This window comes from Diachasma alloeum, unplaced genomic scaffold, assembly GCF_001412515.2.
Source record: "Diachasma alloeum isolate Michigan unplaced genomic scaffold, Dall2.0 Dall_scaffold_00480, whole genome shotgun sequence".
In the NCBI taxonomy this organism is placed as follows: domain Eukaryota; kingdom Metazoa; phylum Arthropoda; class Insecta; order Hymenoptera; family Braconidae; genus Diachasma; species Diachasma alloeum.
The window spans coordinates 521,785-593,873 of record NW_021680613.1 but is presented as its reverse complement, the minus strand read 5'-3'; the positions used below and the strand labels follow the sequence as shown (position 1 = coordinate 593,873).

At 35.5% G+C, this 72,089-nt stretch overlaps 3 protein-coding genes across 5 annotated transcripts in view; all 3 read left to right on the top strand.

The window, feature by feature from the left end:
* The first annotated feature begins 25,808 nt into the window (after positions 1-25,808).
* LOC107042493 (protein tipE) lies at positions 25,809-49,576 on the top strand. 3 transcript variants are annotated; one of them, XM_015263551.2, is made up of 5 exons: positions 25,809-25,896; positions 40,696-41,984; positions 44,149-44,407; positions 44,571-44,738; positions 48,721-49,576. In XM_015263551.2, the coding sequence occupies exons 2-5, from the start codon at positions 41,678-41,680 to the stop codon at positions 48,902-48,904; spliced, it is 918 nt and encodes a 305-aa protein (XP_015119037.1). In that variant the 5' UTR covers positions 25,809-25,896; positions 40,696-41,677; the 3' UTR covers positions 48,905-49,576. The 3 variants fall into 3 exon arrangements, with proteins under 3 accessions (XP_015119037.1, XP_015119038.1, XP_015119039.1); XM_015263552.2 differs by having other exon boundaries at positions 48,740-48,849; XM_015263553.2 differs by having other exon boundaries at positions 44,571-44,749; positions 48,740-48,764.
* LOC107042492 lies at positions 35,939-37,573 on the top strand. Its single transcript, XM_029126432.1, is given in 2 exon segments — positions 35,939-37,509; positions 37,512-37,573. Coding segments are annotated over 2 exon segments (1,350 nt in total). The 5' UTR covers positions 35,939-36,221.
* Positions 49,577-69,224: 19,648 nt separating the features above from the next.
* Positions 69,225-72,089, top strand: part of LOC107042490 — a 58,468-nt gene continuing 55,603 nt past the window's right edge. The window contains exon 1 of the mRNA XM_015263548.1: positions 69,225-69,367. Within this exon, the coding sequence (XP_015119034.1) occupies positions 69,225-69,367 (143 nt within the window). The remainder of the gene's footprint in view (positions 69,368-72,089) is intronic.

The window sequence follows — 72,089 nt, the reverse complement described above, 5'->3', positions numbered from 1 at the left end:
TCCGCCGGTCTCTCGTCAAAATCCATGGATATCGTGGTTAATGCAGGGTCGATAACGAAGGGGACCAAGAAGAGGAAGGCGAAGAGGCTGAAGGTGCCAAGGAGGATGAAGAACGCTGTTGTGTAGAACAGCATTTTCTCTGCAAACGTCTCTTCCTTTTCTTCCGCCATGTTAGTGAACAGGGGCAGTGATGGTTGCGCCGGAAATCCTCAGAGGTCGGTTCGTTTTGTTAATCTCTTCCTCTGTCTTCTACGACCTTGTTCGAATTAAATGATGAATAATCTGTGGAATTAATTTTTTCGGATTCTTTCTACTCTATCATTGTGCTATTCACACATTTATAAACGGCAAAGGATGATAATTGGTGGTATAAAACTTTTGCGCCACTCAAACCTTCAAATATACATTAATTGAATCGTTAAATAAGAACTGAAGCAGAAATGCTTCTGCTCGGTTGTAACTCTACATATTTTCGTAGTGCACGTGATGTCACATGCACATTATCTTTTTCAGTTGAAATCTGAAGGCAGGAAAGCGTTGCAAAATCGGAATCAGAGTTATTGAAAAAAATGAAAAAAACAAAGAAAAAATCATTTCTCCGGAATGAGCTGTTGAAAAAGTCGATAAAAAATTGAGAGATAGTTTTCCTAACTTTCAATCGTAGACAAAATCGAAATCAATTTCCAAAAGGATGCACGGAGAGAAAACTTCACTAAAAATTACCAGAAAAAAAAGGAAAAATTGCGTTTCGAAATGTAATCCGCGAGCGGAGTGAAATTCAATAAAAAGTGTGAGTCGGAACTGAGATTGTACGAATCGCCACGTAAATTCTATGATTTGTTCCGTAAAAATTAACCACCCGTATGATGAATCACTGCTGTGGGGACAACAAATCGTTCCGTAATTTTTCCCCAACGTTTGAGAAATTTTACGGAATGGAACGTAGAAATAACTCACCAGCTTCATAAAAATTGTTGAACGTTCAAGAACTTTTTATTTTGGAGGCATAATAAGTCGGGAAGTTTTTGTAAGATTTTACTTCTTCCGGAAAAATTACGTGACAATTTCCTACTTTGTTCGGTGATGAACCTGAGAATTTATTGAACGTTTCAGATTTCTTCTCTTCCATTCCTATGAAAATTGCGGGAAAACGATTCCCTCATTGCGGATTACGTGAATTGTTCCGTAATTTATACTGAACATTTCTCTCCATGTGAGGGTTAGCTGTTGACTCATTTGGCATGGAATGCCTCATATTTGTGTAAAAAGACAGGATGCATCATAAATTACGTACAAATAACTAGGAATGAATGTGGGAAACTTGCGTATACAAACAGGAAAATGCGTAAAACCCAATGCGTATGCCCAATTAATTATCAAAAGAAAATCGATCTATCGAACTATCTCTCACTCAATTAGTAGAATTGATTGAAATTATTTCTGAGAAAATAAATAATAAACAAATAATTGTAAATCGTAAACAAATAATTGTAAATAAAAAAAAACAATAATTGTAAAATCGAATTACAGAATTTCGACTTGAAATATATTCGCCCAAAATGGAGAATATTTTCTAGAAATTACGGACTCAGTTACAAAACTTAAGTTTTCTGTACTGCTTCTCTCGATTTCTCGTCTGGGAATTGGTATTACATACTTCCCAAACTCGAAAACTTGAAAATCACTACAGAAAAATATTGTTCCTGGGCTGTTGCGATGGGGATTTTTTACTCGTGTGGTTGGCCAGTCCTCGCATACGGCGCGGAGGCCAACGCCACACGAGTAAAAAACCCCATCGCAACAGGCCGGAAAAATACTATTCCCTGAATTTTCGTTTCCTCAAAACATAGTACCACCTGTAATGACTTTAGCATTAGCAATAGTTTCAAAAACTTCCTATCATTCCGCGTTCATTTACCCCACCACTCTCGGGTCTCTGTTGGAGATTTAAATCATCCAGTATCTCCACTGTACAAGGTACAACCTGAATAATTGCCCTCAATTGACCAAAAGTTTTATGAAAACACAATTTTGTAACCTCCATCTATCTATTCCCTATTCATTAACAAAAGAAAAATGTATAAATGAATTTTGTGGAAAAATAGCGAGGGAAGATAATCCCAACGATGTGTACATAATTTTTTTTATATCCTTCAATTTATCAAATTTAGAGAAGTATTCCAGAAGACATTTTTGGTGAGTGACGAAATTCTCTACAAAAAGTGGGTTTACACACAGGGAAAAAGTTTCCAGTTTTCAGACGCGAATGTCTAAATTTAAGGAACTCATGATTCTAGAAGGCATTGAGGATAAGAAACTGGTTACTTAATTTCAGAAGAAACATCTCTAAAATTTATTACCAAAAATCTACTTATTTCAAGTGAGGAAAGTTCTTGTATCAAAGATATCCAAGTAGTTTGGTTATTTTTTCCCCAGTGAAATGCTTTTCTATCTTTGAAGTCGAACATCAGACCTTTTATTTGAGCGTCATTTGACCCCAAGTTTCTGGACATTTTACAATGACTTTATTATTTAAACTTTGTAGGTATGAATTTGAATCTCGATATTGAACTGTCAAAAAACATTTTAAAAATCTGAAAAAAATTAGTTTACTTTCGGAGAAAGATTGATGAAATAATTGAAAAAGTGCAATTTTTGAGCATTATGAGCATTGTCTATGAATAATTTATAAACAATGAATTTTCCAGCATAAAAATCATTTGTTGGGAATCGTAATAAATTTATTTAGATTCAGAATTTTACTAGAAATGCATTTCATGCCTAAAAAAATTAGGTTTTCGGAAGTTTAACCAATTTTAATGATTCATTTATAAATAACGAATATTTTAAAAAATGATAATTTTGTGCAAAATGTAATTTTAATGACGTTGAATAATGATTTTTTTTTTTCAATTTTTTCTCTCATCACCTAATTAACATATTTTATGATTGAAAATGGGTGAATCTACAGTGTGGCCTGTGCTAAATTTAAAAGATACTTCGATATCTCTGAGAATATCCAAGTACTTTGGCTATGTTTTCTCCATTGAAATGCTTTTCTACTTTTGTTGTCGAACATCAGAGCTTTCATTTGAGCCCCATTTGACTGTAAGTTTCCGAAAATTTTACACTGAGTTTATTATTTAAACTTTGCAGGTCTGATTTTGAATCTTGATATTGAACCGTTAAAAAACATTTTTTTAATCTAAAAAAATAGAAAGTTTACTTTTGGGAGAAGATTGATGAAATAGTTCAAAAATAGCAATTTTCGAGCGCTAAAAACATTTTTTATAAATAATTTACAAACAATCAATTTTCCACTATAAAAATCATTTATTCAGAATCGTAACAAATTAATTCATATCAAACATATTACTAGAAATCAATTTCATGCCTAAAACAGTTTCAATTATTCAATTATAAACATAGAATATTTACAAAAAAAATAATTCGGTGCAAAATGTAATTTGAACGACTCTGAATATTCATGATTTTTTTCAAATTTTCCTCGCGCAATTTAATTGACAAATTTGATGATTGAAAATGGTTGAATTTATAATGTAGTCTGTATCAAATTGTAAAATATACTTGGATATCCTGACAAGCCATTGTGTTCTTAAAACAAGAAGCTTTGCCTTCTTAAACTAAGAACACCGAAAAGGGATAAAAGTCTGAAATAACAGAACGTTAATTCAACATGAAATAAGTCAAGCAGTCAGATAATATACTTTGAATAATGAAGCATTTATAAACATAAGTAGATCAATTTTAAAATAGAGAAAATTATCAAATCAAGAATGCCAAGGTTCTCATGTGAAGAACCCAAAAGTTTTCAGTTCTAGTTCGAGAATATGCCTTAATTGGAGTACAATTATATTAGATTTCCATAAAAGTTACTGAAAATTTACACTTTTTCCTTCAATTTTTAAGAAAGATTTTTTTTATCAGCGAAAATGTTACTGATTTCCAAGATTTCATTAGTACGGAGTTCTAAAATCCAGAGATTTCCGCTGGAAACTCGAAACTTTTTCTCTTCTTAGTATTCCTTCAACCGTCACTCGTTATCAAGCTCAGAATGAACTTGACTAAACTGTCAACTATTTATTAACCACTCAAATATTCATGATTATATTCATGTCATTTCCAAAAGAACAGTTAGAAGTTGAAATCATCAAAAATCTCCTCTGCAGTCCATAAAAATGCTTCCAACAATTAATTCATCACCGTCCCTTAAAAAATTCCTGTGCTTCCTCTTCCGTAGAAAGATATTCCCCAAATAACCTACACATTCGATAATATCTATATCTCTCATCACCACTCGACAACTGAACCACTCAAACCAACAAACGAAATAATTCTCAAATCATAAATGCATCTACAAAACAGCTTAACCCACTGACACACATTCATACACTGAACCTCTCCGACTACACAGACTAACAGAAAATATTCAATTATGTAAATTCTGGAAGAGTACCCCCTATAACAACGAGCAACAATTGGGCAGACTTGCCCTCTTCTTGTGCCCCCGCATCGTTCCCTCGATCGTCCCTTGGCCGCAGAACCCCCAGGCCCTTTCCACCACTATCTAACTCTGTTCACCAGACACATTTGCCTATCACTTAACACCAGAACAAATCCAAAGAAAAAATTCCAACTGTCACTCCTCGATTTCTCGACTCTCAGTTTCCTCAGTTAATTAACAAAATCGACGTTATTACGTCATAGTGATATCTCCCACAAATGCACTTGGACGTTTGACCTAAACAAATCACAAATTATCTTGTTTCACGGGACGTCAAGGTTTAACTATCAAAGTTTTATACCGTGTTTCCACTTTCTCCTTTGTTCGAGGGGATTATCACATATTTGTCACTCAATTCTCATCATCGGTCGTGTCTAACGCAACCTCGAGGTGGAAAAAATGATTGAGGAAATTTTCTTTGGCGTAACACGACCGGCTACGAGCTTTTTGTTATCGTGGATTGTGGAAACGTCCCTCTGCGGCGGCGTATGCCGGGCTACTGCAGTCCAAGTTGAGCTTTTGGACGAGCTTATTTCTCCACGGACGACACTAGCGCCACAACGGCATGTAGTGGCATCGACCGCCGGTTCCAGGACTGGGGGAATATTGGTAAATGAGGAAATTACGGTACAAATAATGGAGAATCTGGCGGTTGTTCATTCTTCGGGGGTGGGGAGTGCTAGGGTGGTTGACGGGGTTGGAATTATTTCGGGTTTTTGATTCTTCAGGGTGAGGGGGTGAAAAGTTTGAGGGATTTCAGGCATTTTCGGGTGGGATTGGGGAGGGAAAGTAATTTGGAGGCCACGATTTCGGGATTTTTCAGGGGAAAGAGAGGATTGTTCTACGCTGATTTCCCGATTTATCGGATTTCTTTAGGGGTTGAGGAGATTTTTTAAGGGTGATTTGTTTAAGGGATAATCAATACAGATTACTTTATGGTCACGAATAATTTTTACTATCAGTATTTGTTATTGAGTGTCCAAGATCACAATATTTCTACACGCAGAAAAATCTGAACGGAATTACGTTTAAGAAACCGTCTTTTACGCTTTTTTAAGCATACACGGAGAAAATAAAATAGTAAAGATTACTATGTCGGAATCTGCGCATAGTAAACGTTACCGAAGTTTTGTAAGTATTATTATGGACATGCTAATTGCTACCATGGAACATCGTAGTGGTTTCGTATACTATTTTATGTCATAGGGCCCAGAATCCGCGATTCTACCAAGCGAAGCGAGGTTAGAATCGCGTGATTCTGGGCACCTATGACATAATAGTATATTTCGTAACGAGCTAAAAAACATTTTTTTGTCATTCATGCCCGTTAAGTGGCGTTTTCGTGGTGTGTTTTAGAACCCGCAAGTGGGATTTACCAGGCCATGGGCCGGTAAGTAAAAACTAGCCCCGATTTCACGATTTACGGGCCATGGCCTGTTAAGTAAGACGTGAAGTGAATCCTTCTTACACTATAGCTCGTGCGGCTGAACTATAGTTTGCCACCAAAACCCAAAATTCACGAGGAAAATCGTAACAAATTCCGTTAAACAAAAGAGCAAAATGAATTTCATTATACCCGACAGTGACGAAGAGGAGTCACAAGACATTTTTAGTGAAGTGAATAATACCAGTGACGACGCAGCAAGTACGTTAGCACAAATAGTTGAATTTTACCTTGTGACACATTCTACTTTATTTTTTCATTCTAGATCGGTCCGTTAATTTAGAATTTATAATTTATCATTTCCCCCTTTTCAATTTTGTTTATTTGGTCTTTCTNCCCCCGGGCATTCATGACAAAAAATAGTATGTACCACTCGGCCCGTAGTGTCGGTTTGCGATTCATGTGAGTTAGCAGCACTCGGCGCGGTAAGGCGGGCCGAAGGCGAGCCGAGTCCCTACCTTACCGACGCCTCGTGCTGCTAACCTCACACTCATGGCAAATCTCCACTTACGGGCCTTGTGACACAAATAACTATTTCACGAATTACGAACAATATTTTTCATCAGAATGTGGTGGAAATTGGACTTTTAGACACGCGGAACGTGCCGAAAAGTTCACTTTTCGTCACAGCGTGATGAAAAATATATAAAGATAGTAAGCTTTACTATGTTAACATAGAAATGGTCCATAGAAATGGTCACCATACGTATGGAAAGCGTAATTAATCGGGAAAATGTTTAATTAATTAAAGAAATTAAATGTTTAATTTATTTACGTAACATAGTAAGCTTTACTATGTCAACATAGTAACCATTACCATGGGACATAATAAGCATTACTATTTCCCATGGTAAGCATTATTATGGAACATAGTAAGTATTACCGTGGGAAATACTAAGGATTACTATTTAATCCTCTCCGTGTGTATTACTCTTGAAGTTGGAGCATAAATTACTCTTAAAATCGCTTTGTATTCAGAAATTCCGCTCAAAATTATGGTAAATTACGATTACATAAACGTAATTTACGATTTCGTACTCACGAATTAGGATGATTATTTCCGTATTTTACGTTTATTCATCCGCTATTAACGACGAAGAAAGCAAGTCGAGAGTAAGTCCCCAGAGATGAAAATAATCGATAAAATGACCATGTGTGACTCTTTCGAAAAAAAGATTTTTGGATAAATTGCTTTATAGTTGGATGTACAAAATAGATCAACACAAAATTTTATACACAGGTGTCACTCAATAATACTAATTCGTAGCCAGAATCTCAGATGTTTATTCCAAGTTTGACGCGTATTATGGAAAGCCACATTATCTCTCTATTGAAAAAATTAGAAAAAGGCGAATATCGCGAAAACTTTGTATGAACGGGTATTCGTATTTCGATTGATCTTGAAGGGGGCAGCAAAACGAGCATTAAAGAATTAAATTAATCGGACTAGTATTGAAAAATTGAATATTCCATTGATTTTTTGTTCGAATGATCTGGCAATGAACGAGATACTTGATTTTATCAGTTCAACTATTCCGTGAAAATTCGGAAAAATCAAGAAAATTCAAGGAAAATTTGAAAATTCATATCATATTGTTTTTGAATATTTATGTTCCATTGAAAATTCAATCAAGTTGTGAAATTTCTGTCTCACTGCCACTGAAAACTCGTGAATTTCTGTGAATTACACCTAAAACTTGAAATTTCATAACCACGTTCTAATGTCACAGAACTACTACCACATTTCCCATGGAATTTCGAGAAATTTCTAACCGTGTAGTGAATCCTAAAAGACACTTTGTTGGGCGTAATTTACGTTTTTATTTTGACTGTAAAATACGCCTTTTTGACGTCTTAAAATCTAATTCTCATGACGGGAAAAACTACCAGACATCGTATTGGCGTTAAGTGTAAATTACGCTTAGCAAAATATAATTTACGTTTAGGTTTTTCTGTGCATAAGGAAGTAAAATAAATTTTATATTTGAGGGAATTTTGCACTCAAGTTTGTCTTTGATCTATAACGCAGTTTAGTTTTATTAAATTGATGAAATTGTTCTTGTTTGATGTAGATAAGACTAGAATTCTATAGTTTTCTACTATAGGAGGGATTAATTTTACTACAGAATCGTTAATATTTGTAATTCATAAATGCACTGCCAATTCTTTTTTTGATGAATTCATACACATTTTCAGATTTGGCTGACCCGAGATTTTCCACTTACGAAAATGAATTTATCGAGGAATCGATAGTTCAAATTTATATTATCAACAATTACGGTATAGATAATGGGGAATCTGGCGGTTGTTTATTCTTCGGCACAGGTGACTATTGGAGGAGGGGGTAATGCTCGAGTGGTTAACGGGGTTGCAATTATTTTGGGCTTTTGCTTCTTTTTGGTGGGGGGGGGGGGGGCGAAAAGTTTAAGGAATTTTAGAGATTTTTGGATAGAATTGGGGAGGGAATGTAATTTGGAGACCAAGCTTTTGAGATTTTTGGGGAGAAAGAAAGGGTTGTTGCACCCTGATTACACGATTTATCACATTTCTTTAGGGGTTGAGGAGTTTTTTCAAGTGGGGTTTGTTTAAGCGTATATAAACAAGCATTATTGTAGGGTTAGAACTTATTTTTGCTATCAATATTTGTTGTTGAGTGTTCAAGATCAGATGAATATTTCTAGGGAAGTACAATAAATTTTATATTTGAGGGAATTTTGCGTTCAAGTTAGTCTTTTACCTATAAGACAATTTAGTTTTATTAAACTGATGAACTTGTTTTTCGCTGATGTAGATAAGACTATAATTCTATAGTTTTCTACTACGGAAGGGATTAATTTTACTGCAGAAGCGTCAATATTTGTAATTAACTATTCATAAATGCACTGCCAATTTTTTTTCTGACAAATTGATAAACATTTTCAGAAGATTTGACTGGCTTCAATGAAAATTTTATACTTATGAAAATGAATTTATCGCGGAATGGACAGTTCAAATTTATATTATCAACAATTACGTTGTAGATAATGGGGAATCTGGTGGTTGTTTATTCTTAGGGAGAAGTGGCTATTGGGGGAGTGGGTAATACTCGAGTGGTTAACGGGGTTGAAATTATTCCAGGCTTTTGCTTCTTTTTAGTACGGGGTGAAAAGTTCGAGGGATTTCAGACATTTTTGGATAGAATTGAAGAGGGAATGTAATTTGGAGACCAAGCGTTCGGGATTTTTGGGAGAAAGAGAGGGTTGTTGCAACCCTTCGCTGATTGTACGATTGATCGGATTTAGTTAGTGGTTGAAGAGTTTTTTCAAGTGGGGTTTGTTCAGGCGTAAATAAAAAAGGATTACTTTCCATTTCTGGTCAGGAATCATTTACGCTATTAATTCCAGTGATTATATTCTTCGACCGTATGATAATAATTGTGCAATTATATCAATTGGCCTGGCGGTCATCAGTAAAAAAGAACAAAGATCAAATTTCTCCAATGGAGATCCTCTTCAGGATAACAACCCAATCTTTATTTATTTAAAATTCAAAGGGAAACATCATGAAGTAACACATCATTGGGTTTTTATTTTTTTTTGTGTTACGGAGAGCGTTTCTAATGATGTTTTATTTCGCGATGATTCACTTTTAATTTTAAATAAATAAAGATTGGGCTGTTGTCCTGCAAAGGATCTCCATTGGAAATCGAAACGTTGACAAGCAAAATTTGATCTTTGTTGTTTTTTGCTGACAACCGCCAGTCCAATTAATATAATTTCTCGACTTGCTATTAATATTTGTTGTTCAGTGTTCAAGATCAGATGAATATTGCTAGGGAAGTCAAATAAATTTTATATTTGAGAAAATTTTCCATCTAAGTTTCGCTTGGACCTATACGACCAATTAGTTCAATTGTATTGACGAAATTGCTCTTATCTCATGCAAATCGGATTCTCTTACTAAAAGAGGGATTAATTTTACTACGTCAATATTTGTAATAAAATATTCGTGACTGCACCGACAATTTTTGTTGAATTGATACTCATATTCAGATGATTTGGCTAACCTCAATGAAAATTTTCTACTTACGAACATAAATTTATCGAGGAATTGACAGTTCAAATTTTTATTGTCAACAATCACGATATAATGGTGAATCTGGCAATTGCTTGTTTTTCGGGAGACGAGGTATTGGGGGAGAGGGTAGTGCTCGAGTGGCTGACGAGGTTGAAAGTAGTTGAGGCTTTTGCTTCTTCTTGGTGGGGAGTGAAAAATTTAAGGAATTTCAAGCATTTTTGGATACAATTGGGGAAGGAATGTAATTTAGAGGCCAAGCTTTCGGGTTTTTTCGCGAGACATGAAGGGTTGCACGTTGACTGAATGATTTATCGCATTTCTTTAGGGGTTGAGGAGTTTTTTCAAGCGGAATTTGTTTGAGCGTAAATAAACATGGATTATTTTATGGTTAGGAATCATTCTTGTTATTCATAGTTGTTATTGAGAGTTCAAGATTAAATCATTTAAATGGCAAACTTGAATTTACCGTTCAAGTTTGACTTTGAACAACAAAACAATTTAGTTTAATTAAATTGATTAAACTGTTAATGTCTGATGAAGATAAGGTTCTTCCACCAAAAAGACGATTAATTTCACTGCAGAAGCTTCAATATTTATTATGAAATATTCATGAATGCACCGACAATTTTTTTTCTGATGAATTGACACATATTCAGATGATTGGACTGACCTTAATGAAGATTTACTACTTATAAATATGAATTTATCGAGAAATCGACAGTTCAAATTTATATTGTTATGTCAAGGGAAAATGATTTAGATGAAAATTATTGAAATGAAAATCATCTTTGACATAAACTTTGGAAATTAATTAAAGGAGAGACAAGGTCTTTAAATAAAAAGAAAATTGAATTTTAAGGATAATCGGGCGAGGAGGAAATGCAGGCGTGAAGCGGAGGACTTCTGATGTTTTCCTGCAGAAAACCAATCGTTGAACAAAAAACTTTTTCCCATTCGGATTCAAAATTCAGGCAATATTAGGGAGTATCTCCGGTTAAAAATTAGTTTTGGAGCTAATCAAATCTATTTGTATCTGTTCCACGAATTGAATGGTTTTCAGATTGTTTTTTTTTTAATACATGAAAAAATATTAATCTTTGCGAAAAAGTGGCCACATAGTCGGTATTTTTTTTTTCACCAGGAGCTGGTACCACTGGCTCGAGGGAGCTCCAATCACAATGCTTCATCGCTCTCTCTCAAGAGACGTTTAAATTGACCGCGCTACCCCCACCCGATCAGTACCTGGGACGTTGCTGCTCGTTTGGGCTGCGTGCGCAGAAATTTTATTTTTCAGTACTTTATTCGCTATTATTAATAAACAATGCTCCTAGGCGAGAGTCTTTTTCACTCAAAAAATCATTCATCACATGTTCTCAATGTGTCTAAAGGTTCATGACTTTGGCTGCATTTTTTCCTTGGGTTTTGCAGTTTTTTGGTGATTTCCATAAGATCACGGGTTAAACGACCACTTTTAAAAAAAATTCATAATAAATGAACCATGCTCCTCAGCAGTCTGAATCTTTGCACACGCCTTTTCCATTATTTAACGAATACGTAAAAAAGAGAAAAAAATGGCTGCTTTTTTCAAACCCTCCCAGCTCGCCCAATTATCCTTAATAAAATCAACTCTTACGAGTCTATATTTGAAAACAAAAAAAAAATTTCAAATAAAATACAAGATTTCACTTACAATATGTCGGCTGCTAATCCTTGTGGGTGAATTCACAAACTGATGTGAAAATAATTAATGTAATTAAAAAAAAAAGAAAATAAGTCTTAACTTGACTTGAAAAAAAAAGAAACACTGGAGTTATGGGGCTCTACTAAAAAAAGAGTAATAAAAACTGTTGAAGATTAATCGCCCAAGAGGGTCGATGAAAAGTTCAACTTCGAACTTGGTAGGAGTTAACATTGAGGAAAACCCGGAGTACACGTAGTTTTATAACTCGCACTGGCTCGTGTGACCTCTGAAAATCCTGGAGTTTGGACTCTGGAACAAGGGTGGGCCAGAGTTTCCCTCTCCAGGCTTATCAGTCCCAATATTTCAGGGTTACTCCATCCCCTTCCACATTGAGTTATTAAAATTGTTCATTGGGCTGTGGGCGGACTTTTCCACTCCCAACTAACCAATGAGAATTATTTCAGGAGTCCCAATTCCTCCCTTCACACTTCTCCGATGAATTATCTTAATTAATAAAATTAAACTTAAATTTTATTACTAATTATCAATAACTATTTCTTATTGTTAATATTCATTTTTAATCGTCGTCTCTTTCGTTTCCAGAATATTAATTCAAACGTGTGAATCTATTAATGTATTAATTATTATTTTAATTATTCAAAACTCCAAATTGAGAACTTTGATGGCCAATCATTTCAATTTTTTCTAGTCGATATTATTTAATCCCGTATAATTAAACAAATTGAGAATTTCAACTTATTTCAGATTGAATTTTATTTACTTATAGATATTTTAATAATTCAAGATTCTTTGATTTGAGGATTTCAAAATAATTCTCAATTTGATTAATTATTAACTTAAATGAAAAATAATTTTTAAGAAGAATTGTTCAAAGTCTAAAGTATTATTTCGGCTTTATTTATCAGTTCAAATTCCAGATGAGATGACATGTGTCCCTTGACCGTTGGATTTTCCTGTTTATCTCCCTTATCTGCCGGATAGGTGCACAGGGCGTAGGCGCGTGAGAAAGTTTCATGTTCAACGGAAAATTTTATGGTTACTTTTGGTGGGACCTAACAACCTTTCGACTCTTAGCCAGCGACATACAGTCGCCTGCAAGTCATAAAATATACAAAATATCACCAGAGACAAACACTTGAAGAGTGTTTGTCATTTTATGAGTTTCTACGGAAATTTACTCAAAAATCGTGTACTCTAGATGATTCATTTTGTGCAGCTGCACTTTTGAACCATGGGAAAATAATTATCTGAGTCCGTGAGAAAAATATTCAAAAGAGAGCAAACATCTGGTAGTTTCTGGTCGTTTCTAATTTCAAAGAAACATTGAATAAAATGTATTTTTCGCCGGACGTCACAATATTGTCAACAATGACGGTATAATGGGGAATCTGGCAGTTGTTTATTATTCGGGAGAGAGGGTATTGGGAGAGGTGGTAGTGCTCGAGTGGTTAACGGAGTTGAAATTATTTCGGGCTTTTGTTTCTTCTTGGTGGGGGTGAAAAGTTTAAGGGATTTCAGGCATTTTTGGATGGAATTGGGGAGGGAATGTAATTTGGAGGCCAAGCTATCGGAATTTTTTAGGAGAATGAAAGGGTTGTTGCACACAGTTGTTGTACGATTTATCGGATTTCTTTCTGGGTTGAGGAGTTTTTTCAAGTGAGATTTGTTCAAGCGTAAATAAACAGATTATTCTATGATTAAGAATCATTCTTTTTATTCATAATTGTTATTCAAGTATTCAAGATCATATCTATATTTCTATTGAAGTGAAAAGAAATTTTATAAATGAGGGAATCTACAAAACAATTTAGTTTGATTAAATCGATTGAATTCTTAATGTCTGCTGTAGATAAGGTTCTTCTACTGAAAGGAAGATTAATTCCACTGCAAAAGCGTCAATATTTGTGATGAAATATTCGTGAATGCACCGCCAAATTTTATCTGATTGAATTGATACACATATTCGAAAGAATTGGCTGACCCCAATGAGAGTTTTCTACTTACGAAAGTGGATTTGTCGAGGAATGGACAGTCCAGATCTGTTTTCTCAATACGAGATTACGATCAAATGCATGACGCAACCTAATTATCCTGTCTGATCCAGATTGAATTCCGCTGATAAAGATGAATTTCCCTAGAGAAATTAACATTGAAAATCGATCGATACTTCTTATTCAGTGTGTGATTATTTCCAGTAAAATAACTTCTAATATTAATTTAATGTATTCGGTAACGGTTGCCTGATCTAAGCGTATTGGTGTCTTGGCCCGAGGAAATACTACTCAAAGTTATTAATGTTTTTCAAATCCACAGCACATTTGTCTTCATCATCACCTCCTGGAGATTGGTGTACTTTAATTTGCAAAAATATCGCGAAACTTTGGCAGGAAATTTCTTCCAAAAATTTGGAGCATTAAGGGGATTCTGTTACCCCTTAAGACATTTTTTTCTAGTGTTGGAAAACAAATGATACCTGGCTCTGACGGTATTCATTTACCGAAGCAGTTGATTCAACTCCATCAAAGGGTTCTCCAACTGTTCGGTCTCCAGACTGACAGTTTGGTTTCTTTAATGAGAAAATTTCTTATTTTTTTATGTACAAGGAACGTGGGTGCCATTTTTTGTCAGTCCCTTTTTTTCTAGTTTCTCACAGAGAAGAGCCCATTCCAAAGGAGAATTTGAGGAAACTACTTTTTCATCACGCTGTGACGAAAAGTGAACTTTTCGGCACGCTCCACGTGCCTAAAAGTCCAATTTCCGCCACATTGTGATGAAAAATATTGTTCGTAACTCGTGAAAAAATGTTTTTTAGCTCGTGGGATTATATCACTCGCCTTCGGCTCGTGATATAAACCTCCCACTCGCCAAAAAACACTTTTTTGCACTCGTTACGAAATATACTATATTATGGTCGAGTCGTAAATTTTAAGTTCAAGAGAAAGTCGGAAGGCTGCAAACTCATTTTGCCACAGTGTGCAGATCACATATCTAGCACAAGGATGCGTTTTTCCCCCAGCACAAAAAAGGGTATTCCAGAATTTTAGGAATACTCAACCTCCTTCAAGAACGGTCATTTTTGTTAACGCCTTCCCACTTCACTCAATCAATAATTTTAAAGCTGGCAAAGATCAGTTAGCCAGTAAGCATCATTCATCCCTTCCAATTTGGAGAAGAGGACTTAGAGTTTATTAAAACTTACAGGTAGTTACCTTCCCGACAACGGCCAGTGGAGACTTCTTTCTCACTGAGTCTCTCTGCATATCCGCACTATTTTTCCAAATTAAAGATTCATATCGTGTGAAGTACAGTGTTAACGCGTCAGTTCAGTGTACACAAAAAAAATTACTTCTCACCAGTACAAACCGGTACTTGGGGGAAGTTCACTTTTGAAAAGTTCTAAAAATACTCGTGCCAAGTACATTTTGTGTCCTTGGGTGAAGTACCACATCTGCCGATCGAGTAGAAATGGTACTGGGAAAAAGTAGTATCACTCCTTACTGCCAGTACTTTTTGTACTTTTCACAAGTACCAAAGGTACTAGTGAAATAGTAAATTACATGCCCCAGCCTTGGAAAACAGATCACCGTCCCCCACGTGCAAGATTGCCTTCCGAGCCGAAGGCGAGGATGGCAAGCACGTGGGGGAGGATGAAATGTTTTCCATGGCGAGGTGTGTATATTAATTTTCAGGTCCCGTGACACGAAAAGTAATTTTCAACTTCTTTCAAGTTCTTTTACACTCTAAAAAAAGATTACTTCTGATAAGTAGGAAAACTACTTGTATTCAGTACCGAGGCGTTTCTGGAGAAAAGCTAATTTTTTTACTTGGTCCAAGTCGAAAATCGACTGAATACAAGTTTTATGCTCCAAGTACAATTAGCACTGGTGACAAGTACCAACTGTACTCATCATCAGTACTGAAAGTACTTGTACTGAGTACCGAGCTGTACTTCTCAAAAGTAGAAAAAATACTTGAGACAAGTAGTAATAGTACTCAAATCCAGTACCAATGGATTTTCGCGGAATATTACAGTAAGATTCATCATACAATGGAGATCGTTGAAAAACGAAGAATTAATGCAAATAAAATTATTGTTTATTGTTCGTTTGCCCCTCAAATGCTTGAAAATTGAAATGTACTGGACTACAGTCCAGTGTAATAAATTCTCGAGCTACAGAGATTTTTTTTTCAAAATTTTTCAAAAGATGTGTAGAATAACAATTACCAATTAAGTTTTCCAAATTTAATTTCCAAATAGTCCTTTTTTTTAATAACAAAAAAGGTAATATTCATGCGAAATAGCCAGCAAAATGATTCTCAAAATAATTGTTATATTTTATATTGAACAAAAAAATTGAAGTATTAATCTTTTGAGCTATCTTGTGTGAAAATTGCAATTTCATTATGCGACAAAGAATGAAATTGCCTATTTAGAAGTCGAATTTTGAAAAAAAGTAGCTCGTAACCGTTATTCTAGACATCTTTTGAAAAATTTACAAAAGGAAACCCCTGTAGCTCAAAAATTGAGTACACTGTGCTATTTTTCTTCATTTTCAAGGTCTTGGGGGCAAATAAACAATAAATAATCGTTTTTTTTCCCACTTATTCTTCGTCTTTCAACATATATAAATAATCAATCATCAATGTGTGATAAATCTTACTGCAATATCTCACGATTTTTAAACTCATCGTAACCTCCCCTCGATGAAATTTGGTCATTATCATCTGAGAATGATAATGATAATGATAATGAGAACGATAATGAGAATGATAATTAATGATATGAAATTCCCCAACAAAATAACCAACCAAAAGTACTGGAATCAAGTCATAAAAGTACTCGCGAGAAATAGAAAAATTACTTGCTCCAAGCATTAAAAGTACTTGTGAGAAGTAAGAAAAATGCTGACAGGAAGTAATAAAAGTACTTCCTCCTAGTACTTTTCCTATTTGCTTAGCAAATATTGTACTTCACCCAAGGACATGAAAAGTACTTGGGACAAGTAGTTTCCCAACTTTTCACAAGAAAACTTCTCCCAAGTAGAATTCAGTACTGGTGAGTAGTAACTTTTTTTTAGAGTGTAGGACTTAATTTTAGTACTTCCAATTGATTACTTTATTGAAGAAAGTGAATATTATTACCGGGTAGAATAGGTTTTCTTACGCATATTTGTAAATAGAAATGTTCAGCAAAAAATGTTATGTAGGCAAAAATCAATAGATTGCGATTTTTATGCATGCTTTCGAGAATTATTGGCATGCTTTCCAACCTACAAAATTTCAATTTTGTTGAGACTTTCGTGTTTTATGTTGTTATCAACATTTAAAAGGCTTCAAAAAATTATTTTCAATTTCTTTGCAATTTTATTACTCACAAAACATAAATTATTTGGATTTTTGAATTTTTGACGAAATTCGGTTTTTAGAAAAGGTAGAAAAACATTGTTGAGTTCTTATACTCAACTTATAGTGAGTTTATTTGGTACTTTTGAAAAGAACCAGCCAGGTGCTCAGTACAAGTAATTTTTTTACTTGTTCCAAGTAACAAAATACTTGTGACAAGTACTGAGGTACTTGTCGCATGATACTTGCACAAGTTGTTTTGTAACTTCGAGGAAGTACACAAATGGGCCTTGTCCCCAGAAACCCCTTGGTACTGGGTACAAGTACTCTTTCTACTGATCAAAAGTAATTTTTTTTTGGGTGTAATATTGTTCCTCAATTAATAGACCATTTAGACCTTTCTCTAATGAATTGCCAATTATTCGAGACATTATTTGTGCTATAAAGAAATAGTTATTTTTTGTGTCATTAAATTTAAGGTGTTTGTGAATCACTGTTCTTTATTCAAACCCTTTAACCAAAGTTTTCCCATTTATACTGAATCGGTTTATGTTCTCGTATCATAGTCGTTGGAGATTCCTTGGCGAGCTGCAACAACAACATACCTGGGACTTACAATCCCGTTAAAGGGGCCTTCCATAATTTTTCGGGTTACCGTGCCAATGATACCCAACACCGACATATTGGTCTGATATAAATAAAGCATTTCTATTGTTGAAAAAAATGTCTATAAAGCGCGGGAATGCGTCATTCTTTATAAGCTCTGAAGATAACTTGGAATATAAAAAAAAAGACTAAAAATAGTCAATCGCGCTACCCATTTATCGACATATCGAATTTGTCAAAAGACTGGTATTGTCGTATCATTATTGTATATGGCAGGGTGAAATTGGAAATGTATATCTAATTTGGTAACAAATGACAGATTGATGTGGGTGTTTCTCGTATAAATTAGTTTACCCTTCGTTTGACCTTGTTGGATATAGTTACGAAAATGATTGTAGCGTGTGGTGTATCAATGATGCAGCTTGTTATATGCAGCTAAAGTCCACTGATCTATAATTAATCTTATTGACTTTTTCCAAAGAATGTATCAAGAGTTCAATTACAAGCTCCATTGAATATTCTAATTTTTATGTCATGTTGGAAAAATTGAGGAATTTCTTCAACTTTTTTCGTCGGTGAGACTTATCTTTTCGTTGGAGTGCTATTGTTTGTTTAAGACAGGTTCAAGTGGTAGGGAGAATGAGGTGAGATGAGGAGTTTGAGGACAACAAATCCATACGTGAAGCTTTGTTCAGCTGTGGAGTGACAACGTTATAACGAACCACTCTAGATCTCTGCACTTTAACCTTCTCACAAAAATTGAAAGTCAAGTGCTCTTGTTCTACGCTCCTTCAGGCCTACCCGAATTGATGGTATAATGAGGGGGTATATTTCGTTGAAATTGATAACAGGACAAATACTTGTGCTATCTGCGGTAAAATGGAGCAATCATAATCGGAAAGATAATAATTTAGTCAATAAAAACATTTCAGTGGGGTTGAATTGTGTTGAGCATTGTATTATTTTGCTATTCAATCATACTGGGAGCAAATCAAAGCGTCTTTTTTCGTAGCTGCTAACATTTTCTATAAAAAAACAATTGGGAAATTGCTTTCGTCACAGCATGGTCAATATATTTTTGCTAATACATTAGCAATTTGCTTCCGAATGGAATTTCAATGATGATGTATTTTAAATGGAATTCAATGATTCAACATGGCCACAACGTTGGCAACCAACATTGCCCCGACGCTGGCAGCCAACATTACCCCAACATTAGTCGTTAACATTGCCCCAACGTTGGCAGCCAACATTGCCTCAATATTAATTTTTTTTACCTTTTCCTGAATATTGGTTTCAAATGAAATTTTTTCAAGAACGTTTCAAGATGATGCAATGAATCTCATGATCGAACCCGGTCAAAATGGCATTGACAAGAATATTTTAAATCACAATTGAATTCATTTATAGTACATTTCGACACTCGGCCGTAAGGAACTTTTCTGGCGAATATGACGAGTCGAAGGCGAGTTCTGTAATCATATGAGGTAACCAAGCCGAGGTTGGTTATCAGGCCTAGTGACGAAAAAAAATTTGTTCATCAGTTGTGCGTAAAGTAAAAATTTATCCCAACACACAAAATCCTACACTTCGCACACAAAAGTTCGACACTATTGGGAAAAGTGATAGCAGTCGCCTTCGGCGACTCTGAGTACTACACAGAGAGATAAGTTGGATAAAAATTACCTAGAAAATCGTGACAAATTTTATTATACACTGAGAGAAAAATCGATATAATATCATGAAAATTATATCTTGCGAGAAAAACATCGCATACATGTTTGATCAATTTATGGTAGGTTTCAGACAAGAAATCGGTGCTTTTCAAGCTAAGGAGGAAGTTACTGAATGAAAAGATGTTTTTTTTCGACATAAAATAATATTCCTTAAAAAACAAGAATAGTTTTACAGAAAGAAAAGAAGATATTGCTTCCTTTTGAACTCAAAGCGATTGAGCGTAAGCGACGGTTATATTTTGTTAATATCTGGAGATTTTCCTCTGCATAAACTCTCTATTTATTCAATATGAAAGTCTCTGATTTGTGATTCATTAAATCGAAGCTTTTAATATTTTTAGTCATTTTCTCATCTTCTGACATGCAAAAACCGATTTCTTGTGACAAGAAATTCCTACTTTATCATGAAATGTTCATGTTCAAGGCACTTCACCGAAATCTCACATTGTCTGACACATTATCCGGTATTCTTTTCCCAAGAAATTTATCCTCAAGAGATGAGATATTTGGTGCCAGAAATTCGTTTTGTGATATTATGACAATATTTCTCTCAGTGTACGAAAGGTAGGGTATTTTTTCATTTTATACCAATTTAAAGGTCATGGGCAGAGATAGAATGAATTTTTATCAAACGGGTTCGTTAAAAATCATTCTCCGTAAAAATTATGCGAATCAGGAGAATTAGTTTTCCATTTCCACTATCTAATACTCAAAAATAATAAATGAAGTCGTAAATGGAATAATAATGACAATATAATAGCAATCATATTCAACTTAGGAATAAAATATTTATCGATTCACTGCACCTTATGAGAGTAATTTTTATCCAGGAACGACATCATCTTGTGAGAATACTCCACGTCTTGATTTAAATATTTCGTTGCTGGTAACAAAACGATTATCCACGTTTTTTATCATTTCAGTAGCGAAGCAATAGAACGATTTGAATCGATTTACCCCTTAACTGAGTTTTCGAGGAATATCTCCGAATCTAAGGAGATAACGAAATTTTTGTGAGACGCATTGAGAAATAAATAAAAATTAAAATTCGATCTGAGTCTCGGGGACAGCTCACACGGATGGGCTATTCACAGGCGAATTGGGTGACACCGCGATTACAAAATGTAATCAATTACCCAGGATTACGGGATTGATTACACTGATTACCATTGCCTATGTGATAACCGTGATTACCAAAAGCGCAGAATGTGCACTGAGAGAAAAATCTGAAGTTCGATTTACAATAAGAAAATAGTTGAGGCAGTTTTGGTAAACAATACGATTTTTTTTGTATGCGGCACTAACCAAAAAACTAACCAAAGTTCAAAAGTAACCACGACAAATCTATCGTGAGTAGAACTATAAAATAGTTGCAATGACTACATTCCATTGTAGTAATCATTTCTGTGGCCATAGTTACCGTAACCCATTGCAAAATTGTTGAGTACTTTTTGACTACAGTTCGATGGTGATGGAATATAGTCAGAAGAATCATATTTTTCTCTCAGTGTGATTACATGATTACAAATGATTTCGTCGATTATATTCTGTGATTACCAAACATCTGTAATCATTGAAATCACAAAAATGGCCTCTTATTAAATATGAATTGATGGAATAATTAATTGTTGGAACCTGCAAAGAAATGAGGAAGGAGGGGCGGGGAATAGAACAGAGGAATGCAGTCTCCATCACTCCACCTAAAAATTTGGGCATTTATAAGTGCTATCAGCAAAATAAATTTACTGAATATCTACCATTAATTCAGATAATTCCATCGTTGGTTCTCCAGAATAAGAAGAAATTTTAGTTCTGTTGAATCAATTTTCTACGGACAAATGTTCTGTGCAAAACGCATTGGCTCTGCAGGGTGCTGAACCATAAATATTTGGAATTCCGAGAAAAATGGATCCAGGGATCTCTGAGACTTACCGTTCATAGAAATGACGTACTCGGAAATTCAAAAACAGAATTCACGGTCTCACTAGGAGCAACTACGAAAGATTACACTGATTACAAATGATTACAGCGATTACAAATGATTGCCAAAACTTGATTATAAATATGGTAATCATGTGATTACAATGAGTACATTGATTTCACTGGAATTACAATTACTGGAGTGACACCACGATTACGCCTGTGTAATAGCCTCTCGGCTCACACTCCTCTTTCCCTTTAAAAATTGTTACCAGAAACAGGGCATCGTGGAGATGAGTAGAACAGCTCTAATTCGGATGTAATTCTATTGGGAGAGGCCCTGAAAAAAGAAGAGCAGACCCTACGGGGTTTATTACGCGCGTCGAGTTGGCGTCCTTATCGAAGGCCAGGACTGGCCAACCACGCGAGTAAAAATACCCCATGGCACCAGTCGTGAACGATTTCTTTCCGTAGTGATTTTCACTTTTACGAGTTTAGGGAAGAGCCCATACCATTTCCCGGACGAGGAAAAGTGAAGATCAGTACACGGAGAGAAATTTTCTAAAAAAATTTTAGTACGAGTACTGGAAAAAATTACAATCCGCCGACTGTGAAAAATTCTAGTGCTGTTAAGGTAAAATTTCTTGGTATTTTTGGTAAAATTTCTGGGGATTTCTGTGAAATTTTCACAGAAATATGGGGAAAAATTCACGGTTTCTCCAATAAAATTTCTAGTGCCGGCACTAGAATTTTTTCCTGGCCGTCACTTAGCGCCCCTTTTCCCGTGCTAGCACTAGAATTTTTCTAAAAAATTTCTCTCCGTGTATGGAAAAATTTCTTGGGGTCACATCGAGAGAGCCCTGATCCAGGTGAGGGCACGCACCTGACCGCCAGCCGCCCCAGTGTGAGTACACGCGGACAGAAGAGCAAGAGGATGTGCAGATGAACGTCGGAGGAAATCGCCCTGAAGCGGAATCCCGAGGAACGCCGAAAATAAAATAATAATAATTAAAATTCGGTTAGACACAATGCCCAAGGTTCAGGGTCAATGGTCGTGCTGAGATAAGAATTGAGAAGGGGAATAATCCCCCCCCCCTGATGAATGATGAAGATTCATGAAATTTTTTGAAAAATTCATCCACACATTCGCACATACACATATTTTCTAAAAACATCATATTTTTACGTTTCATGATAACCTATACATCATTTCCACACAAAATTAGAAGATCGTCAAAATCAACAATTACAAGGTTTCCATTCGGAATCAATAAATGAGTATATTTGACAATAAAATTGTCACATGAATTTATCCGAAAACATATGATCAACTGCCTCATACTCCTCACGTCAAAAGGGTGAAAAGTAGTGAATTCTTGGCAATTCTTATGATGTTTGTCTGTCTGGATTCATTTTATCCCATTTTAATATTGACAACAATGGTAGAAACGATAAAAGAGATGTAGAAAGATGGAAATGATTGACCTTACCAATTTCATCGGGTCGTTCCAAAAGACCTAGTGAAGAACCGGAGGCTATTGGCCCTGCGCCAGTATCCCCCAGAAATGTCGGCCAAATGTTCTCGTGCATTTTCTATGCCTGTATCCCCCATTCCACACGGTGCCATGAGAGGATCCGAGGACGGCGTGCCAATGACACTGATTAGTTTTCATCTTCACTTCGAGAAATTCCAACTATTTTTTTTCCTTTTTATGTGTCCAAGTTATCCGATTATTTCAACACGTGAAGTGGAACATAATGGGTGACCTTTTCATCGATTTTTCAACAGTATACCTCTATATTCAGGACTATCGAGCCACTCGCGATTTATTAAAGATGTCAGAGCAATGTTAAATCAATACTATGGATTTTATGTGGCTGAATAAAAAGAATGAAAATGTGATAAACGCGTAAAATTTCAAATTCCTCCTCTTCCTCCAGGCCAATTAGTAGTTGTCAGCACTTTTAACAATCAAAAATAAAATAAACAATAAATTTCCACTAATTTGCCAACGTTTCAAGAGGTACATCCACTCCTCATCAGGATAATTTATTAAACTTCCATCTACAAAAAAAATATATAAAAACCATTATCATCCATTTTTATGGAGACATTCACTGCTTGAAATAACTGGTTGAAGATGGAACCATATACTAATTCAAGGATACCAAAACTAATTACCATTCCCCGTTATTTCCTATCTATTTAAAGAATAGTATATTGTGTTACTAGTGCATAAAGTTCCACTTTTTTACGCGCACTTGTAACACATCCTATTTTGTGTAGTACCTTCAGAGTCCACTGTACGGAACAGAAGGGGGGGTAATGTTGTTGTTTTTGTGCACGAGTGGGCAAAGTTCAAGAGCGTGCGTAAAGTGAATTTCGCTCATGAAGTTCTCGCACGCCGTGCAGAAAACAAGCGCTTTACGCACACTAAACCGTTTCGAAAAGTGCACTTTTGAAGTAGATATAAAAAAAAACATGTTGACTTCAAAATTCCACAACAAATTTAGGGAATACCAAACAACAAATAAATCTAGCCACCATCTTAATCTGCAAAAACCACAGCTAATATTAACATTGCATTGCGCGAAAAATAGTTACATTAGTTTTCATTTCACACAAATAATTTACATCAACTTGAAGTAAGTAAAAACCTTCCATTAACCTGCTACTCAAAAAAAAATTAAACTTCTGCCGCGTGGAATGTCATTCGGATAAATGAGAGGATTTTTGAAGTGTCATATACGGAGGAAATTTCTTGTTGAATTTTAACAAATGGTTGTTGAAAATTCAAACTGTGATTCACACAAAGAAAAAAACTTTCTAGTTTCGAAAACCAAATTGCTGTTTTTGAGAAGCTTATGGTTCTAAAGGGCATTGTACTCAGAGACGATACCTTTTCTGGATGAAAATATCTCATATAGAGGGAAGTTTATCAAGAAATATTCTATCTGTAAGTTACAAAATTGCTATCATTCCAATATTGTAATTTTATTTAAGAATTCATTTTTTGTCTGTGATTATCAAATAAGCGGAACGAAAAACTACTATCCCTTGTTTCGCATAAAACCAACATTTTTCAGAAGCAAAATACGTATGGGAGTATCGAAGAACAAAGAAGTAGTACTACAAATGACATTTCCAGCTTGCACAGTGAACACAATTTTGTTGGAACTACTAAATCTATTTTTGCTATAAAAATTTTCCATTGTCATGTTTGGAATTATTTTAAAAATTAATTTCCTTGAAAATTCAATTTCTCAACAAGTCTGACTGATTCGTTGCCCACCGGACGTTGACTTGCTGTCGATGCAGCAAAATTTATTGGTCAAACAAGCAACGCGTGTCTCTGAAAATCCCAAAATGGTGAACGCAGCGCCGGTGAAATGTCTCTTCGGCCACTAAATTCATTCTTTTAAAATATTTCTTTGGTCTCGTCTTGGGTGCCAAAGTGGCATGTCAATTTGAGTCAACTCCTTGGGTCAATCACGCGTTCGTAACTTCGCAATCAGTTACGTTATCCTGCCTGACGTATACAATTGATTAAGATACAGGAAAGATTTACACAAGGATTATTATATATTATTAGATAATAGGATTATTATATAATATTATTATCATCTAAATTTTAATATTGAACATTAAGAAGCTGAACAATAGCTGCAGATGCACCTGGTGCTTCAAAGGGTAAGGATCCTCTAATCAAAAATATTATTTTATACCGATAACAAGAAAACGAATGATAACTCATTTAATTTAATTTAATTTGTTATATAGAGTTTCCTGTTATCCCACCATTTTTTTTGATAATTTTTCAAAAACCATTTTTTGGCACAACTAAGACTTGTTTGAGAACTCTGTCGTTTTTCTCTCAGTGTAGGCGGAAATTTTTGAGGGGTATTTTTCTAGCAAATTTATCAGTCTAACAAAGGTTGAACTTTTTCATTTCCGCAATAATCATCCACCCAACAAAAACTTTTTATTTGACATAACATTGATAATAATTTTACATTACCATAGTTAATTGCATTCAGAAGTCAATGTTTAAAGAATTGAAAGAGACTTGTCATTCACATGCGAACTCCTACCACCAACAACCCCAGAACTTTTTTAATGACGTATTGTACTAATTCAACATTTCATGATGATGAGCTTTTGTTATAATCGGTGAACAATCTGCAAGAAGCTTCCAATTAAGGCTAATGAGTCCCCCTCCCCAATCAGGTGCATCCACTGATACCAAAGCAATAACTTCCCCTCCTCCCTCCCCCCTCATCCAAGCCAGCAAAAAAAGAGAAACATCTATAAATCTAAAATCGATGAACTTAATCTCCAAATTCTATTTTTAGGTTTATCCAAAAGGACTAAAATCCCCTGAAACTCATCGTTATTGATTTTCCAAGTACTCTACGCCACCCACTGGGCGTCGCTGAAATCGCCCCAGTCTTAACTTGTAAACGTCAGCCATGTTTGTTTCCGTCAAGTAAAACCTCGGGTCCTAAAAACTAGTCATTTCCTTCCAATTCCTGGGGGATAACTCCGGAGTACTGGATCAGTCAGGTGAGTAATGTCAGCTTTAAATTATCGAGCAGCATTTTCACTCATGATGTAGATGTCATTCTTCTCTCACGTGAAATTTAAATTCAAAAATTTTCAAATTGCAGGGACCACGCGGTCTCTTACACGATGGCTTTAATAGCTGCAGTACTCATACAGATGTAAACATTGCTTGTTAATTATAATTAATTTGCATTCATTGCGCTTATTAAAATCACGTCAATTTTTATTTTCTAACAGAATCACTAAAAATAAAATCGGCAGTAAACAGTGTGCCTCACTTTTTTGTTTTAATGCCTCAAATTATGCCGCACTATTTATTTATAAGAAAATGAATGAGAAAAATATTTCAAGTTTCATCAATACGGAATATTTTTGTAATTAACAAATTTACAGTCTTCCTGCATTTTATTAAAAAATAGTCCCCGCGTTGTAGTTGTGAAATTATTGTTCGTTAAATTATGAATTATTTTCGGTGACTGAATTGGGCAAAACTATGTCAATGATGTTTTCCTAATGCCAATTTTGGAAGTGAAATCAGTAAAACAAAATGGTTTTCATTTTTTTTATTCTTTCAATTCTGTTTCATTCATGTTTGACCATTATTATTTTATTCAATTGATGCATCATTCAATAATTTATTCTTCATCAATGCAGAATATTATGCTCATGGGAAAGAGACTGACAGTCTTCCTGCATTGAATTAAAAAATAGTCCCCGCGTTGCAGCTATGAAATTATTGTTCGTTAAATTGTGAATTATTTGCAGTGACTGAATTGATCACAACTATGTCAATAATGTTTTCCTAGTGACAATTTTGGAAGTGAAATCAGTGAAATAGAATGTTTTTCATAGTTTTTTTATTCTTTTAATTCTGTTGTATAATTAATTTAGAAAGAAAACAGATTGAAGAAAACCCCATTCATGTTTATTATTTTATTCAATTGATGCATCATTCAATAATTTATTTTTCATCAATGCAGAATATCATGCTCATGGAAAAGAGACTGACAGTCTTCCTGCATTGTATACAAAAATAGTCGGCGCGTTGCAGCTATGAAATTATTGATCAAAACTATTTCAATGCTATTTTCCTCATGACAATTTTGGAATTAATATCAGTGAAACACACTGTTAAAAAATTTTCACTGAAGTTTCCAGTCTTTAGTCTTAAAATATGAAACAAGTGACGGTTTCATTGAAATTTCAGGGAATTTTACCATTGAAAATTCGTGGTTTTCGTGGAAAATTCATGGTAATTTTAAATTTCAGTTAAATTATTCCATAAAAATTAATGGAAATTAGGAAAATTCAAGCAAAAATGTCCTTGAATTTTCAATTTTTTGAAATTTCAGAGCAATTTCTTATTGAATTATCATGTTTACATTGAAAATTCGTGGAAATTTCGGAATCTTCATGGTTCTTCCACTGAAAAATCAGGAATTTCCTTGAATTTTCAGAGAAACTTAAAGTTTCCTAGACTTTTTTCCGTTAAATTGAATTCAGTGTCATTTTCTGGAAAATTCAGTTGAATTTTTTCAACAGTGCAGAATGTTTTTCATATTTTTTCAATTCTTTTAATTCCGTTGTATAATGAATTTATGAAAGAAAAAAACTGAAGAAAAACTCACTTATGTTTGACCTTTATTATTTTATTCAATTGATGCATCATTCAATAATTTATTCATCACCAATGCAGAATATCATGCTCATGGAAAAGAGACTGACAGTCTTCCTGCATTGTGTCCAAAAATAGTAGCCACGATGCAGCCGTGAAATAACAATGGATGTTAGTGGAGCATGTGAGAATCAAGTGGCACTGACCGGAAACCTATTGATTATAATAGGTACCGTATATTTTACACTGTCTGATGCATTGTCACGTGGTGGGATATAAACATGGACAAGTTTGTGTGATCAGTTGTTAATGGAGTGATTGGTTTCATCGGAGTATTCAATTTCCGTTTCTCTCAGGATTTGAAGTTCAAAATGTCAGTTTGAGTTTTCGAGGGATTCGGGATGGGAATTACGGGAGAGTTACATGATACTTTAGATGGAATATGATATTTTACACGGTTGTGTGGTGGGGGAGAAGTGTTGGAGATTGAGGGAGGTCAAGCGAGCGACATGAAGCTTGAGCATTTACTCAGCGGGCTCTAGGAAAGACTTACAAGTGATCGGGGGCTTAGGGGATATTGTTGAGAGAAAAGTGGAAACAATTTTTCAACGCTTGTGAAATAAGCAGATTGATCAATTGCGAGAATGTGGTGAAAAATTAGATTTGGAGGAAAATAGATGTTATTTTTTTGGAATGATTGTGTTATGTCCGGAGATGTTGTCAGCATCGGAGGACAACTTTTATATTTTAATTTTAATACTCAACGCGCATGAAAAAATTCAATAGAAAACCTACCGAATTCGCTAAAAAATTCTTCTGGAATTCTATAGGAATTCTATGGACTATCTACAGGATTTCTTTTGGAATTCTATTGAAAAAAATTCTATTTTTTTGCTGTTTTTGTTACAAATTTTTCATGTTTTTTCCGCTAGATTTTGTTTTGTTTTGCATTATAGAATCCGAGTGGAAAAAATTCAAAAAATTGATGCCCACGCATTCTTGTAGAAAAAATCCCAAGAGAAAAATTCAAACACAAATTCGAAATCTATTGACTTTTCCTTATCGAGTATCCAATAGAATCAGTGCAAAAACAAATCGAATTTTTCAATAGAATTCCAATAGAAATCCTATAGACATCCCATTGACTTTTTATAGAATTCCAATAGAATTTTCTGGCGAATTCGTTAGGTTTTCTATTGAATTTTTTCATACGTAGCGAAACATAATTTTAGAATTATCAATAAAATAATAATCTACAGTGTTAGAAAAGGAAGGAAATTCCATAGACAGTTGACTGCTAATTTTCAGAACGGTCACACTGAACGCGATTTAGGGATTTATGTAAAAATCGTAAATTTCCGGTCTCACTGAACATTTAGTGAAATTCCAAAATTTTACGTAACATATAGACGAGAATTCCTCAATTTATCTGAATTTTGAATGAAACATGAATATTTAAAAAAAATCAAAATTTAAGAATATATCCACTGGAATTTTCTTGTTTTCTATTAATTTTCAGGGAATGAAGTAACCGAAATTCACAGTTCTCATTACCGATTTCCGATTTCCGCGAAATTCGGAATTTTCAACGACGAAATTCGTTGCAATTTTAGTGAAACTTAAATATGATAGAAATTTCCGAAAAGTTTACTGGAAATTTCAGACAAAAATTTTTCACGGTGTAAAGGATTTACTTTCATCTCATTTACTTTTTCTTATGAGGACAACGCTATGCGGCCCTTTTCAGGCGTAAAAATTCATTCAAGTTTCTATCGACGGCGGTGGCTGTATAGTTAGAGCGCGGGGTTGGCAGGTGGACGATTCGGGTTCGATTCCCGATGGGGGGGGGGGCAAAATGGTTTTTTAACGCTCTAATTCTCTCAGTTTCATTGTCCGAGCAAGCGTCTCACGAGGGACAACTATATCTGGTCAAGGTTTTTCCCTGAAGTGAGGTTTTTCCTTGGCCCTCAGTGAATGTGGCACAGGGGTTTGGGGGGTAGGAAGGGAGTAAATCGTAAAAACCCGAGAGGATATACGAAAGGACAAAAATTTTTTTTTAAATTGAAGTTTCTCTTTAGAATCAGCAGATCAGCCCTCGATTACTGGCGCTCGGCCGCCAGTCTTCATCCGTCGCACGGTTAGCGCAGCGCCGCTGGGTTCAACCGATCGCTGTTGCCATGTTGGCGCATACTGCCACGTGCGCATTTCAAGTGTGACAGTGAATGTAGCAACACTGCCGCTTGAGCGGTCGACAGGGACACACTCGCACAGGGCGGCGCTGCACCGCTTTTCTGTCCGTTCGACGTTTCTTTTTTTTTAGCTAAACAAATACACTTTCCTTTATCCACATAAAAATAGATTCTATGAAAAACTTAAAAAATGAGTGGGTATTAGACAGAGTTTAGCCCCAGTATAATTCTTTTGATAATAAATTAGCAATTCGATGAAATTTCAATTTCAATTGCAAAATAAAGTTGAAAGCCTTTCGCTGATTCTATATTGAAATAATTCACAGCTAGTCTACGCGTTTTTTCAAATAGAAATGTTCAATGGAAAATATCTTGTTATGTCCAGAGATGTTGTCAGCGTCGGAGGACAACTTTTTATATTTTAATTTTAATACTCTCGAAATATAATTTAAGAATTATCAATAAAAGAATAATCTGAAGGATTATCTTTCATCTCTTTTAGTTTTTATTATGAGGACGACGCTATGCAGTCCTTTTTAGGCGTCAAAATAAATTCAAGTTTTATTTAGAATCAAAAGATTGATTTGATTTATTATATTTATTTAATCGACTTCAGAGTTCTAACCGATTTAATATTTAGATGTTTACACGTTTTCAGATTTAGAAAATCATAATTTTATCAGAACTATAAATTGTACTGTCGGAATTTTAACAAAATTAGTATGAATGATTTTACATTGATTATTCATAATAATTGATTAAAATTTTACAATTATATTGAAAAATATTCATTACTAAAACTAATATATGAATTCTTCGGTAAACTAATGATTTCATTACCGGCAACGAAACCATGCGGAGTTACTTTCAATTAGCTTATCTTCTTTCACTCTTAGATAACTAATAAAATTTTTGTAGAGTTGAAGGATTTTAATAATTGGGCCGGGATGAAACGTGAAATAATATATTGAAGGTCCCTTATATGCAAGAAAAGACACTAGTCTCGATTTAAGGATGCAGTAAATACATAAGTTCCTACATAAACACGCCCGATAGCTATCTACTATTAATTCGATAGGTTACCACGCATAGTATCGACTTAAGCGAATTACTATATGGGAAGAAACGCGAAGGTAGATCGATTTTGTGAACATTTTCCACCAGTAGTTCAATAATTTCGCGATCACGAAGAAATTTAGATTTCTCTTAAAGGGAGGGAAGCCCCCTTTAAGACTCGACCACTCGGGACGAGGAGCAATAAACGGCTGATTTAAGTTATGATTTTAATTATGGAATTGAGCGATGACCCACTAAATTGTGTGGTGCAACCCTTGGATTTTTCGCTGATCAATTAGCAACCGCATGGGCTGTGCTAACTGTCTTCGGTTTCATTGCCACTTTACGGGTGGAAAATGTATGTTGAGGGAATCAAATTGGGAAATGACGACTAAAGTCGGTCATTTCTCAATTTCATAATACGAATTTTATAACAATGATGAATCCCCAATAAAGTGATTGAAAAATTATTTTTGGACATTACAATCTCATAGAAAAAAATTAGTAGAATTGAATTTTTGCGCAGAGATTCTTGCATGAAATTTTTCAAGTTTTTGGTTGATTTTTTCAGTGAGTGGAGAACAGAAAAGTGTAAAAAAATTTTGAAAAATTTATATATCGAGGAATTTCTTCAGAAAATAACTCAATGAAATCAATTAAATAGAAAGATCGAATAATCTCGAGTTTTTCCCAGCTAAGCCTCTATTAAAAAACACTGCCTGAATCAAGTCGAAGGATCTGAGTTGACGCGAGTAGGACTGATTCTTGTCGAGAATCGACTTATTTCATGCTGTGAATAACATCCTGAATAAAGTGTCACCCAAAATGTGCAAACCAGTATAACGAATTGGTTCAGGTCGTGTCCAACTTGATTCAAGTCAATTCTAGAACTTCATTCAGAGCGGGTTCGACCTGATTCAAGTATCAATTTCATCTTTATCAACAAGTATCAATTCGGCTTGCATCATGTGCTTATCTACTATCTACGTTGAGAAAAGACAATTTTGCCACGAATTCGTTTTCTTGAAAAAAGACATTATTTTTTTTAGAAGCGTATTTCTCCTTTTCGCAAAAATCGTTCATGAAAATGTCCATTCACCGTGCCCATTTTCTCAACGCTATCTGGGGGCGTCCCCCCTGAAGCTTGCTGTCACTCGAGATATTTCGAGTTCGACTTTTTTCTATTCGAGTTTTTTCCCGCATGACTTTTTTGAAAGGAAAAAAATGTAAGACGGACATAGAAATAGCAGGGAATGGAGGTCGGAAGTCCACGAGATCAATAGAATGAGACATCAATAATACAACACAGAAAAAGAATAACCTCGAATCGGGTATATAATATTCCGGAATTAGGTACATCTCTATTCCGGAATCCGGGATTTTATATACTGGAATCCGGAATATTATATTACGGAATTTGGAATAATATTCCAGAATTCGGAATATTTAATTCTCGATGCGGAAATAATGCCCGGAAAATCCGGGATGTTTTATCGTCAATCCCGCCCAGGTAAGAATTGACGATAGAAACAGGGCTCATCAAGTTCTGGACCAAGGCTCGGAAATGCTCAATTAGGGCTGAGGCTCAGCCTTGGATCAATCCTCCTTCAGCCCTAAAATGATAACCTCGTTTCAGGCTTAGTCCGTAAGGCTTGAACGAGGCTTGGTACCAAGACTTGATTCAAGCCTTAAATTACCAAATTTTAAAGGCTCAATCGAGCTTCGGCTCAATAAACTGGAGTATTGTTTACAGATATTTGTATAAACAATTTCTTATTGCTTTATAACCTTTTTTATGAATTTAGAGCAACCTATGAAAAAGAGTGCGGTCGGACAGTACATCACTGTTGCTAAGCGTTGTTGGTGATAGTGATGTCGGTTAACTAACAATGGATGGGAAAAAAATTATTATCATCATTGGTTTCTATTAGTTATTAATCCTGGATTATTACCGCGCACCTGGAAATTGAAATACAATGAAATCAAACATTTAAAAACTTGCTCCTGCTGGGGTTCGATCCGGGGTCCTTCTGATCCGTAGACAAGCGCGCTATCCACTGGGCTACCTGCCACTTCTTAGGATGATACATTCTTTTCGGGTATAAAAATTCAACTTGTGTTAGTGTTATTTTGTTGATATCCTAATTAAACTTCCTGAACTTGAATAAATGATAGGTCCGATGGATTTATGAGTTCAGAATCGATTGATTAATTAATTATACATAAGGATAATAATAATTATGTAGCCTCGTGCACAAAGAGCTGCTCTAGGCCTGGTCTGGAATTAGCCTAGATAACTTGGTGGAAAATTATAGCTATGTTTGTATATTAGATAATGATAATGTTTTCACCACCATTAGCTAATGAGTATTGATATGAAAATTGAGGAAATTAATCGAAAGTAACTTTAATTTTTAAGGCCTTGCTGAGCCCTGAATAAGCCTTGATGTACTGAGCCTGAATACTGAAAGCCTGGACTAGGCCTGAATTGAGCGTCGCCAATGGCCCCTTTAATCATCCTCATTTGAAGCTCAAGTGAACGATGAAACCAAGCCTATCCCAGGCCTGAATAACTGAGCCTCGCCAACCCTGGGCTCATACAGGCTTGTTCTCATCGTCAGCCTATGTAATTCTTACCTGGGCGGAAGAATATTCCGAAATCCGATATATATAATTTTCAAATGGATTCTCAGTCGATATTGGGATAAATTCATTCTCTGGATGATAGTGTACGTTGAATTGGTAATACGAAGAGAAGAGGAAAAGGAAAAAATGACACAATTATACTGTGACGAAGGCTTCCCAAACCTCGACCTCGTGTAGTAACTCGGAGCAGGCCTCAGAGTGAGGAGCTCAATGGCCTCCCAGCATTTTCAAACTGTTCTAGAGTTTGCTGCTGGCACTAATAATTCAAAAATCTCGCAAGAATGTCCCAAAATACGACCAATTGCCTCTTGAAATCCACTAATAATTTGCAAAACCCTCAATTGCCAGCTGAAAGGGCGAATCCGCGGAGAAAGAACGTATGAAAACACTTCCCTGAGTGCTCCTCGTGATTATTGTCCGAACTCACTAAAATTCGGATGGCGCGGCGTCAGTACATGCCATCTCTTATAGACGCAACGTACAATATTTCAATGCGAGGAAATCCACGGAATATTATTCCGAAATTGAGGATAAAATATTCTGGAATCGAGAATTAAATATTTCGGATTCCGGAATATTCCCGAGTAGAAATTTCACTCAGTTAGCTTGGATCTACATTAGTTTTAGGTTCAATACTGGTCAGAATTTATTGATTAGACTTTCGGATCAGGATCTGATGAGATTCTGAATGGAGTATCTGTATTCATTGTGGCGGAGTGAATTGTGATCCTATTCTGATCAGTCAAATCTCGACTAGATCCGTATCGGATCCGCTACTGTTCAGAAAGATCGGATCCTAGAATTTTAACCAGGCATGGATTCAAACAAGCGTTACATTTCTGATCCAAAACTGATCAATTCTGGTCCGTTTTTACTGGTCAGTCTCTTATTCTATCCTGATTTTAATTTCCACTCAGGTTATTCCGTATATCGGAATTCAGAATATAATATAACGGATTCAGGAATGCACATATTCGTGATTGCAGGATATTATACACTGTTAGAAAAAAAAAATGAAATTTCATGGACAGTTGACTACTAATTTTCAGGACAGTGACACTAAATGCGATTTAGGAGAAAAAAAAATCATGAAATTTAAGGTTTCACTGAACATTCAGTAAAAGTCCAGAATTTTAAGCAGCATAAAGACGAGAATTCCTTAATTTATTTGAATTTCCAATGCCAATTTATATAGAATTTTCGGTGAAACCGGAAAATTCATAATTTTTTCTCCCTAAAGCGCATTCAGTGTTACTGTCTTGAAAATTCCAGAATATATTCACCGAAATTTTCGGGATTTCTATTTATTTTCAGGTAAAACTGGAACTGAAATTCACAGTTCTTCTTTATTTTTCCACGAAATTCCGAATTTTCAATGACGAAAATCCTTGGAATTTCCGGCCTAAGTAAATTCAATAAAAATTTCCGAATAGTGTACCAGAAATTTCGGACAAAAATTTTCAACAGTGTATACAACATTCGAGGATATTTTTTTCGCAGACACTGCATTCCCCGGATTTAGATACTGAGCAATGAGAAAAAAATATATCATTCTGCCAATCAAATTTGTTTCGGACAAGAAATTACAGTGAAATTTTGTATGGAAATTATGGACAATTAATTTGGATAATTAATTAAATGGATAATTAATTTGTTTATCTGAAACAAATTTGATTTGCAGAATTATATTTTTCTGAGTGAAGAATAAAAATAGAATTGAACAAATTCAAATCATCATAAGAGTACAAATTGAACAACTCTGACAGACATTTTCTCAGAGAAAATTATTCTAAAATTTATGGATTGAGCATTTTTGTGGTGCACATTGTGCAGCCAACCGCAGTTATGAAAAAATAGGAGAAATGAAATATGTAGGGCGATAATCAAATGCACGCATTCAGCACTGCAGAAAGTCCTGGCGTCACGCTGTCTACAGCAGTCCGACTAAGCGCGGAATTAACTACTTATTTTTATGTTCGACGTACCACTTATTCCCATCGTAAAATAAAATCGGAACCCATCCAGTTTTTCAAAAAGCTTATTCCCAATTTAGATAAAGAAATAAACTATTGGTTTCCATTTCAGACAACTGGTAATTTTCCAATTTTACAAATTCATTCAAATATCCTTAAGAAATTGATTCCTCATCTTAATTTTAAAAAATGATTATAAAAACTCAATTATAAAAATTCCTCAATGAAAAAAAATTGGTAAATCCTCTAAAGCCTTATAAATACAAAAAATCGATTGTTCCACTCATGAAAAAATTGTAGAACAACCTGCGACTTCGATTTTCCCTCCCACCCTTCTTTCCACAAATTCCTCTGACGTCACTGCAGCAAACCCTCCTTCCACCGTCCTAAGAGCGCAGGCCTTCTATCGATCCTCCAACTGAAAACTCCTCTTCAAACACACCAGTCACCCAATCGTTTCGCGCACTCGTACAACTCAGTGTTTAAGGGTAGGTCGCGCATGCGCACAATCATCAAGTTATCACCGTTGATTCTGCAGTAAAAACGTCCGTGGCACGGTTCTCGTAAACTTTTGGTGCGAGGTACCAGAACACCCGGCATTTATAACACGTAATCGGTGCCCCAGTGTCAAAAACCTCGACAAATACCTGATAGAAACGTTTCATAACCTGCAAAGGCATCCATAACCCCTCCAACAGATCAGTGCCAGTGATAACCGCGATGTAACGTCTTGAATTCCCGAAGAGCCTCACAACACCAGCTGGGACATCAAGAATCCCAAACTGAAAACCATAAAAGTGAAGTTCCCTCGATAACCACCGAATCAACCAAAAAAAGCCAACAAAAATGCCGAAACAAGTGGCAGTAGAGGACCTAGTGATACCACCTCAAGACGGTCGAATCTGCGGTACGATATGCATCTGCCAAATGACAGCTGTCCTCTCCTCAGTGGCCCTAGTCTACCTGACGGTGGCCATCTACATGCCCACCACCAGAGCAGTTGCCTCAGGTATAACCCCAGTTCCCGTAATGTGTACAACAATTCGTACCGTAAACGCCGATAACTGCGACTGGGGCAGCTGTGGTGAATGGTGTTTATCAAAAACATCTGGACCCTGTTCCCAGATTCATGTAAATCTGCGTCGAAATGGCTCGACGATTATCCTAGCCAACTGCACCAACACAACCAATAAAACGTGCTACGGTATTGATCAGGAGAATGCTAAAAAAGCAAAGTGTATAGCTGATGAATGCAAAAATTTAACTGGAACGTTCAACTGTACCGCTGGTTTTTGTATGAATGTCACTGATGCCTTTGAGTGTTCATTCAGCGATACAGATCCACCGCTGAAGTGCTCAGGAAAACGAGGGAAGATCACGTGTATTGCTATCGATGGTTTATTTAATTGTAATAGAGGGACTTGCGAGAGAATACGAACGCCTTACAATTGCGACAGGAGGTGTGTCGACATTCCAACTAGAAATAAGAATGTTATTCTTTTGAGTGGAGACAAGGTTTACTTGAGCCAGTGTGAGCGGGCCATTGATGTTGACAGTGGCAAGGAAATCTGGAACGAAAATAGAGGAGATGTGATGATGGCGTCTTGCTACGGTATCTTTAATTCCAGTCTCGGAGTTGAGGCTGTTGATTGCATTAATGGATCGGTATTGGAGAAGGAGATGCTCACAGACTTGACCAATTTTACGTACTTGTCTTACTTGAATCTTTACGCTACCAAACCACTTGATGAGACTGGTATGATCACACCTCCTGAGCACAGTCTCATTCTCGCCAATGAGAGCCGATTGCTCATTAATCTTGAAGGATGTGTCAATACCCTGAGGGATGAGTGCAGAGACTTCCTGCATGAATATGGCAAGGATGGATCTGATCATAATGCTAGGGCAAGGTTTCCCTGCTTCTATGCTAAGGATAAGACAGGTGTAGTTGTATCGAGATTTGACTTGGATAATACTTGGAAGGAGTTTCTCATTGCGTTTATTCTGCCAAGTGTATTATTCGTTGTCAGCTGTTTGACACTGATTTGTATACAGAGGACCATTGTCGTTGGGGATGATGCTAGAATGAGGTTCAAGGGACCTGGGGCACTCAATGAGATTCATAAGAGTGCAAGTGGGAATCTGGGCGATGCCGGTGGAGGAGACTCGGTTATGGCACTCTGAGATCCGTCACGTAAGGATGAGGAAAATTAATAAGTCATTTGGGGGGGTGGAATTTCATTTAGGTTGATTGATGGGTTTTGGACGGGATTATTATTAGAACGTGATCGGGATTTTAGTTTAAATTAAAAAATGTTTAGGTTTAAACGATTGGGACTTTTTCTACTTCGATTTATCAACCATTTGAACATCTCTGAAATCTGAGATGAATAAGTATAACATATTGAGAATGGTAGCGATTGAAATTATTAATTCCTGTGTTCTTTCGAAAGCAATGAATGAATTCATTTGTTTCTACTTCATTGTCTCATCGGAAACGTCGATATGTGAAGATAATTTAGAGAATTTAGTTGAGGAACAACTCCACTGATGAAGGAGTATTGAATCAGTGAAGTTGTTCCTTCCAAGGCGACGATTTCACTATGAGTTTTAAAATTATTTTTTATCAAAATGTCCTTTCGTCGATGACTTTTATAATTTCCTAAAATATTCGTTATGAAAATCAACGCATTTCCTTCGAACATGACGATATCTTTCAAAAATTCACTATGCACTTAACATATTTACCAAGTTTTTGTTTCAAGTTGCAATTCAAAAAATAGGGTGACCTAGAACACTCAAGCCTTCTTTTTCCGCGAGTGAAAGGGGATGAAATGCTGAATCGAAATTTTCTCTTCTATTCTGGTGCCGGGACTTATTAGTTAAGCGATCAGTTATCTAATAACATCAGAAACGCGATCAAATTCATTATTGTAATTGGAATCACTTCCATAATGATTTAATTCTGATATCAGATAACGAGTGGGGGCTACACTGTTAGAAATTTTTAGAAATTTCATGGAAGGTATTAAGTAAATCTCATGAGAGTGATATTAAATCAAATTTAAGGAAAAAATAGTTATGAAATTTCAAGTTTTAAGTAGAATTCATGAAAATTCATGAGTTTCCAGTGGGAGTGAGATGGAAATTTTACAACTTGATTGAATTTTCAGTGGAACATAAATATTCAGAAACAAAATGACATGAATTTTCAATTTTTCCTTGAATTTTCCTGGTTTGTTTGAATTTTTGCAGAATTATTGAACTGAAAAATCACGTATTTTATTGATTTCCCGGTCATTTGAACAGAAAATCAATGGAATATTTGATTTTTCAATGGCAAGATTTCTTGAAATTGCAGTGGAACTTGAACAAGATGAAAATGTCCGGAATTTGGCACGGAACATTCAGACGAAAATTTTTAACAGTGTTGGAGGAAGGGGGACGGAATGGGTTTCAACCGGTTTAGGGGAAAAGCATCAACTCAAAGGGTGCTAATGTCCATTCCAGCGGAATATTCTCCCTTTTCCCTCGTTTCCGTCGGAGAATTTTTTATTTTCAGGCTTATGTGCCTAATTTTCAGGGACATGTAACCGGTTTTTGAAAATTTATCATAAATTATTGGTGGTACTTGACACTAACTAGAATAACCCTGATTATTAATGATGGTACCTCTGAAAGATAGTAATAAGAGCACTAAATAAGTGGACAATTGCATTCTTTTATAAATGAGGATAGTTATTGTTGCTAATAAATGTTGCTAATAAATTGTTGCTAGCAATTTGCTTCCGAATAAATTCTCTTTTTTAAAATTCTTATTTCACTATTCTCTTTTTCTGTTTTTTCACGTCATAGTATTATCATCAATTGAAGTGTCATTAAAATTTTGCGTATTATTTCATTTTGTCAAATGATTCTACATATTCAGACCCTCTCAAGACTCGAATTCGTACTCGATGCGGGTTTAATCAAGGTTCCATCAAGTTTTAAGCAGTGTTTAGCCAGAGCTTAACCCTGAATAAATCCTGAAAATGGTCCGGAACGATTGGAGATACCATGAAAGTTGATTACAATAATTTCCCTAGCCGGGAAGTTAAAAATATGGAATTTTTCGAATCTGTATGGGAAAGTGAATTTCAATTGGTGTCAATGAGTGGAGTTTATTAAAGTCCACATTCATGGAAAAGTCATGAAATTCGATTGATTGCTTATAAGAAAATTTCGCAACAAAAATATAGCCACCATCTAAACATCGCATATTCGAACTTTTTAAACCATATTTAGTTATCTAAACTCAAAAAATTGAAAACTTAAATTTGGGCGATTACAAAGCTTTCATTCCGAAGCAAATATTGTGACAAAGTAGTGGAATTTCAGATTTTTGCAGTCACTTAATTTCACAATCGCAAATCCCTACTCTGTTAGAAATTTCTTGAAATTTCAGTCCCAGCGTCATCTGAATTTTCAATGTTGTGAGGTTGAATTCAATTTCAAATGAAAGCGTTCACTAAATTTCTCATTCAACTTGAAAATTCAAGAAAATAGGGTTTTTCATGTTAAACAATTATGGATTTTTCACTGAAAGAGTTTCCGAACTCATCGTGAAAATAAGAAAAATCACATACAATTTAATTTTTAATAGATTGAGAATTCAGAAAAGTTGTTGCCTGAATTTCCAAAATTTCCAGAGTTCTTCAGGGCCTGAAAATCGAGAATTACTTGAATACTCAAAAAATTAACCGATTCGTCAATGGACATGAAAATATACAGAAATTTCATGTAACTTTGTCGTTGTTAAAAATTTCAAGCTTCTTCACTTGAAATTGCAAGAGTAATTGTCTAAGAATTTAATAATTGGCGATAGACTCCTGAAAACCAGCGACATGTCCCTAAAAGTGAAAACTTCTATTTTTTGTGGCTGATATCCGTATGGCAGGAACCCTCTCCCTCACTCCTCATGTCCATCCCTGATCCCTGACCCCTAGTCCCTATACACGGAGAAAATAGTTGGTGACATTCACCAAATAATTTTCTCCGTGTACTCCGTATCAACTTCATCAATAATTCGTTTACTAAGGTAGAAATGGAAAATGAACCTTCGACTCATAATTGTCAGCATTTCTTCTTTTACTCCCTGGAAAGAAAGGACAAGAATTCTGAGACACACTATATATTTTTTTGATCAAATCTTTGTTTTTTATTGTAGGCTAGTCTGCTTCTCTCCTTTATGGCTATTTTTATTGAATATTATATAAAAGTTTATTGATTTATACCATGGTACACCACTGATATCGCTTCCGGTTGATTTATTTTGTTACAGGCATTCCCCTCCTGGAGGAGAGCCCGGCTCGCCAATCGATATTCTCCCTCCGTGGACACTACTGAAAAGTGTGCGACTGGGCCGGAGGGTAGGGGAGGGGAACGCGTGATTTATAGAAATAAAAAATTATCGATCTCAAAATTTTAGGTGACAAAAGAAAAAGAATTTAAATAATTAAGTAGTTACAAAACACGATTAAGCGGACAATTAATTGGATTGAGTGAGAAAAAAAGAATTTCCAAACTGGCACTGCCGAAATCATTAGGAACCGAGGGGATTAATACCAAAATTAAATGATAAATAAATTTGAATGGTTAAGACACGTGTTCATGGGTCAGTTAATCATGGAGGAGAAAATCGAAATGGGAGAATGATTTTTAGAATTTAATAATCAATTGCAAATGTACACGAATTACCAATTTTCCACGCTTTCACGACTCTCAAACGTGCTCAGCTGATTCAATAATTAATAATTTAACGATTGATAAGTAATCACCGATTTATATTTCATTAATGGAGCGTCCATAATTTTAATAAAATTACGAACCATTTAGTGAAAAGCTGAACATAAAAGTATTTCTAAGGCCTGATAATTTCTTATAGAGCAAAAAAAATGATTCCAAAAATCAATGGAAAAAAAATTGATTGAATGATAGGCTAGATTTGAGTCGTGTCATTGCAATTGAGCGAATGAATACAATAGAAGAATCAGGGAGAAAATATGGATTAATGTAAAGATATGTGAAAGAAGGTTTAATCGAGGGAAAAAGTACAAAAGAGGGAGAATTTTTGAAGAATTATTTTTCTCGTAAGTGGGGAAAAAAATAAATCAGATAACCTGGAGTCTGACGGGGAGTCCCGTTGCGAGCTGGGAGACTTGAGACGTAGGGTGGAGAAGTACGGATACATAAATCGAGGTTCCTTGGGTCGTTTCGACCCAAGTGCTGCCTCGATAATTGATTCCGACGAGTCAACGGTGATAATGGGCGCCCAGCAGGAGGAGGATACTAAATCGAGTACTGCTGGGGACATTGGAAATGTTGATGCACAAATTCCTCTTGCTGAGATGCAGAGTTTCGTGGAAAAAGCGAAATTCTATACTTCATTGTGTCTTGGAACAACAGCGATACTGGCGGTTTTTGGATTTTTATTTCTTATTCCCTTCGTGGTGGAGCCAGCTATATCAACGATTCTCGCCGATTTTTCACCGCATGCTGTCGCTTGTGTGGTGACGGAACATGTCTATGTGGAGGGGCTGAAGAATTGTTCTTGGGCGAGTTGTAGAGAGGGTAAGCAATTTTTATTCTCAATTATCTCATGAATCGACTTGAGAGTGGTTATCCAAGAGCACAAACAATTTTTTTTTCAACAGTGAGAGAAATTTCCGAGGGGCTACTCACTCCCTGATTAACCCTTGATCACTCGCACATGGGCGCCAGCCTTCATCCGTCGCACGGTTAGCGCAGCGCTGGGTTAAACCGAGCGCGCTGTTGCCACCGCTGCGCTTAACGCCATGCGCGCATTCCAAGGGTGGCAGTAAATGTAGCAACACTGTCGCTCGAGGGGCCGACAGGGACTCACTGGCACCGCGCGGCACAGAACTAGAAACTTTAATTTTTTCAAAACATGAAAAAACGAAAACGGGTGGTACCGTACTCGTTGAGCGAGTGATCGAGGGTCAAGTGACACCATAATTTCGATATGAAGTCGACTTCACGTGATTTCAGAGTTGATTTTAGAGATTTTGGGCAGAAATGAAATCAACGACTTCAAGTTGATCGCGATATGATTTCGTGACTGCAACTGACTTTGAATGATTTCATAAATTCGAAATCAGTGATTTCAGAGGCAATGAAATATTAATCGAAATCACGACAAATAAAGTTCGTCACATTCTCTTACAAAACATTCATTAATTTTTAATGATTTCGGAATGATCCCAGCGTGTTTTCGGAAATGATTTCAGAGAATGGGAATCACGTGATTTCAGTGATTTCGATAATTTTAATGATTTCACATGATTTCAAAGTGATTTCAGATTGATTTCATCGCAGAGTAGCGCCATGATTTTGGGAGTCAGCAGCTCCTCGGAAATTTCCTACACTGAGAAAAAAAAATTCTAATATCTGAGGCATATTTTCTTGAGAGAAGTAAATTATTTTCAATGGCTTAAATCTCAGAATGTGTGCACTTCACGGAACTCGAATAAAGTTTCATTCGTCACTATCGTTCCGCGTTACGTCATGAATATTTTACATATTGTAATATTGGAAGTGCATAACGAAAAAATCATGAAAACAATAAAGACTAGAAGATTGACGATTCTTCTACGCGATTTAAGTAAGTTCATTTGCGATAAAATCATACTTGAGTACATGAATATTTTAAAGCATGAGGCCTTTTTCAGGTCATGTGAGTTGAGATGCCCGAGAGAATTAAGCAATTGAAAAAAATTTACTTGTCACAAGAAAATATGTTTCAGATATTAGAAAAAAAATTTCTCAGTGTAATACGTAGACCATATTTACTTGAGAGAAGTAAATTATTTTCAATCGCTTAAGTCTCAGACTGCTTACGCTTTACGGAACTCGAATAAATTCTCATTTATCACTATTCTTCCGCGGTGCATCATGAATACATATTAAACCATTGGAAGTGCATAAAAAAACTCCTTAAAAAACAAAAATAAATGTTTTTGTAAAGAAACTGCGCCAAGCAAAAGTTTTGTTTGATTCTTACTGAACAGTAGAAATTTTTGAAAAATATAAAGGATTAAACAAAAATCAAGTCGGAAATGTCAAATGAATGACCGTATTGGGTACAATCAGATGTCTATGAGAAAAATATTTCTAAATGGAATAAGGATTGGAGGAAAATTCTTTATGAAATAAAAAATCAGTAGAAGCGGGACCAACGTCCTTGGCGCGGATTAGAATGTAGAGGATTAGATAGATGCTCGACAGGAAGGATGTTGGTTCGGCTTACTTTCTTGCTTTGTTTATTTTCTTGCGCGGGGTTGTAGGGGTAAGACTGCCACTTTGGGAGCCACCCCTTAGGATTATACCACTATAAATCCATGACGTAATCGCTCGATTTTAGGATCTCTCACTCGTTGAATTCCAGGATGCTGCGACTCCCTAAAAATTACGAATTAATCCACGAAAACTAAAGCTTTTTTCACCCCGTATTCAGGAAATGAATAATTCATCACCTTTCTACACACAATTTGTCTTCATCATCAGAGATGTTGGTCGCATACAATTCGTGATCAGTCTGAAAAAATCACAGAATTCTCCTTCAACTCGCAAAAATTTAAGTTTTCGAAAATGAGTAGACATCTTTGAATAGAAATTCGATCGATCCGTATAACATGCCTCCCCCTCCTCCGTTCTGCTCCATTCATAACGATTGATAAATGAAATAAAATTCTAATCTTATCATTTTTGGTTAAAGGCTGTACTAGTGCTGCAATCAGATGTCATCAGGTCAAAGTCAATTACTCAAAACTACCGTACGAGGATTTCACAAAAAAGCCAGTAGGTACAGTACCATGGGACGTCGCGGATACAAAATTTTTCATCAACACAGAAGGTTGTGGATATCCACCAAGAGTCAATTGTTCAGAATTCGCTAAGAAATTTGGCTACCAGAACATGGGGAAAATTTTCCCATGTTACTACAGCAGAACTTATCCAGAGACTGTGGTTTCCAGGTAAAGTTTTTACGTACTTTTAATTTTCTTATTTTTTGCAAAATGCAAAATGAAAAATGAGAATGGTTTAACAATAATCTGTGAACAAGATCATATTTGTAATCATCGTGTAAGTACGTAATAGCAGGCAGATTAATTGAATGTGTTTGCGTTTGTGAAATAGGTACTCTTGGGACGAAAATCTGAGGCATTTGGTGCTTGCTCTAGTGACCCCAATTGTCCTATTCATTGTCTCCTTGGGTGTACTTTGTTACTGGTACTGTCCACCCATGGGAAAGACTTGCGGTGGCCCTGGACGTAATTTAATAGATAAATATGCGCGAAAGGAAGAGTAAGTAACGTGTATGTATGCTGCGCTCTGTAGATGAAATTTAGAACCGCTATTTATGCAGGAATCACTCTAGATTGAATGACCATTAGGCAGGCCCAGAAAACATTTTTTCCGAATTTCAATTTGCAAGTTTACGGAAACGAAAGCTCATTAGTTCAAATGACTGTGTGATTTTTTTCCGATTTTTAGAACCATATTTTGAGCTTCCGCAACGATTTGGAATTTGTTATGACGTTATACACGTGAAAAAGTCAATTAAGTTTCGAATCGTGATTATATGAGTAAACTTTTCATATTTTCTTGAATACTTGGTGGGAAACTATTGACAAATAATCAAATAATATGAATAATGCTCTTTCGCAATTTCCATTCCATTTGTTAACGAATAAAAGTGGATCATTTTTGCTGAAAATGGACATTTTTGGGGGCTTCCAGAGCCCTCCGAAATCGATCCAGTCCTTTTTTAATTCCGTCAAGTGATAGTTTAACTATCTCATCGTCATTCTCCAAAAGAAGGATAATTTTCAACAGGTCCAAATTCGAGAAAAATGCAAAAGAAAATTGTTAAACTTTTAGGCTCCGACAGGTGCTGGGAGTGTCCGGTGTTTTTATGGAGGGCCATATACTGAAATGGAGAAGGTTAGTCCGCTGGCCCAGCCTTCTCTAGCACAGGTCGATTTTTTTCTTTCTCTCCGTAATAAATAACTGGTTTATTCGTTTTTCAATATTAAGTTTGTCAACTTTTTTGGAATTTAACTTGACAAACAACATCGTTAAATTCCTCAATACATTACGATTTCAACGTCACTCGGTTCATTGTTATAGCTCAATTAGAAGTGGAGTTGTTTTATTGAAACTATTTTGAATGTTCATAGAGTTTAGAAAATGTATTATTACGCTGTATTTTTTTAAATCATACAAATTTAATATAAATGTGATATACATTACTTATCGCTAGAGTAACTCATAAAAATAATTGTTCATAATACTGTGGGTGCTTCAGAACGATTGGATATTTCTCGATAGTTTCTTTGCAAATAAAGGAGGGTGTTATGTTTTGCAAGTTCAAAAATCCCGAGTGCGAAGCGCGAGTGATTTCTCCTCAAATAATTTTGAAGCTCAAGTGGTAATCGGGGGCATTATTTTTTCTCTCAGGATTTTAATCAGGAGAATCGTAGGCAGAAAATTCTTCGTTGCTCTGAGCAATGGAACCGAAAAAAATTATCAAAAAATGATCGCTGTAAAACCGTGTATGTCTTATAGAAAAATATTTCACTGTTCCGAAATTTAATTTGTGCACTCCGCTGATTGAATGAAATAATTTGTCTAGCATATGTTGGAACTCGATCTCTTTCACTTGCGCTACTAAATATTTCTCCTTTCGACAATCGCTGTACCTTTGAATATTTCTATACTAATTCACTAGATTATCCACTTTCGTAATAGCATAGGACTCTTGCACGATTGGGATTCCTGCGTATTCCCAAAAAAGGGCACACTTCCGCACAATACACTTTGCGGCTTCACGGGCAGTAAGCTTCGGTGTTACATGTCTCGTGTGATAGAAAAAACACTGTAAAACCTGCCTATTGGAAGGCAAACGGTTTCCACAAATTTCCGGTGTTGCACTACCGACGAAAGTGATGTCAATGTCTTGTCGCGTTTCTGGCATTTTCGTACGTTTTTTGTTGTTAATCTTTACAGAAGAGAAAAAAATCAACGTAGCAATTATTTCGATGTGATTGGTTTGGTAGTGCATCGTCAAATGACTTTCTGTGTTCAGGAGGGATTGAGGAGAGACCCAAAATTCATAGGTATTCCAGTAAAAGGAATATTAAGTGGGCAAAAACTCCACCCCCAAAATTTTCGGCTTGTCCAATCATAAATTAATGGAGAAATTATGAAATTTGCTCAATACTCGCCCCTGACCGTCAAACTGAATGACTCCTCGTAAAATCCCAGAATTTTTACATTCTTAGAAGGTCCCTGAAGGCACAAAAGAGCCTCACAAATCGTATTATCGGAATTATCTGTTACTAATTTAAATTTTTAAGAATATTGAAATATTAATTTCATTCGGATTGTGATGCTGCAATCCGATGTCATCGAAATATTATCTATTGAATTGTTGTAGCACTATCTTTATAGATTCTTGGAAAAGAACAGTGCCTAATTCTCACTATATTGAAATTTGACTTTAATCGAGACAGAGCATGCAAGAAAAATTTGTTAATGATTTAATCATTTCAGTAGTCTAGAAAGTCATTTCAATTGATAAGGGAAGAAAATTGAAAGAATAATGTCTAAATTATTTTCTTCAACATAGATGAGAGGATATCTCCCGTCCCAACTTTTTTTTTATATGAATAAATATGACGTTATTCAATGCGGTAATTACAGAACATTATTGATGAATTCTGTTTAGATCAGCCGAAGTTAAGGAAATCAAGATATCTGAAATTATCGTTTCAAAATACATAAAGTAAAAGAAAAAAGTTTTCAGTTGTTTACTTAACATTGACGATTTTGTGACTAGTGAGCATAATGGCAGGACCTTTAGATATTTCCTAGAACATGCCCACTTGTACATCACACTGGGTCGACACTCTTGCTACCTGACAAGGGATCGCCATAAGATCATTTGACTTTTCACTAACGTCCATAATGACGAACTGCCAGTGGGTCAGATATTTTTGTATATTTTCAAATCGTTTGCGGAAGCACTAGAAATGTTGCTAAAAATCGGAAAAAAATCACACAGTCATTTGAACTAATGAGCTCTCGTTTCTATAAACTTGCCAATTGAAATTCGGACCAAATGTTTTTTGAGCCTGCCTAATGACCACATTATTATTATTAGTATTCATCCATACCATATTCCCAAAGTTAATAAGAAATTGAGATGGAATCTCATTAAGGGGAAACCGCGGTGGAATTTCAACCCGAGTAGAAATTTTAGTACTTGGTTGGTAATCCCCTGGTCCGATGTGGCGTAGTAAAGATTCGGCCCTGTTACGATTACCACATCAGGGCCTGATAGGAAATGTAACGTAAAGCATGATCAGGACCTGATTTCTAAACCTGATAAGGGCCGTGACAGACGGCCTGGTTTCGCCCTTACCTGGCAGAGACTTTGCTACAAATTAATAGATTGCTGACTGAATTATTAAATTGAGCCAAAAATGAATAATAATAAATAAATAAATAAATAAAGTCTCAGAATAGGCGGATCGAGAAAAAAAAATCACTCAGAGCGGGACTTGAACTCGGGAGCTTCCGCGTAGTAGTTCTGTAACCTATCCACTCGACCACCGTATCATTCTTAAAATCATGGTTTGTTTTGAGTATATTAATGATACTCCCAATAAAATTGTAGTATTGAACTAAATCTAGAATAATATCAATTACTATAATTTTCCTGATCATCATCCCCCTCCCCTCCGACCCACCCCCCTTTACCATTTTCACCCCGATTCTTTGTTTGGTGAAAATTTTTCCTGTACGGCATGCCTTATCCGGACCTGATCATTGCCGAATCAGGTTCGCCGTATTGAACTTATAGAATTTTCGAAGTTAAGGATTCCCGGCATACCTTACCTGGTCCTGATCATGGCCGGATCGAGTTGGCTGTATCCGATATAGGCAACAAGCACTCGTGTTCAATCAAAACAGGCTGAAAAAGACCCCGGAATTTCCCTTATCAGACATGTCTGATGTAATTTTAATTTTTCTATATTACGGTACGCTCAAAAGGCCCTGACTGGGGCATGATCAGGCATGCCTGCTTGAAGTTTGGAATTTATTGGTAAGGTGAACCTGCATCCAGGGGTGAAAATCGTCCAAAAATTTGTCTACATAATTCCAACCACCCCAAACATCACGAATTCATTATTTTTCAAATATATTGTAAATTATTTTCAATCTAGAGTGATTCTCATCCACTTAATTCATGAACTTCAATGAATATCACGCTTTTGAATAGTTTGGAACCATTATTGCAGCATTCTTGCGGAGGACGAATTCGAGGAAGACGAAGAGGAGTACTGATTGTTACCGAGGGCTCACCCCCCAGCGAGGGAGTGACGCCTGATCCCACCATCGCAGAGTCTAGTTTACTTCACGTTTTGAATTTCAATGAGAATAATTGGCCTGTCATAGCTAACTAACGAACATCCTCTGAGTCCAATCCCAAATTGGCTTCTACAACACCAATAATCGCTTTATAGCCGCCATTACCTAAACTGTCAGCTCACTAAAACTAAAAATAAATACAACAACGATTTTTAAAAACAATTTTTTATAATGTGAGAGGCGATTGAGTAATGAAACAGCGTAAAGTAGGAAATTCTTTATAATTACATTGCCAAATTATTCATGGTGAAGGCACTAGGCTCGATTGGATCAGTATTCCTGGGGTTAGAGACACGTACAGAGAGTTCATTTGAATAGAAACGCAGGAATAAATTACACACAATGCTGAGGAGTTTGCAGCCAATCTTCCAATCAATGAAATCGTCTCATTTAATTTAATTTACCCAAACTTTCAACAATTTCAATTAGTTTATGGTAAATTAGTTTTTTTCAATTTCACTGATTTTTTTGTTTGTTAATTGGACATTTATCCACCCCCTAATTGCATTAAAAAAATGCTCGGCTACTGAACGCATAATTCCGTAGTGAAATGATAGAATGAGATGAACTAAAAAATTGCAAATTATTTCGTAAATATATTTGGAAAAAATACGTTCAGTGAATTTCATCAATAGTATTTTCTGCGTCGTTATCAAATTAATAATTTTTTCGATATAAATTCTTGTTAATTATTGAATTATTTTCAATATACACTGACAGAAAAAATTAGTGTTACCAAAAGAATTTTATTTAAACCAACTATGATTTGATTGTTAATTTTCAAATAAACATGATTTCATAGTGAATACCAGTTACCTCTTCTTGAGGTACACTTGATTGGGAGAAATTGAACTTCTCTAGAATTGAAGTTCCGATTATTTGTCGCAATAATGAGAGCATTTGATTTCGTTCTAGCTAAAAGTTTGCTGACTCCAGAAATTCGTTGATTTACTCAAAAATCAAAATTATTCTCATGACTAAATATGCTATTATCTCAATCAACACGATCATACGTTGTTTCAAGTAAATTATAATTGGAGCGAGCATTTCGTACGTCGACTCAGGATGAATATTGTTACGCGGAAAAAGCTTTGAGATTGTAGTAAGATGTCGGTGAATTGAAAGAAGTTTATATTTCTTGACTAAAAAAAATCGCATTAGTTTACAATAACAGAATCACAGATTACGGCAAGTCAACACAAACTTGGATATCACAAATTTCGTTCAATGTGATGTACGGAAAGTTCAATTGAAACATCGGCATCATTCGAGAAAACAACATTCAATTCATTCCTCAATATAATCATCTGATAGGTACGAATTTTTGATCAATTCATGAAAGTAGAAAATTTCTTGTCTGCAGATTATATTCGGTTACAAAAAATAGAACTTCTCCATTTTTGTGGTGAATACATGTGACTTCACTCCAAGGACAGGTTTATTTGATTCATGTGAATGTATCTCAAGAAGAAATAATTGAATATTCACCGTAAGATCATATTTATTTGAAATTGATTCAAGTATATAATACTTGTTTTAGGAAAGAAAAATCTCAATAAAAATAATTCTTTCTATCAATGCAGACAATGACAATGTTACAGACAACGATTATGTTACACTGTAAAAACTAATGTCCAGAAGACGTCTTAATTTGAGCTATCAGACCCGAGAATGTGTCTTATCGGCTGGTTTATTGATAGCTGACATTTCGAACGTCTTAAAATAAAAAGAAGAAAATCTTTTCGTTTTTCAGAAAAAATTAATGAAGTACTTGGAAAAACAAATGAGACATCATGAGTTTGGAGCAAAAAATCCTCGAGTAAAACACTTAGAATGCCTGGAATGCAATGCATGTCTTAATATCTTAATTTGAGACAGTATCTTTTCTAATATAGGAAAAAGAATGAAAAGACATTCGTAAAAAATATGTTGAACTTTAGAAACGGTCTTTTAACCTGATCCACTGAACTTATTAATTGCAAAGATATTTCATAGAACAATCTGTAGATAATTTTTAACTCACCTCTCCTCACATTTCACTGCATTTATAATTGATGAAATTATTATTACAATCGTCATTGTATATTGAATCAAACAAAACCTAAATATAATGAGAAATTGTTACAATTTTTGTATTCTGGAGAAGACGAAATGGTGATTCCAATATTGTATGGTTGATATAGGTAATAATAATGATATGGAATTATTATTTTTATTTTTGTTGATTGTTATGAACGGGACTGAAAATGTTGAATTCCGCGCTTTTCGCATCGACCTCTTTCTCCACATCGAAAGATAAATATTAATTTTAGTCTAATAAAAGTACTATTAATTTATTGGAGGTTTTATAATATTTTTTATTTTTCCTGAGAAAACTGCAGATCGTTATGAACAGTACGGAAGACATGACAGTGTCCTATACATCTAGAATGGTTGTGAAAAATACAACGGCCTTGTACTATTGGCTCCGTTATTTGAATATAAAGAGAAATTCATAACTTACGTATTAGTTATAAGCAACAAACGCTTCTCTTTTTTAATACTTCATGTTATTGTCTTATATCGAGGGAAATGAGTTTTCGAGCACTGTCAATATGGAGGACGACCCAAACCAAGCATTTGTCTTCGCCTATAAACTTTCATAACAGGGAACTTGCATAAAGTCCAGTTTTCAAATATTTTCTAATGAATAGAGTCTTTGTAGTCTATGAACCATTCCAGAGTAAAAAGTTTTGCGAAAAGTAGTCTGGATATTTTGTAATAACTGATTAAAAATGCATCAGTTTTGAACTTTTTATTGGGATCATGACGTCAAGTAACCGGAATCAAGTTCCCCTTGCAACCACTGGCAGCGCTATTGAGTTATTCTAGCCTCGCAAAGTGCGAGAAGTTCAACCAAAAAAAAATCGAGGGGGTTATGTTTGAAACAATTATTAAAAGTGGATAAAAAAAAATATATCGATGGTAACAAATGAAGTTTATCCTGGAAAATGATTTTCAAAAGGCGGACTCGAGAAATTTATCAACGGTAGATGTGACTATATTGATAAATTTTATGGATTTCAATCTCTTTTAAAGTGTCGAAAGTCATGGTTGTATAATTTTCACTGTTGCATTTTTACATCCTGGTAGAAAACAATATTGATGAGGAACTTTCATCGCTCGATCCGGTTTTTCTGACATTTTGGAGCCAAATAAATGTACAGAGTATTTTCGTAGATTCCAGCAGTTGTACTAAACCGCTTGATGGCGCCACAGGAAAATTTCGGCCTCCGGTGAGTTGACGTCACGGGCCTTTTTAGAACGTTTAAAAAAATGCAATTTTTAAAAGCAAATGAATAATTATTAAACCATTGTCCGTGTGTTTCCTTTTCAAATATGGGTTCTTGGGGGCGTATATTTTTGAAAAAAAAAATTTCAAAACATGCAAGTTTCCTATTTTTTTATTTTTTGGGGTTCATACTAACCGCGTTCCTGCTGTGAACCGTGAGTAACGCTAAGTGCTGGTAGCTCGATATAAATGCCTTATCAGGCGCTTTCGAATTCAAGTAGTTTGGGCATTTTTTTCTGGGTAAAATCCTCTTCAGAGTTTATAGAACAGAGACCAATACCAAGGGTATTTTTGGAGGCGCAATATTATCCTGAATTTCCAAACATTTTTTCGAGAAAAGGATTTAAAAAAATGAAATTTAAGAGCTGTGTAATAGTATGTTGCGTTATTAGGCTGAAAAAAACTTTTCTGGCGAATATGAGTTTGCAGCTCGAGCCGAAGGCGACGGTTGCAATCATATGTCGAATGATATTTTTTGTCATAACGTGTGTAGGCAGCAATTTACGAACGTGCAGCGAAAGTGGAATTTTGCGCACACGGGGCGTACTGTAGAAATTTTTTTGAAATTTCATGGAATATATTATTGTAAATCTTATGAGATTGACATTGAATCGAATTTAGAGAAAAAATGGTTATGAAATTCTAAGTTTTTAGTAGTTTTCTGTGGGAGTGAGATGGAAATTTCACAACTTGATTGAATTTTCGGTAGAACATGAATATTCAGAAACAAATGACATGAATTTTCAATTTTTCTCTGAATTTTCTCGATTTTTTTGAATTTTCTCAGAATAATTGAACCGAAAAATCAAGTATTTTATTGACTTTCAAATCATTTGAATAGAAAATCAATGGAAATTTGATTTTTTAATGACAAGATTTCCTGAAATTTCAGTGGAACATGAACATGAAAAAAATTTTCGGAATTTGGCACGGAAAATTCAGACGAAAATTTTCAACAGTGCGTGCGTAAAATATCACTTTATGCACAAGTGATGAAAATAATAATTTTTCTACCATCCGAGGTGTTCGTGTCCTTCATATTGACCTCGAGCACTTATTTTGATCATCCGAAGGGTTAATTCACCTCCTAATAAGGAGAATAATTTTTTTATTCGGATTCCAGTGCGAAGAGGGTGTCAACCTGTACATGCTTATGCAGAAAGTTGAGGAGTAAAATGGTGAAGAGTAGAACAAGATGTCCCTAAAAGAAAAAAATCATCGAGAAACTTCTTTATGGGAGATTTTCTGAACTAGAAAAATAATATCTGGATATTTCTATTCAACTCTGCTCGAATCATTAATATTCGCGAGACGATCTCGATAAATTCTTCAAATAATCTCTCCTTACCATTTTATTGCGAGGCACCGCTCCTCAATTCCCCGCGTATTTTTGAAGTTACTATTTTAGGCAGAGCTTTTAATTATTTATTAATATGCAGCTAATTTTTAAATTATGAAATTCTATGCAATTCATTTACACATTAAATGTCACTGATTGATATTCATTTTCGATTAATTTGACATACAGTAATTTTCTTCGACATTAATTCCTGGTGAACTTCGAAGTGCAGATTATTTTTAAATAAAATGAGAGGCAAGGTTGGCACAGGAAGGAAAAACGGTGCATGTATTTGAAGAAATCACCTGTATAAACTAATCTAAAACTCGTTAGTCACAGTAAGCTGTAAATATTTTATTCAATTTCGTCTCTTGGTCATTAATTGCTTGAGAATATCGATTACTGCTCAATTTCGTCTGTAGGAAATCGATACCAATGGCTCATTGTTGATTGAGATGAAGATTGCCTGATTCGTCACTTTCATTAATTCTTTATAAAATAGGTTTTAATTAATACTCAAGTGCTGTAAATATTTGATTATGGATCATGATTAAAGCTCTACTGTAAATAATGAACAGAATATACGATTTTATTGCATGTGTGGAGAAGATGAAATGAGAGATTAATTAATGCAAATGTTCAAGCGAGGGGCTACTGACTCCATAATTGAGTGACACCGTGATTTCGAAATGAAGTCGATTTAACGATTTTGGATGATTTCATCACCTCGAAATCAGTGATTTCAGAAAAAATGAAGTCATTTAAATCACGATGAATAACTAATAGAGGTGGGGCAAAACGGTCGTGTCAAATTATGAAAATCAAAATTGACAATAATAACTGGCAAATAATAACGAATTTGTTGGATTCCACTCCGCCAATCTTGAGCTAATGACGATGAAAAGCCGTCAATTTTACACCAGTCTCCACTAATAATTCACAAATAACAATCAATTTCAGAACTTTATATTAGAAAACAACAGTTACATAAATGATTTCACACATAGATTGCTATAGTATTAACTCATTTATTTAGAAATATTTTTTGACTTCATCCAAAATTGTCTCAGGGAGTATCAATTTTCCACTTTCAGTGATCAGAGGAGAAATTGTTCTTCGATACTGGCTTATATTAATGTAACCGTGAGAATCCATTGGCTCCGACTTTAAACTATTCAGACTTTTCGCCAAAATATACCAATGGCAACGAACACTTATATTTTTGTTATTACCACTGACACGAGCATATTCGCTCGAAAACTCCCTGTTTCGAACAGTTTTCCCCTCTGAATGAGGGAAATTCAGCACGTACCCTAATAAACACGTAGGATATTTTACCTACTGAAATAAGCACCAATCATGGATATCGATTTCCTTGAAATCTTTCACAAAATACTTTTTCTCGTTTTGCAAAGGACTTTTACGTCGATGACTAGAACTTCTCGTTATTTCTTCGTCCCTAACTCACTGAAGTCTATCACTACTGAGCTTTGAATGATCTTTATTAAACAACCAATATATTGAGGATTTGCGAACTATTGATTCTTGACCTGAAGGATCTGAAACTAAAACGAATGGACTTTCTGGATTCGTACGATAATAAGCACATACGACATTTGTCTGGGAGTAAGTAAATATAGGATTCTCAGAAAATTCAGTATGGCAGTGACTACGGCATTTTATGATCATCGTTGGCAGGCGCGTCAATTTCAAAATCATGAATTACTTGCACAGTTCATTGGTTTCAGACGATTTCACGTGATTTCGAAAATGATTTCGGAGAGCAGAAATCACTTGATTTCAGTAATTTCAGAAATTCCACGAGATTTCTGACAAGGAACACTAGGGAGGTGTTCCCCTCCGATTTCGATAAAACTCATATATGTTGTAGAGGACTCGTAACTCAGCGACACGTATTTTTGAAATCGGTGGATACGCAGTTTTAAGGGGGGAAACCATGGTCAGAAGGTGACCACTTTTGGGGGTGAGTTTTCAATTCCACCTATAAGAAGGGAATTTTGTTAAATGTTCATTATGGGAATAAATATCTCGTGAGGAATTATGAAAATCACAATTGATAGTTCCTCCGGGGGTTGAAATTTGGGGGGTACACTACCCCTGTAAAGACTTCATTTTTCAAAAAAAAAAAAACTATGATTCAGAATTTTATGAAACCAACTGCGTTGAATGGAAATGGAAAAATGCGAAATACCTGTTTTTGGTTTTTCCCCAGAACTGGAGTTTTCTAGGGTGAAAAAAATGATTTCCTGGCAATATCATCCACCAAGGTGGTGGGGTTATTTATTCAATTTATCCAACTGATGAATAGCTGGGGAGGAATTATGGAAATCACAATCACTACTCACTCTGAGGTTTCAAATTTGGGGGTTAACTACCCTCATGAAAATTGTCTTTCAGGAAAAAAAAATACTGTTCAAATTTGCATAAAACCAATAGTATTCGAAAAAAACATGAAAGAATGCAGCTAGGGGCCGGATAGCCCAGTAGGAAGAGCACCCGATGCAAAAAAAAAATGCGGAAACTGGTTTTTCATTTTTTGCTCGAAACTGGAATTTTCAGAGGCGCAAGTTTGATTTTGTCGAAAACTATGAATTATCCAAAATATATATATGTATATATAGTTTATTAGGGAACATAATTAGTACAGAAATGATATTCATCAAAAAAATGGTGCATGCAGAGAGACTTTCTGCACCACGAGCATCTAACTACCGCAACATTAGAACAACCATCAACTTCATATTTTGGATTAGAAGATTGTCCAAACGCAAAATCAACAGGATTATCAAATTTCTCTAGTTTTTTAGCGATGTAGCCACTCTGGAACCAAGCGTAACGAAATAGGTTTTGATACCTCGGTGATGATAATTGATTATGGACTAAAGATTGCAATTTGATCACATTATTCCGCGCATGCAAATTAATATCATGATTTAAGAGAACCGTATCTGAAAAATGACGGACGTAATTTTTCCTAATCCTGAAGCCGTACACATCAAAAGGTTGAATGTTTCCGGTAGTTCCTTTGGGGATTAACATGGTTAATAATTCTTTATTCCGAGGAGTCGCCTGTTCTATCACTTGAGAGCAATGTCCACTCCATGAATCGATTAACAGTAGACTTTTTGGTCCCACGTTTGGAAAGAATACTTCTTCCAGTCAAATTTTAAAGTGCTCTGGAATAGTTGCAATGGGATGAACATTACAATCAGTACAAATAAGTTTGTTACATCTTAAGTTTGAAATAACGTCTTACCAGACGTCAATTTCCCTGACTTTGAAGCCGTTATGTAAACATTAGAAGGTCTGAAAAGATTCTCCTGAACCCTTGGACCAAACGTTCCGGAAGGTTCCTTGTAAACAATGAAGAGAGGTGACAATAATTTTCCATCTGCTGATATGGTAGGTTGTATGGTATAGCTGTGTGTCGTTGATGTTACAGATTGTACAATGCATGAGACTTCTTTAGACCCCTGTTCCGCCAAAGTTCGCCCCGAATGCGTTTCCAATTGGAAACCACTCTGATCAGAATTATAGATGTTTTGCAAGCCATAAATCTCAAAATATGGTTTGATCTGTTGCAGGAATTCGTCCGCTGTTTTTTGTAAATCTTTTTGATTTTCCATTGTTTTACGTGTGACGAATTTAGTAATCTTGCGAGATGTGATGCGATGAGCTCTTTTGAAGTAATGTAGCCACCATGCCGAGGCCTTGAAACGAATATCTTGATATCCAATATCTCGTTGAGCTTGCAGAGCCCATCTTCGTAGGTCGGCATCATGAACAATTAGCCCCGCATCGATAGCATTTTTCATATTTTTCAACGTGTACTCTGATATTCGTTTCAACTTTTCCACATAAGTCTCTCCTTTATTGACTTGATGTGCCCAACGATGTAATTGCTGGACCGATTTCACTCTTTTGAATTTATTGGAAATAGTTTTTATAGACAGATTTTTCTTTGTTTTTGCACTCCTCCAGTATTCGACTGCTCTTTTTTTATAGTCATAATCTACAAGTTCGTCATCCTCTGAACAACTATCAGATGATTCTTTATGATGTGGTTGGAATTCTGTATCCTCAATTGGTATCATTTCGATGTCTTTGTATGGCTCTTGGAAATCAAGAGTTGATTCTTCAATAATTTCCACCCCATTATATTCCTCCATAGTTCGTTGCAATATATTCTCGAAATGAGTTGCCAATTCTCGTTCTTCATTAGTCACAGGGGTTTCGCCAAGATGCAGCACTTCAACTGTTGCCATGAGGATCTTAATAACGTTTATAGGATTGAATCTCATGATGGAAAGAATTCGGAATATAAGATTAACAAGAGACAGTTTTGCCGTGATGTGTTTACGTAAACTGAACGCTGCGCAAAATGGAAGTGAATAATATTCAGGGTTATCAATAATACATGATTACTGCATGATGGATTACCTATTTTTGGATATAGGTGACGCGTGCACGGCTATTTGCATTTTGTTTGGATTTATTATCGCTTTCAGCAGTGTGTTATCATCACATATATACTATAATAATGAAGTCTCTTAGAACCATTACCCCGGTTCCTCTGACATATGAAAAAAATAACTTCAATCATTCGTTGAACGATATGGAAAAATTCCGATTATTTAGCAAATTTTTTTTCGTACTCGTCACTGCTTTTTCTTCAAATATAACCACCCTGTTGCTGTACCTGAAGAAAAAGGAAATTTTGTTCCAGAGAATCTTTTCTTTGATCTATTTTTATCGTTATTCGTTTATCGCCGAATTTTGGAAAAATATCATTTTCACGTGCGGATTATTGAAATCAAAATTGAGGCTTGGGATATCTGGAATCCAATTTTATTCTTTCATAAAAAGGGATACTGTATTATTTCATATCTTTTCCGATGCAATCATTTCCCTGAAAGCCAATAGTTGTTTGATAAAAAAATATTATTTCGCGGGGGTAATTACCCCGTCAACTTCAACCCCGGGAGGAACTATTATTGGATATTCTCACGATTTCTCATAAGCTATACATTACCTCAATGGAATGAATAAATAACCCCACCACCTTGGTGGATGATGTTGCCAGGAAATTATTTTTTTCACCCTAGAAAACTCCAGTTCTGGGGAAAAACCAAAAACAGGCATTCCGCATTTTTCCATGTTCCAACGCAGTTGATTTCATAAAATTCTGAATGAGTTTTTTTTTTTAAACTAAGTCTTTACAGGGATAGTTTACCCTCCAAATTTCAACCCCCGGAGGAACTAACAATTGTGATTTTCATAATTCCTCACGAGCTATTTATTCCCATAATGAACATTTACGAAAATTCCCTTCTTATAGGTGGAATTGAAAAATCACCTCCAAAAGTGGTCACCTTCTGACTATGGTTTCCCCCCNCCTATTTTTGGATATAGGTGACGCGTGCACGGCTATTTGCATTTTGTTTGGATTTATTATCGCTTTCAGCAGTGTGTTATCATCACATATATACTATAATAATGAAGTCTCTTAGAACCATTACCCCGGTTCCTCTGACATATGAAAAAAATAACTTCAATCATTCGTTGAACGATATGGAAAAATTCCGATTATTTAGCCATTTTTTTTCGTACTCGTCACTGCTTTTTCTTCAAATATAACCACCCTGTTGCTGTACCTGAAGAAAAAGGAAATTTTGTTCCAGAGAATTTTTTCTTTGATCTATTTTTATCGCTATTCGTTTATCGCCGAATTTAGGAAAAATATCATTTTCACGTGCGGATTATTGAAATCAAAATTGAGGCTTGGGATATCTGGAATCCAATTTTATTCTTTCATAAAAAGGGATACTGTATTATTTCATATCTTTTCCGATGCAATCATTTCCCTGAAAGCCAATAGTTGTTTGATAAAAAAATATTATTTCGCGGGGGTAATTACCCCGTCAACTTCAACCCCGGGAGGAACTATTATTGGATATTCTCACGATTTCTCATAAGCTATACATTACCTCAATGGAATGAATAAATAACCCCACCACCTTGGTGGATGATGTTGCCAGGAAATTATTTTTTTCACCCTAGAAAACTCCAGTTCTGGGGAAAAACCAAAAACAGGCATTCCGCATTTTTCCATGTTCCAACGCAGTTGATTTCATAAAATTCTGAATGAGTTTTTTTTTTTAAACTAAGTCTTTACAGGGATAGTTTACCCTCCAAATTTCAACCCCCGGAGGAACTAACAATTGTGATTTTCATAATTCCTCACGAGCTATTTATTCCCATAATGAACATTTACGAAAATTCCCTTCTTATAGGTGGAATTGAAAAATCACCTCCAAAAGTGGTCACCTTCTGACTATGGTTTCCCCCCTTAAAACTGCGTATCCGCCGATGAAAAAAATACGTGTCGCTTAGTTTCGAGTCCTCTACAACATATATGAGTTTCATCGAAATCGGAGGGGAACACCTCCCTAGTGTTCTTTATGAGTGATTTTGAAATTATTTCATGCCAGACTGGCGCCGTAATTTCGGGAGTGAGCAGCCGCTCGGTCTCAAGGTGAAAATTTCCTATTCTTGACATTCAGAATTGAAACTTTGAGATCCGGAGAATTTTTGTTTTTGAGAATGATCGAGTAATACTCTCGCATCTTATATAACAATTTAAGATATTTAAGGATATCCACGTACTTTGAGTATTTTTTCTCCAGTAGAATGATCTGCTACTTTTGTAGTTGCACATCAAAGCTATCATTTAAGTCTTATTTGACCTTAAGTTTCCGGAAATTTTGCAATGATTTTATTATTTCGATGGCTCCTAAAGGAAACTACGTGACTCAGAAAAAGTTTCCGAATTCAAGTACCCCAATATTTCGGTCTAAACTCAAGTATCGCAAGAATATTGACCGAAACTTTGTATCTCAGAGGAGATGACAGAAATCAAGTATCTCAGAGAAAATTAAAAATTTCATAACTCAATAAATTTCATTAAATACCGTCTAATTCGCTTGATGCCTTTATCATTTTCCGTAGTAATACCACGAGACCTCCAAAATTATCGGATATTTCCCGATTCTGTTGTTGCGTAGTAACGAGAGGGAGAAATTTTGCAGATTAAAATCCCGAGCACGCAGCGCGAGGGATTTTTGTGCAAAACATATCCCGATCGTTGATACGCTGGAAAACATGAGAGAAATGTTCGATTAATTTTGAAGGTCGAGTGGTATTCGACGGATTATTTTTGGTAATCGGATCAAGTGTGGATCAGGTTAGACCTGACCACTGATCAGGTATTAATCAAGTTGACGGATCCGGTCTTGATCAGACATNTGGATGATGTTGCCAGGAAATTATTTTTTTCACCCTAGAAAACTCCAGTTCTGGGGAAAAACCAAAAACAGGCATTCCGCATTTTTCCATGTTCCAACGCAGTTGATTTCATAAAATTCTGAATGAGTTTTTTTTTTTAAACTNTTGATCAGACATGTTACGCCTCTGACCAATCCGGATTTGATCAGGACGAATGGATCCGAACTTGATCAATTCAACTGTATGAAAACCGGATGACCTGACTGTCAGTATCAATAGCAATTATTAATGATAATTAATCCAAAAGAAAAGATAATTCAATTCTTTCACCGTAGGCCGCCTCTCTTAATGAATCTCTACTGTTATTACCTCTGAAAAAGCTTATTATTTTTTTACCGATGCTGGGGATCGAACCGGGGACCCTATGATTGTTAATCCTATGCCCTAACCACTACACTATCGCGCTATTACTATTAAGTAAACTGTACATTGCCTATATGATTTGTATCGGGGTATTCGTTGAATTCATTCCTGATCTCGCGGATGTGCGTGTGTATTCTCAGAGATAAAATATGTTCAATTAAATTGTTGTTTATTTCATTGATGAATAATAATAATGATAATAACAATAACACTAATAAATGAATAGACATTTGGTTATTTTTTTTCTCAAGGTCATTTGCGTGTAAGTTTGATACTCCTCTAATACGTATTTACGGCATCATCATCCCTCCCTTCTGTACCTTTGGGAACGGCTGGCTCTTAATTAAATTAATCGTGCCTACCTGATCAGAACTTGATCTGAATCATCCTGAAGTTTTTCGGATCCGATTTACTGGATCAAAACTTGGTCAGGTTCTCATCAGGAATCACCGGATCAGTCGAACCTTACAAAAATCGGATCAAGTTCTGATTGTGCTTCAGGTGGGCCTGAAGCAATTTCCACTCAGGATATTTGACAGTTATTTGGTCAGAGAAACAATTGCAGAGCTAGAGGGAAATCATCAAAAGCTACAGGGAAATTATCAAAAGCTAGAAGGAAATAACCGATGTAATTTTAATTGGGAAGTGCTTCATGTTATTAAATACTGAGCAGTGATTGGCCCAGGGAAGGCCAGATCCGATTACCAAAAATAATCATTTTAATTCCTCGGATAGAGTTACTGCGGATATTTTTATATACTTCTTTGTTTGCGGAATTGTTGCGGATTGCCCGAGGCGAAGCCGAGGGCTGTAAACTTGCGGGTTCCGATATTCTGTTTTCCTTCCTAAATGCACATATACTATTTTTCGTCATAACTGCACGCCCCACGGAAAAAATATACAGTAGACTCCCGTTAGAGTCACATTCTCACATGCACCATTGAAACAATTCAATGCACCATTCAGCATTGCTGTTGGGGAAGTGAATTCGGAGAATGCGACTGTATTCACCTTCCACCACTACGCGCTTACTCCGGGCGTCATTTCTCAGAATTGACATTGATAAAATGAAAATACTGATTTTTTCTTTTTATTTTATTGATGAAAAAATGAAAATATAATAATAATTATCATAACAATTATGATATTATAATGACCAATAAAAATAAAAATTAATTAGTTATTATTAATAGTTCATTATTGTCATGTGGATCCATTGTTCAATTCATTTAAATTTTCACTCGATCAACTAACTAATCAATTTTTAACTTATTTTACCACAATAAAAGTGTAACTTCTCTTCGTGACGATCAGGAGCAGACTAAAAGTCTACCCATCGAAAATTCATATTTTCAGTATTTTATTTTGCGAATTTCCGAGAATTCAAAAACAAGGACTCCTCCGGGAAAAACAGGAGCATTCATTTAAAGGCTTTCGTAGGTAATGGAGTGGGGGGAGCGCTCACGGGCCGAAAAATCGATATGAGGGGAAATGCGACTATAACGAGTGTGACTCTAATGGGAGTCTACTGTATCCTCGAATCGGGTATATAATATTCCGGAATGAGGAAAATCTGTATTCCGAAATCCACACGGAGAGAAATATTCAATAAAAATTACGTATCTATTCCGTAATTCCGGAGCGAAATGTGGCCACGGAATTTTTCCGGAGCGTTCCGTAATTCTTATCTGAGTCTCCTCTGAAAAATTACGATACCGTCACTTAAATTTTCTGAGTCGATTCCGTAATCGGTGCGTGAATTGTGAGTTACGTAATTTTTAGTGAACATTTCTCTCCATGTGACGGTATCCTCAATTTTTCACAGGAGATTCAGATGAAAAATTACAGAATGCTCTGGAAAAATTACGTGACAGTTCCGTAAAATTTCCTACAACCATATTTTGCTCCGGAATTACGGAAAAGATACGTAATTTTTATTGAATATTTCTCTCTCTGCAGGATCTTATATTCTGGAAGCCGGAATAATACCGCGGAAAATCCAGAATATTTCATCTTCAATTCTAGAATAATATTCCGAAATCCGGTATATATAATTTTCAAAAGGATTCTCAGTTCGTATTAGGAAAAATTCATTCTCTGAATGATAGTGTGCNAAGGCTCCGGCGAGCGGGAGGTTGCTAATAGAGTAACCGCCTGTATCGGCATGGGTTTCCTGTGGTTTCCCATGCTACTCCTATGTTCTATAGGAGTGCGAATGCGGTACAGTGTAGAATCCACAACCGCATGCATAGGGTTGGATAGAGTGCCGAATTGAGACCCGAAAAAGGGGGCTCAAAAGGCCTTAAAAAAAAAATATGGTGGCTCAAATATGAATCTGGCATATGAGATAATTGTCTCAAATATGAACCTAGCTCATGAGACAATTGTCTCATATGCCAGATGGGACAATTGTCTCATATACCAGCTTCATATTTGAGCCACACGTTAGTAATATAATTTGCCTAAGCTGTGGTGTCATATCATAATCAACGATGATAATTTAAGAAGAGAAGCATATCGATTTAAGGGGAGACTACTATGCGTTTTAAAAGTCGTGGGTTATTGGAGTGAGACTTTTCATACGTTGACGATCGATTATATAGATCCGAAAACGAATAATTAGTGCAAAAAAAATTTTTTTTTCATTGTTCGTTTGCCCGAAAACGCTGAAAATGCTAAAACCAGTCCAGGGCCTCCAATTTTTGAGCTACAAAAGATTTTTTTTTCAAAATTTTCAGAAAAATGTGTGGACCAACAATTACGAGCCAGTTTTTTGGAATTCGACTCCTACATAGCTGATTTCGGTTTTTTTCATATAAAAAAATTCACTATTTGTTTGAAAAAACATCAAAAAAGCAAATTTAGCCATGTAAGAGGTGAATTAAAAAAAAACTAGCCCGTAATTGTTATTCCACATATTTTTCCAAAAATTTTGAAAAAAAAATCCTTCGTAGCTCAAAAATTGGAGGCCCTGTACTGTTTTTGGCATTTTAAGCGTTTTCGGGTAAACGAACAATAACAAAAAATTTTTTTGCACTAATTATTCGTTGTCAGATCTATATAATGGATCTTCAACGTATAAAAAGTCTCACTCCAATAACCCACGACTTTTAAAACTCATGGTAGTCTCCCCTCAAGAACCGCAAGGTTCTTATCCTGAAAATGCCAGGGTTTTGGATATCAGTACCCTACCGTTTTATTCTAAAACTCCAAACTACTGGATTCCAGAACCACCGTGTCTTAATTTAAATACCCAATACTTCTGGATAAGTACCCAATATGATTCTTGGTTTTAGTAACAAATATTGACAACCAAAACTTCTGTCTGATTCTCACAGAAAGTTCCTTTACAATCAGTGAAAATTTCACTGCAATCCAGACCATTATTCCTCTGTTTTTCATAGCTAATGTTTTTTTTACAGAAGCATTTAATTAATAGAACTATGAAATATTACGCGAGAAGTATTATTTATGATTCAATTGATACTCACCTGAAGGAGTCTCTAATCATAAAGGCATTTTTCTGTAATTAACGTGAATTTATGTACTAAGTTATTTAGAAAAATGCCTTTATACTTAGAGATTCCTCCAGGCGAGCATCAATGGAATCATAAACAATACTCCTTGTGTAATATTTCATAGTTCTATTAACTAAACGCCTCAGTCAAAAAAAAACTTTAGCTATTAAAAACAGAGGAGTAATTTTATTAATTTTTCCGGAAGCAAAGCTCATTTGAGATTGGGGCTTTGCTGCAAGTTAGTAGAGTTTTTTGGCACACTAGTTGAATAACGAAGATATTATACGAGGAACTTCCTTAATAGAGCTGCAAACAGCCCCCATTTGCGTTCACTAAGTGATTGTTGACGTAGGAGTGGCTAATTTTTTTTTATTCGATAGATATTGATACGTGGGACAAATTTTTCTAATGTTTTTTTGCATTTCGAGTGGGGCGCATATAAGAAAAGCACTAAAAAGGCCTTTGAAAAGAAAAGAAAAAGGCCTTTGTAAGAAAATGGTCAACTTTTTTCAATTTTTTATAAAATTCTTTTTTAAAGATGTCAATGAGTTTAACATTTTTTGTTTTTGGCGTTTTTGCGATTAATCACATCCTGAGCTCGTAATTTCAATTAGTTTATTAATATTATAAAAAAATGAAAGAACTAGTAGCTGTTTTTATTACTGATCGATAGCTTTCATTATTTAAATGAAATTTTGGAAACTAGTTTTCATGTTTTTGGATGACGTATTCATACAAAAATAATAATATAGTGCGAAATCCTTCTGTGATAACTGTGGCGCGTCAGTAGCGCTTCAGGTCGCAGAGTGGGGCAAGGTAAACCTACGTTAATATTAGAGAGTGGTGGAAGAGGCGATTCACTTCATTGGGTTAAGAAAATTGTTCTTTGGTATTCTATGTATCAAGGTTTGTACATTTCAATAACGACTGTTCTTTGGTTTTTAAAAGGCTTTTCATCTATGATTTTCGATATATTGAGAATTGATTCAACATATTAAGATTATGTTGGCAAGTAAATGAATGGATGCAAGCTCTCAATCCTGAAATTATATCAAGAGATCCACTTCGTAATGGTTGGACAATGGAAAATCGCGTCTTGCTCCCTGTTTATTTCGATGGAATGTCAGTTGTAGACTATCTTGATAAATATTTTTATTCTTGTACCATGAGATCAGGGAGCTCTAATGAATTGTGTTCATGTGTTGCATTAAATTTAGAATGCTGTGATCTTTGCAAATCTTCCTCAAAATATTCTAATTTGTGTCAAGCAGAATATATTGAAAATCTGGAGAATAGTGTCAATGATGTTTTTGGTGAATCTATTTGAAGAAAATTATTATTTAGTCCCCTAGAATATTGAAGAAAATGTGAATATAATAATAAATTCTATTTGGAAACAGATTGTAAAATTTTCCATGCAAATGAACTATGATACCAATGTTATTGATGAAAATTGTTACATAAAATATATAAGTAGACAGTTCACCAACGTTTTAGAATAATTTATTAATTAAGATAATTTTTCCCCCTTTTTTACAAACCAACAAAAAGTCGTTATTAAAATGTATAAACCTTGATACATAAAATAACAAAGAACAATTTCCGTGAACCAATGAAGTGAATCGCCTCTTCCACCACTCTCTAACATTAACGTAGGTTTACCTTACCTCTACTCTGCGACCTGAAGCGCTACTGACGCGCTACAGTTATCACAGAAGGATTTCGCACTATATTATTATTTTTATGTCGCGCCGTGCAATAAGTCGAGTTTATCGCACGCTGCGCTTCGCGCAGCTTGCTCAGAACTCGACTTCTGCACGACTTGACATAAAATATTATAGAGCACTCGGTAATAAATTTCGTTTTCAACGAATGTGTGTACAAACCTCGCCTTCGGCTCGGCCTGTAACTACACATTCGTTGAAAACGAAATTTGTGCCCTTGTACTCTAATGTACTATTTTATGAATACATCATCCAAAAACATGAAAACTATTTACACAATTTCATTTAAATAATGAAAGCTATCGATCAGTAAGAAAAACAGCCACTAGTACTTTCATTTTTTTATAACATTAATAAACTCATTGAAATTACGAGCTCAGGATGTGATTAATCGAAAAAACCCAAAAGACAAAAAATGTAAAACTCGTTGAGATCTTTAAAGAAGAATTTTATAAAAAATTGAAAAAAGTAGACCATTTCCTCACAAATCGGGAAAAAGGCCTTTTCAATGGCTTTTTTAATGTTTTTCTTATATGCGCCCCCCTCGAAATGCAAAAAATCATTAGAAAAATTTGATCTACGTCTCAATATCTATCGAATAAAAAAAAAATTAGCCACCAGTACGTTAACCATGGGTTTCTCCTTTTCTAAAGGGCTGTTTGCAGCTCTATAACCCTTGAGTGGTCGCAGCTCTCTATCGAACGTTACTGGTCGCACGGTGGGTGTTTCGCAGCCCCGTGTATTTTGTATTTTTGTGAGAAAACAAAGTTGGAAAAAATCATTCATCTGTAGTTTACTACTACTACTACTACGTTTAATTGACAGGAAATGGGGATATTAAAGGAGAATAGCCGACCGACAATCCTAGAATTCGATTTCCTTAGGTAGTACAAAATTTAGACATTTAGAGGTTGAACACGGAGATTCTCTGCGAGTCGAGCTTTCAAAAAATTTTAATAATTGACTGTTGTGAGTATCGACCAAAAAAAAATTGTCAATGCGTTCGATTTAGTTGAAAATCGGAATAGAAATTTTTATAAATTTTTCACTTATGGGATTTTCATGTGAGAAAAAGAATCGAAAAAACGTTGCTATTCTCCCATTGTGCGATCTTTCAAGCTTTAAAAAATGCAGATGTACAGATCTTCAGTCTCATAAAAGTTGGAAACTTAAATTTGAGCGATTACAAAGCTTCCATTCGGAAGCAAAAATACTCTACCGATATCAGAAATTTTACTGTACAGGAAGATAATTTTTGCATCTATAGATGTGTTTTTTTCCTGAAGAAATCGTAAAATATCGTCCACAAATACTGATAGAGTGATTCATTCATTTCAAACAAGATTCGTTAACTATTAACGAATGATGGAGTTGAATATGACCAATTAAATATTCTTTAATAACGAATGGTTCACTTGAAAGGTGAAAGTCGAGTCAAACAAGGCTCCTTCAATATGCATTTGTTAACTATTTACGTATGAACATTTGGTGAGACCGAATAGACCCTAGACTTCAACCAAATCCATTTGTTAACAATAACTAATCCTTTCTATCAGTGCAGGTATTTCTCCATCGAATTACATTTCGTTGCACGATTACTATTCATATAGTAAAATTTGCCACGATTTTCTAGGTAATTTTCATTTACCTTTCCTCTCGCTGCAATTTTTTCCTCTTCTCCTCACAGCAAATCTTGTTATCTTGAAAACTCTCGGGACATCCCCTCGAAAATTCATGAAAAAACGACAAAACTACTGCAATTCGTCTTTTTTTTCACTTCCTATCCTCATTATTTTTCATGGAAACATAGATTCACCGACTCTGGAGGTCACGGGCCAAGAGTGTAACGAACTCGAATAATACTGTGGCGTCAATTCAGTCTGAAACACGAAAGCGCAAGTCCAACCCCTCTAGAGTAGATTCCGGGCGATCGCACACGCATGTATATACACCTCTCCTCAGTCTCTATCGTACGCAGTACTCAGACGTACCTGCGCTGAGAATAATCGGGGTGAGACGGCTCACCACGTCTGACCATACGTTAGAATCATCGCTTGGACGGCAGTCGTGTTCAACGTACCCTTTGCACTGTTCGGGGGAATCAAGTCGTTACGTGTTGATGTGTCATGTGCGATAGGTCCCGAAGATGGACGGAAATGAGATCTCTGTGAATTACCGTAGATGTTTAGAGAGTGAAAGTTGATGTTGAGGCGACTTATTCCGGCCTAAGTACAGAAATTCAAGGCTTCTCCATCAACAAATTGTTGATAATCGCAAACATTTTTTTTCACGTTGGAATATTTACAATAATTTAACATAACATTAGTGATTAATTTTTCATCGAACATTTTCCATTTTCCATTGAAAAATTATCACCTTTTTTACTTCTCAATTTAAATTGGATGAATTCTGAAAATACTATTCCATAAATTTTAATGCAAAAAACAACTATAAAAAAATAATTTAAGCATATTTCTGGCTTCTAGATAAATGATTGTTGATAATTTCAATTTTTCATTATGAAAAAGTAAAACGCTAATAAATCTCAGTATCTCGTGAATTTCAACAGCACGACGAAATAAAACTAAAAATTGTTGCATTTATCATCTGTCAGGATAAAAAGTTTAATAAATATTTACGTGTACATAAAGAAGTATTTTTCTACCCAAATATATTTTTATTTAATTAAATTGGAAGTTTTGTAAAACTACGAAAATGGGTAGAAAGTACAAACCACGATTAATACCGGAGCAGGATCGTAGGATATGCGGTAGCATCTGCTGTTGTCAACTCACAATAGTCATCAGCTGTGTTGCTCTAGTTTACCTGAGTGTTGCTGTCTATATACCATCGCACAGGTAATTTCATTCACCCTCGATTCTACGAGCTCAACTTGTTACACTGAGACTTCATAGAAATTGCTAGGGAATATAATAATGAATAATTACGTTAACAATGTTTTTTCTGTGATTTTCGATTCATTTCACAGAGAAAAAAAAATTTCGGGAATTTGGAAGCGAATGGATAGACTTTTAGAACCCACTTTCTTTTTGGATTATTTTCAGAAATCGTAAATTCTGAAATACTAGATTGTGGTACAAGTGTCTAAAGTTCCACTTCCTCGTACGTACGGTGAATACATCCTATTTTTTTGTAATACCTACCGAGTTCACTTTTCGGGGGTGCAGTGTTTGGTTGTTTGGGCGGAGTGCGTAAACTTCAAGTTCGTGTGTGAAGTAAATTTCGAGTGCGTAAAGCAAAGCACGAAATAGTAAATTTCGTCATAAAGCCGAAAAAAAATTTTTTTTGCCCGAAAAGTTCACTTTTCGAGACCGTTTACTGTACGTCTAGTGCTTGTTTTACGCACGGCGTGCGTAAAGTTCAGAGGTCGTGCGTGAAGTTTGACTTTACGCACGGCCTTGAATTTTACGCACTTCGTCCACAAAAATAACCACATTACGCCCACTACCGTTCCGAACAGTGAACTTGGCAAGTATCACAAAAAATAGGATGTAATACGCGTCCGTGCGAAAAAGTGGTTCTTTACGCACTTGGAACACAATATACTATTTCATCACGCTGTGCGAAAAAGTAACTTCCATACATTGTCCCTTTACCACACATTGTGATGAAAAATATCGTTCGATACTCATGGGAAAAGTGTTTTTTGGCTCGTGGGAGGTTTATAACATGAACCAAAGGCGAGGGTTGCAATCATATTTTATTTTATTTTATTTATTTTATTTATTTATATCCAAAGTCAAACAGCCGAAACCAATAACATGATTACTTACAAAAGTGATAATCTAGGTAGAATTATCTTAACAAAGATTGAAGTAGGTATGAGCTAGATCAATATAGTTTATGTCACGCCATACGATAAGTCAAGTTTAAAGCACGCTGCGCTTCGCGCTATCGCACGATGTAACATAAAATAATCTAAACCACTCGGGCATAAATTTCGTTTGCAACGAATGTGAGTACAGACCTCCCCTTTGGCTCGACCTGTAAACTTGACATTCGTCGAAAACGAAATTCATGCCCTTGTGGTCTAATATACTATTATCACTTGTGCGTAAAGTGTAATTTTAGGTATGCTCCGCTTCCACATATTGTGATAAAACCGAAAATCTCATCAAAAATGACACCGAAATATCACTTTCCATACATTTTGATGAAAAATCGGATTCGGCATTCGTGGAAAAAGTGTTCTTTGGCCCTTGGAAGGGTAGCGCTGCACATCTCCCACTTGTCTAAAACCATTTTTAAAACAAAACAAACACTTCACACCCGCCAAACAGCCCCGTTAAGTGAACTTTTCAGGCAGGTATTGCAAAAAAATGATAAACTACAGAAAAATACCCTGTGGTTAAAGGTGTTGGACTATATAACTCTTTACTGAGAACTTATTTGATGATATTACGTTAATATAAACATAAACAATAACTCCATGAGCAGAAAGAACAGTTCTTTGTCGATAGGTGACGATATTCTTCTGGTCTTCGTAACCGGTATTTAGTCTGCCGGAGCAGTTGGTAGAGTTCAGACGTTTCTTCCTCGTGCCATATTAATAATAGTACATTAGAGTACAAGGGCATAAATTTCGTTTTCAACGAATGTGAGTACACATACGGAGAGAAATGTACGAGAAAAATTACCGTGCTCGCATAGTAAAGTGGGTTCAGATGGTCTTTCCAGGCGAAATGTACCGCAAAGAGTAGGAAAAAGTACTGTTGCACGAGTCANGAAATGTACGAGAAAAATTACCGTGCCCGCACAGTAAAGTTGGTTCAGATGGTCTTTCCAGGCCAAATGTACCGCAAAGAGTAGGAAAAAGTACTGTTGCACGAGTCATTTTTCGGATAAATGTGGGGAAAAATTCTTGTGCAGCACGGTAAAATCGAAGCGACAGTGAATTTTTACGAGAAATACGAGAAAAATTATGACACTGGCTGGCAAATTTTTCCGGTGCCCTACCAGAATCCTAGGACCCGATCGCGCATTCGTAAGATTACGACACTCTTCGTGCCCCCTCCGCAACCACGAACATCAACTCAACGTGACCAGGGGGCCTATTCTCGAAATATTTCCGTGCACGGTAGTGGCTTCGTAGACGAATTGCGTATAGGAATCATATAGGCGTTCCGTCAACGGAGTCGATTCCGCGCACGAAAATATTTCGAGAATAGGCCACCAGATGATTTATTCCGTCGCCTCCTCTAGCCTCCTCTCTCACATATCTCCTTACTGAAACCCCAGGTTAATGTTTTTCATAATATTAATTCAGTGAAATATTAATTAGTGTTGTGATAAAACGGTTAAGAAATCAAATAAGTGCCCTTTATTTTCTCTTCATGAGGTGTATAACGCTGTAGAGATACATTGGCCTGTCAAACGTTCCACATACGTTTGCCGCGCATTCTGCTTTTAATATGGGAGAGAGGACTTGGAGGAGAGGTTAAAATAAAATTAATAGGATGATATGCTGAATGACAATGTTTACTCATTTTTAACTATTGAATGAAATTTATCATGTAATAGAAAACAGTCAGGGATCAAGCTTTTATTGTGCGTTACCGG

Bases quoted from the DNA above. Each gene is read 5' to 3' on its own strand.
- LOC107042493 (XM_015263551.2), top strand. From the start codon at position 41,678: ATGGGCGCCCAGCAGGAGGAGGATACTAAATCGAGTACTGCTGGGGAC. The intron at 44,408-44,570 runs GTAAAGTTTTTA...TTTGTGAAATAG, and splicing joins CCAGAGACTGTGGTTTCCAG to GTACTCTTGGGACGAAAATC. The intron at 44,739-48,720 runs GTAAGTAACGTG...GCTTTTGAATAG, and splicing joins AAATATGCGCGAAAGGAAGA to TTTGGAACCATTATTGCAGC.